The 69,419-nt window shown below is 49.4% G+C and overlaps 2 protein-coding genes across 3 annotated transcripts; one reads left to right on the top strand and one right to left on the bottom strand.

Annotated features, from left to right (window-relative positions):
• Positions 1-9,936: 9,936 nt before the first annotated feature.
• On the top strand, positions 9,937-49,717 carry NPTN (neuroplastin). 2 transcript variants are annotated; one of them, XM_041468788.1, is made up of 8 exons: positions 9,937-10,141; positions 31,002-31,170; positions 33,783-33,877; positions 38,989-39,122; positions 39,936-40,209; positions 47,923-47,932; positions 48,249-48,322; positions 48,652-49,717. In XM_041468788.1, exons 1-7 carry the CDS (start codon positions 10,054-10,056, stop codon positions 48,307-48,309), a joined length of 831 nt encoding a protein of 276 aa, XP_041324722.1. In that variant the 5' UTR covers positions 9,937-10,053; the 3' UTR covers positions 48,310-48,322; positions 48,652-49,717. The 2 variants fall into 2 exon arrangements, with proteins under 2 accessions (XP_041324722.1, XP_041324721.1); XM_041468787.1 differs by having other exon boundaries at positions 47,911-47,932.
• Positions 49,718-49,740: 23 nt separating this feature from the next.
• REC114 (REC114 meiotic recombination protein) lies at positions 49,741-65,978 on the bottom strand. Its single transcript, XM_041468789.1, has 6 exons — positions 65,808-65,978; positions 65,247-65,336; positions 54,900-54,983; positions 51,932-52,096; positions 51,177-51,245; positions 49,741-49,947 (listed from the first exon to the last, which is right to left on the bottom strand). Exons 1-6 carry the CDS (start codon positions 65,976-65,978, stop codon positions 49,786-49,788), a joined length of 741 nt encoding a protein of 246 aa, XP_041324723.1. The 3' UTR covers positions 49,741-49,785.
• Positions 65,979-69,419: the final 3,441 nt, after the last annotated feature.

Below are 69,419 nucleotides of genomic sequence, written 5' to 3'. Positions count from 1 at the left end.
GGCAGCTCTCCATGGAAACACAGAGCTTTTTTTAACCTTTGCACTCTGCTTGTTTGCTCAAACATAGCCCAGAGAAGGGCAGGTGTCAGCAAGGCCTGGAATAACCTCTGCACCCAACAACAGCGGGGTTTTCCCAAAGTTTGGAAGTCATTCCCATGATCCCTGTATTATAAATAACAAATGTAGTTATTGGCTTTTGCATTTATCTGTTAGCTTTTGCAAGTTATTATTGATCACAAAAATCCTGATACAGTGCAGTTTGTAATTACTGCTTTTGATAGAATATAATCTGTCAGTTTATTCAGTATGCACTGAATAGCTTTTATAAATAGTAGTGTTATATATAATATTTTAGATTATATAGCAAAATAAAGACTGTAAAATCTTAAAATGCTTTTTCATGTAACTAACTCAGAAAATGGTGTAAAATAATTAGGTGACTTCCCAGATTCAGGGATTATTTTATCTGAAAGGCAAGATAAGTGAAACACAAACCAGGGCAACAAAAAAATAACAATTTATTGACCCTCGTTATCAGGGACTGAAAATACAACAGGATGAAACCACAAGAAGAAATAAAATATATTGGTTTAATCTATAAGGTGGCATGAAGACAAGTCAATGGTTACAACTAATCAAAATATCTAAATTCAAAGAAATGTTTGGATATGTAAAAATTCTTATGAATATGTATGTACCCCCTGTAATTTAACAATATATAGAGAACATGGTTTAAGTTAACTGTGTGCTTTTAGAAAATAGTCAAGCACTCAGCACTGCATTTTATCCCTTTTGTCCCTTAATCAACTTTAAAATATCCTAAAAAGTGAACATTGTTTTTCACATCAGGGTGCAGAAGCGAGTGCTGGAGCCCCTGGATGGGGACAGAGGGTGAAGCTGCTCCTGCACAGCCCCAGCTCCACACCCAACCCAGCTTTGGAGAGGCAAAGCTGCTGCAGGGATGAGATTTCCAGCCCTGCTGTCACTGTCCAGCCTCTCATAACCTCGGGCTGAGCCACCATGGGATGGGACTGTGCCACCACCCTGACACACAGGGTGCCAGGGACTGCTCTGACTCTGGCAGTGGTTTGGTTTTGTTTGTACTGTTGCATTTGTATTTTTAATTTTCCTAATAAAAAGGTGTTATTCCTGCTCCCATAGCTTTGCCTGAGAGCCCCTTAATTTCAAAATTATACCAATTCAGAGGGAGGGAGTTTACATTTTCCATTTCAAAGGAGGCTCCTGCCTTCCTCAGCAGACACCTGTCTTTTCACACCAAGACAATAACTTTCCCCCAAAATGTAAAAATTTTTATCCCCCCCCCCCCCCCCCAGTTCTGCTTTATAAAAGCACATGGGAAGGTTTCAGCCTTTCCACTGAGATTTCAGCTTTTCCACTGAGGCTGTTTCATTCCTGTGCTCGTGCTTCCCTAAAAGTATAATTCAAACAACTTTAATTGTACATTATTTTCTCTCTGAATTGCCCCCATGGATAATTTATCTTCTCTTATTGTAGCTGGAGGGAGCACAATCTTATCTTTCAGCTCCAGCAAGGCCGACAATTTCCTATCTTCTGATGCCTTCTGCTCTTCACTATGTCGGGGCTTTCTAGAGAGTTGATTAAAGCAAAATTGCTTTTTTTTTTTTTTTTTTTTCTGCAATTTTGCTGCAATCTAACCCAGAAATGCCCAAAGAATCACAGTCATTTTTCACAATGCTCCTGTGTTCCCTGCTATAAAAGTCTCTCCTGCCCAGGCTGGAGAATGCAGCACCAGCTGTAATGTTTGCCATCAATTAAACCTCCCCTCCTGTCACTCCTCTGAGCTTTGGGAGGTGAAACAGTTGGGATATTCAGCCCAGTCTGGTCACTCACTCTTGTTCATTTTCTCCTGTTGATAAAAAAAATCTTCTCTTCCTAAATTGCTTTTCTTTTACCGTGTGCATCCAGCTCTTCCCAGTCCTCTGCACTGCAATTTCCTCAGCTTGTTTCTCAGGAGTCTGAAGGCCAAACATTGTCCCCAACGCACACTAAAATCCCCAGTTCTCCCAATTTCACCCATTTCCAGCCCTTAGTGGAGCACAGAACTGTGGAATACCCCGAGTTGGAAGGATCAGCAAACCCAACTGCTGGCCCTGCACAGGACACCCCAAAATGTGGCACCTATCTAACCCTGACTCCGCTTTTGGGGGGTTCTAACAATGATTTTGGGCTGGCCTAGGTGACTTTGGGGTTTTGGTAACCCCCAGCCAGTGGGAGAAGGTTTTAGGACGTGGGTTGTGCATCACACCTCAGTTTTGGGACAGTTTGCAGCCCACCTGTGTCCTTGCAGATCCCAGCATGATGAAAATGGCCCTTTCCTGGGCTGGAAGCCCAAATTGGGCTGGATGCAGCAGAGTCCGGCTCAAACTAAGAACAGCTCCCGGGGGCTGGGCCTACACGGAGCAACAGGAGAGGCTGGGTGCTGCGTGGGGGTCCCAGGTAAAGCTGCTCCAGGCCATTAAAATCCAGCAGTGCTCCCTTGCCTGGGCCCTGCTCTTTCTCATCGCTGGGGTTTGTTTTGGGTGTCACCCTCCCGAGGGAGGAGAGAGCCTCAGATTTCATTAAATCACTTTTATTGCATCACTGGCTGAAGGGAATGTGCCCCCGGGCAGCAGAGAACACTACGTTGATCAGAGTGAGCCATTAGGGTCAGCACCACCCCTGGCTAATGCAGGACTAGGAAAATGACATTTATCATTTCCAAGGCCAACTGATAGCACTCATTTGGATTGAGCTGCTGCGGGATGAGCTGCAGGGGCTGGGGAAAATAAACATCCCCCGCAAGAGATATGAGATGCAGCACGGTGCTGCTGCTGCCAACTCGGCAGTGACCTCCTGGCTGTCCCCTCTGTCACTGCCACACTGATCGCTGCTCATTGTCTTCATTTCATGTTAATCACTGCTCTTTAGGCTGATGGATTATCGGCCTTTCTGCCTGGCTGCCTGCGCCCTGCGGCGGCTGGGGCCGCTCAGCTTGCCATTACTGCACAGATCCCATCGATGGCTGCGACACGGAGCTGTCCCCTGTCCCCAAACCAGTCCTGGGCACCCCACAGTGACCCCTTGGGGACAGGCACTGTGTGGGACAGGAGCCAGGAGGGAATCCTGGTGCTCAGTGATGGCCATTACAGCAAAGCCTCAGGGAGCTCTCTTGTGCAGCATGTGCGGACTCCTGGCTGCTCTCCTTCCCTGCCAGCCACGGCATTGTCCCTTCCCTTCCCTTCCCTTCCCTTCCCTTCCCTTCCCTCCTTGCTGCCCTCCAAGGGCACCCCGTGCCCACAGTCACACCCCAGGCTACTAAAACTCCACAGGAGCATCCTGAGTGTCCCGTGGGGAATCCCCCAGGACACGGGGCTGTCCCTGCAGCCACCACAAGAGCCCAAATCCCTGCTTTTTTTTGGAGAGGAGCCCAGCTGCAGGCAGTGCCCAGCCTGGCTGGAGCCAGCCCTGTGCTAATCCAGGGGTGCCACCTGCCGTTTGCTCCTGCCGGATCAGCCACATCCTAAAAATTCCTCCAGATGTTCCAAGTTTTTCCCCCCTGTGCCTTCCCGGAGACCCTCACTGGCGCGCAGGAGCAAGCTGGGGTGTAGCAAAGCTGCCCGTGGCTGGGAGGAGCTGCTCCCAACAAAAGTTATCCCTTCCCTCAGGGTAATAATGAGGTCAGGGAACAGCTGAGTTATTGGACCCCATTCCCTAAAAATTGAGTGGAGAAAAACATTACAGTGTGGCTGAGCTGGGTGAAGAATTTGCAATGGAGACAAGTAATTTTGGGCTGGGCCAGAGAGGAGGGAAAGCAGTTCGATTTGTGTCCCTCTTGCTCCTTCCCTGCAGAAAATAAGGTCAGGCAAGCTCCAGCTTTCTGTCCCAACAGCTGATCTCAGCCCTGCTGAGATTCCTCCCCAGACTCCGGGTGTGCATTCCAAACCAGCCGGCCCCAAACCACGCTTTGTTTGTTTGTTTTGCACGGAAAGCCATTTCTGCCCGGACTGGCTCCGGTCTGACCACTGCCCACAGCAGCTGTGAGCACGGGAGCTGGCTAGGAATAGCCCACGGGATTGGGAAGTGGGAACTCAGCTTCCTGCTGAGGCAAAAAAAAAAAAAAAATTTTTTTTTTTGAGCAGCTTTGCCTTTGACTCTTTTCCCTCAGAGCGTGTCACTGTGTGATTTTACAAGCCCTCCCTTCTCCCATTTCTCAGAGCACGAGGGTTTTGTTCAGTTTAATTTTTTCCTGGCTGTTTAAGACGAAAACTGCAGGGTCACCTGTGCAGCAGGGTGTGAGTGAGGCCTCTGTGGAGCCTCACCCCGATGTTATCTGCTGGGGTTGATGTCGTTCTCCAGCTGCCATTGTGCCTCTGGGGAGATGAATACCCATTAATGAGGTCGCAGTTACCTTTTGGGATCGCTGTTTTCCTGGCAAGCGGCCCTGTGGGAGCATTATCTGATGTTATCCAGGGTTTCTCAGCCCTGCAAAAGAGGAGCAGCTGCAAAAGAGGAGTTTTGTGCTGGACTCTGTTACGTACTCTGCCCTGGCCCAGAACACATTCAAAAGAAGGGGAGTCCGTGTGAGGAAAGCAAAGAATTCCACCCCAGAGCCTCCTCCCTGTGAGGCTGAGGAGGCTCTGGGGTGGAATTCCCAGAGCAGCTGTGGCTGCCCCTGGATCCCTGAAAGTGTCCCAGGCCAGGCTTAACGGGGCTTGGAGCAGCCTGGGACAGTGCAATGGTGGCAGGGAGTGAATGGGATGATCCTTGAAACCCTCCACCCACGCTGTGAAAGCTTTCAAGTGCCAAAGCACATCACTAAACACATCCAAATAACAGGGAACTCTCAAACACTCGCAGTTGTAAGAAGACAAGCTCCAAATCCCCCCACAAAATAAGGATGATGCCTCTTTGCTGCTCTCTCAGAACTGAAACTCTCCTGAATTTCCTGCTGATTACAGGGGTTTTTTTTGCTTCCTCTTTGCTTGTCTGGCTTCCACGATTTTCTGTCTTCCTCGTTCTGAAGGAATAAGCAGAGAATAATCAAAATTGAGCCCCCCTCCAGGTGAAAATATGGGTCTTGCTTGAAGGGAAAACGCAGGGATTGGGAAACTTTGCAGAAAACTGAGTTTTCTCCGGCATTCCTGAGGCCAGGAATCACCATTCCCACACCAGGCAAACACATCACCCTGCTCAGGCTCCATCTGCTGGAATCGCAGGGTCTTCCTCACTACCAGGCCACCGTGGTGGATCTAGGGCTGGTAAATCCCCTTTTCCTGCAGAACTCCCTCATCCATGGGACAACACGAGGGTTTTTTATATGGCTGCATACTTGAGTACTTTGTTATAAATTTTAGGGATTTGTAGGACTTCTGTGCTCCAAGAGACTCGGGATCAGACCCATGAGGACATCTCCTGGCCACGGGGACTTTCTGCTCTGTTTTTTTGTGCTGTATGATCACAAATCCATGGATTTGTGAAGGCTGTGCAGAGCCTTCATTCCCTGCCTGGGGAACAACCTCCAATGGAGACCTTCCAGGGATGCTGCAGGTGACAGCAGGGCAGAGCCAGAGGAACACAAGTGACAGCTGAGTTATGCAACTGTGGAGAGAAACTCCGAGCTGGTGGCAGAGCAGGGGGGGAAAAAATTCCTCCTGCTAAGTTGGGCTCGGGCCTGTGGCAGCGTGAGTCACCCTGAGCTGCCATGGTTACGGAGCAAGGATTGCTGAGCAGATCCAGAGCCTGCTTCCAGCGCTCACTCCTTCCAAACTTGGAAAACAGGCACTGGAGGTAAGGCCTAATAGAGAGTGGGTGTCTGCAAGGAGCAGAGTTACAGCAAAATCCTGGGAAAACAGAGTGCAAAGAGCAGTGCGAGGGGCAGCGCTGGGTAAAAGTGGATTTCTGGGTCTCTGTTCCCCTTTTTGTGTGGTTTGTAAGGGCTGCTGTCAGGATTGTTCCACACAGAAGGGAAACAAAGAGGATGTTTCCACGCCACGGTGAGAAAAAGCAGGGTAGTGTCACACAGATGAATCAGCTGGCACCAACAGTGAGTCATGGAAATGCACCGTGGAAATTCTCCAGCGCAGTGGAATCTCTGAGGCACATCAAACCTGGCATCCCTGGGGAGCCAGGGGCAGCTAGGATGACGTGGAGCACCAGCACATGGCCACAGAAGTGCTGCTCCTCACGCGTGACCTCGGCCCTGCCATCCTCACCCAAGGCCTGAAGGGCTCAGGCAGGGATTTCAGCAGGGTTTTCATGGAAAAGGTGTGCCTGATCCTTGCTTTCAGTGACTCACAGCAGCAATAAAAGGACGTGGAGTCTGTTTGCTGATCGTCGGGCAGGGTGAAGGAGGAGGGATACGAAGTCAAGAAGCCAAGGCAGTTTGGGATGTCACCACCCATTATTTCCCAGCCCACCCCACTTTGGGCTCACTGGTGAGGCAGGGCTCTGCAGAAAGCTGAACATCTGATCTGGAGGATTTTCTGCTGGTTTTTCCTGCAGTCTCCTTCTCTGCTGGTCTGTCCCACGATCTCCTACAAGCCTCATATCTCCCCACCATCAGCTGGGCTCAGAACAAAGCAAAAGCAAGCAGCAAATCTGACCTGGCATCTGTGATTTATGACAGGAAAATAGAGAAAAGCCACGCAAAGCTCACCAACAGCTGATTTCCAGCATGTCTGGCTTGTCCAGTCATCCATGAGTGAGTTTTTGTGCTCTTTGCCCACAACTACACTGCTAACATGGAGCCAACACCTTTGCTTCACGCAGCCTCAGTTTCCTACTTGTGCAAAAATGACACAGCCCTTGAAAAATCTTTTGTGCGGAAGCACAGAAGTGACGGGTAGAATGGTGTTTAAAATTATATAAGTGTTTTGTGGATGTGTGGACCTTAAGCTGAACAATTGGGGGCGGAATTGTGTTCCTGTGACACACTGTGGCCCCTGCAGAAAGGCACAGAAACTCCTGAAGTGAGTATGAACAGAGCCAAATACCAGCTCTTACCTTGTATTTACCAGTGTTTTAAGCCCATAAAGACCAGAGGTGAGAAGGAGTGTCGTGCTTCTCACATCCCAGCCAGGGGAGCTCCGCCATGGTGTCTCTGAGGGCAGGCTGGTTCAGACGGGCTCCGCCATGGCGCTGTCCTTGCCCCTGAGGGGACAGATCCCTCAGAGGGGCTCTGCCATCGTGTCTCTGAGGGGATGGACTCTCGAGGGGATGGATCCCTCAGGCAGACTCTGCCATGGCGCCTCTGAGGGGATGGATCCCTCAGGCAGGCTTTGCAGGCTTTGCCATGGTGCCATCCATGTCCCTGAAGGGATGGGACCCTCAGAGGGGCTCTGAGGGGACAGATCCCTCAGGCGGGCTCTGCCATGATGCTGTCCGTGCCCCTGCGGTGAGGCTGTCTCAGGCGGGCTCTGCCACGGTGTCCCAGAGGGGATGGATGCCTCAGGCCAGAGGGGCTCTGAGGGGACAGATCCCTCAGGCGGGCTCTGCCATGGTATCCCAGAGGGGACGGATCCCTCAGGCAGGTCCTGCCATGGTGTCCCTGAGGGGATGGATGCCTCAGGCAGGCTCTGCCATGGTGTCTCGGAGGGGATGGATCCCTCAGATGGGCTCGGCCATGGTGTCCCAGAGGGGATGGATCCCTCAGGCAGGCTCGGCCATGGTGCCCGAGGAACGGCTACCTCAGGCGGCCTCCGCCATGGCGCCCCTGAGGGCACGGCAGAAAGGGGAGGGGGCAGCTCCCCGCCGCCTGGGTGCCCCTGTCCCGCCGCCAGCTCGGGAGCTCGGCAAGCCCCGGGACAGGGGACGCGGCGGGGCCGAACGGACCGGGCGGGGGGGGGGGGGGGGGCGCTGCCCCCCCCCCCCCGCCTCGCCCGTCCCCTCCCCTCCCCGGCGGCGTCGCCCCCCGCCCCCGGCGGATCTCGCGAGAGCGGGCGCTGCGCTGCGGTAGGAGGTCGGCGGAGAAGGACGGACGGAGCCGCCGCCGCTCCCGCCGCCGCCTCAGCCTCCTCGCCTTCCTCCTGCCCCTGCCTCAGGAAGATGCCGCGCTCCGGGCCGCTCCCCGCCGCCTTCTCGCTGCTGCTGGTGACGGCCGCGCTGCTGCCGGGACCCGCCGCGGCGCAGAACGGTGAGGGAGGGCGGCGGCGGCGGGGGGAGCGGGGGGGCGCGTTGCTATGGCGGCGGGTGCGCTGTGGGCAACCCCGCGGGTGGGGGGCGAGCCCGGGTTTGGGGGGAATCCCTGGTGAGTTGGGGCCCCTCAGGGAAAGGGGGAAGGAGGAGAAAAGGGGGGGGGACAGGCACGGCCCCCCCGGCTCCTCCTGAGGCGCCTGGTGCCGCCGGTAAAATGGAACATCTCATCTCCTCCCGCCTACTGAACCTGCATCTGCCGGGCCGCCCTAAATCATTTATAATGCAATAAAGCCCGTAGTTCCTTAGCAACTAGAGAGGTCCTTCTGATAGGAGAGTAAAAGAAGGAATTAAGGGGAAAAAAAAAAAAAAAAAAGGCAACAACCAACCCACCACACCCCAAGCCTTCTCCGCTCCTTGTAGGCTAGCTGAGCTAAATCCAGCGCGGCTGCCTCCTCCCCGGCGAGTTCGCAGCCAAGTGCATGACAATTAGTGGCAGAGAGGAGCGGGGCCAAGAGGCTGCTCCAGCCCAGCTCCCGCTCCAAGGAAATCCCGCAGCGCCGAGGAAAATGCCTGTGTGCTCCTGGCAGGCCTGTGTGCTCCTGGTGCAGCATCACGGTCAGCGCTGCCTGGAGAGGGAGGGAGCTCGGCCTGCGGCAGGATCCGCTGGGAAAACCTGCCCACGAGGAAGGGCTGCCTCTCTCAGGCAGCGATCCCACCTTAGCTTCATCCTCTCATCCTCCTTTCTATCGCCTTCCTTTCTGCTCTGCGGATGATATTCAGTCCTAGAGTTTCGCGGCTGTTGAGGGGAATTTCGCCTTGGCTCTTTGCTCCAGGGGAATCCTGGAATCGCACGAGTGTGGAATTTCGCAGCCTGGTTTGGCTTGGAAGGGACCTTAGAGCCCATCCCATTCCACCCCCTGGCATGGGCAGGGACACCTTCCACCGGGCCAGCACTGAGCCTCTCAGGGTGTTTGACAGTGATATCCAGATGGGAAAAGTGCTGTCCTAAAGATCCCAGGTGGGAGTTATTCCCTGAGCACGTGCAGGTTTTGCAGCGTGAAGCCAGCAGTGGCCTTTGTGTCTCTGTTAACCAGAGCTGGGCACTGTCAGTGCAAACCGGAGGCTCTCTGCAGAGTGAGGCAGTCTGGGAACACCCCGCTGGAGCTGTGTGGGATTTAGGGATCCGGGAACGGGGCTGGATGGGCTGAGTTGTGGGTTCAATGTGGTTCTGCGCTCCCCGTGGCACTGCTGAGTTCCCAGAGAAATTCCAGCCTTGGGAGGGAAGGAGTTAAATGGAAATGGGTCGTGTGTTCGTGCAGGGAAGGTGTCAGGTGCCAGCAGCTGGGGTGACAATCCCCGGTGGCTGTGGGACGCTGCAAACATTTGGCGTTTGGCAGCACTCAGGAGTCTGGTGGTCGGTGAAAAAGAGAATTTTGGGGAGAGCTGGAAAGGGGCTTTGTCCCCACCAAAGTGATCTTGGACTGAGGGAGATTGCAGGTGTGTCCTGGAAGCTGATTAATTGTTATTTTTAATGATGTGGTGAGGGAGACCCTTTGAGTTTCTTTAGTGCTGTGGGAGCTCACGCTTTCAGGTGAGTGAAAATCTGCTTGGGAAGGGGCGGAGCACCCCAAGCCAGGTGAAGGGTTTTTAGACCTTTGTGACTAAGGTTTACTGCTGCCCCATTTTTAATATAAAAAGGCCCTTTTGCCGCCCCCCCCCCCCCCCCGCCTCGCCCGTCCCCTCCCCTCCCCGGCGGCGTCGCCCCCCGCCCCCGGCGGATCTCGCGAGAGCGGGCGCTGCGCTGCGGTAGGAGGTCGGCGGAGAAGGACGGACGGAGCCGCCGCCGCTCCCGCCGCCGCCTCAGCCTCCTCGCCTTCCTCCTGCCCCTGCCTCAGGAAGATGCCGCGCTCCGGGCCGCTCCCCGCCGCCTTCTCGCTGCTGCTGGTGACGGCCGCGCTGCTGCCGGGACCCGCCGCGGCGCAGAACGGTGAGGGAGGGCGGCGGCGGCGGGGGGAGCGGGGGGGCGCGTTGCTATGGCGGCGGGTGCGCTGTGGGCAACCCCGCGGGTGGGGGGCGAGCCCGGGTTTGGGGGGAATCCCTGGTGAGTTGGGGCCCCTCAGGGAAAGGGGGAAGGAGGAGAAAAGGGGGGGGGACAGGCACGGCCCCCCCGGCTCCTCCTGAGGCGCCTGGTGCCGCCGGTAAAATGGAACATCTCATCTCCTCCCGCCTACTGAACCTGCATCTGCCGGGCCGCCCTAAATCATTTATAATGCAATAAAGCCCGTAGTTCCTTAGCAACTAGAGAGGTCCTTCTGATAGGAGAGTAAAAGAAGGAATTAAGGGGAAAAAAAAAAAAAAAAAAGGCAACAACCAACCCACCACACCCCAAGCCTTCTCCGCTCCTTGTAGGCTAGCTGAGCTAAATCCAGCGCGGCTGCCTCCTCCCCGGCGAGTTCGCAGCCAAGTGCATGACAATTAGTGGCAGAGAGGAGCGGGGCCAAGAGGCTGCTCCAGCCCAGCTCCCGCTCCAAGGAAATCCCGCAGCGCCGAGGAAAATGCCTGTGTGCTCCTGGCAGGCCTGTGTGCTCCTGGTGCAGCATCACGGTCAGCGCTGCCTGGAGAGGGAGGGAGCTCGGCCTGCGGCAGGATCCGCTGGGAAAACCTGCCCACGAGGAAGGGCTGCCTCTCTCAGGCAGCGATCCCACCTTAGCTTCATCCTCTCATCCTCCTTTCTATCGCCTTCCTTTCTGCTCTGCGGATGATATTCAGTCCTAGAGTTTCGCGGCTGTTGAGGGGAATTTCGCCTTGGCTCTTTGCTCCAGGGGAATCCTGGAATCGCACGAGTGTGGAATTTCGCAGCCTGGTTTGGCTTGGAAGGGACCTTAGAGCCCATCCCATTCCACCCCCTGGCATGGGCAGGGACACCTTCCACCGGGCCAGCACTGAGCCTCTCAGGGTGTTTGACAGTGATATCCAGATGGGAAAAGTGCTGTCCTAAAGATCCCAGGTGGGAGTTATTCCCTGAGCACGTGCAGGTTTTGCAGCGTGAAGCCAGCAGTGGCCTTTGTGTCTCTGTTAACCAGAGCTGGGCACTGTCAGTGCAAACCGGAGGCTCTCTGCAGAGTGAGGCAGTCTGGGAACACCCCGCTGGAGCTGTGTGGGATTTAGGGATCCGGGAACGGGGCTGGATGGGCTGAGTTGTGGGTTCAATGTGGTTCTGCGCTCCCCGTGGCACTGCTGAGTTCCCAGAGAAATTCCAGCCTTGGGAGGGAAGGAGTTAAATGGAAATGGGTCGTGTGTTCGTGCAGGGAAGGTGTCAGGTGCCAGCAGCTGGGGTGACAATCCCCGGTGGCTGTGGGACGCTGCAAACATTTGGCGTTTGGCAGCACTCAGGAGTCTGGTGGTCGGTGAAAAAGAGAATTTTGGGGAGAGCTGGAAAGGGGCTTTGTCCTCACCAAAGTGATCTTGGACTGAGGGAGTTTGCAGCCCGCTGGTGTGTCCTGGAAGCTGATTAATTGTTATTTTTAATGATGTGGTGAGGGAGACCCTTTGAGTTTCTTTAGTGCTGTGGGAGCTCACGCTTTCAGGTGAGTGAAAATCTGCTTGGGAAGGGGCGGAGCACCCCAAGCCAGGTGAAGGGTTTTGAGACCTTTGTGACTAAGGTTTACTGCTGCCCCATTTTTAATATAAAAAGGCCCATTTGTAGAGGAACTGGGCTTTTTTCAGCAAATAATGGCCCGTGGGGAGCTTCCTGAAACAGAACAATTCCTCTGTGGGTGGAGAACAGGTCCAGCCATTTCCCGAGTTGTGGATATTCCTTCAGATCTCCTTTGGAAACAGCTTCTCACCTATGGGTGTGTGCTTTGAAGGGGCAGGGAGGATCCCAAAGGGCAGGAATTTGTTATCTTTTATTGATGAGGAACCATCAGAGTGCTGAAAGGTGAATAGTCCAAGCCGGGGTGGTGAAGGAATGGCCAGGTACCTGTTGGAACTCACCTGGAGCAGAAAATCCCCACTGGAATGCTGAGAGTTTGTGGGGAAAAAAGCAGGAGATCACTGCTGAATTCCCAGTAATCTTTCCAGGCTTTAATGCAACCCAGAATATTTGGAGTCAGGCTGACCTATGGATTAATTCTTGCTGAAGCTGGGAGGAGGGTTTTATTTTAAAAGGTTTTATTTTGAGATGTTTTTATTTTGAGGGTTTTATTTTTCGGGTGGCTTTATTTTGAAAGCTCTTGCATAAAGACCTTAAGATCTCAGGGAAATGTGGCAGGAATTGAACTTTTCCTGAATATTTTGCTGGGAAAATGATCAGTTTCTGCTCATGGCTTACATCCAGAGCAGAGTTCTGGTGGAACTGGGGGAGAGATGGGGAAGGATGAGGAGGAAGAGCTGGAAAAAGCCAGTCAGGAAGATCTGTGTTTAACTGCACTTTCTCAGGGCAGCTGTTGGAAAATCACTTTAATGCTTCCAAGCATGGAGGAAAGGAAAACGTGATTTTTCCATCATTGTTTCACCTTTGAAATATCTTTATTTCCAAACAAGCAGCTGGAAAACCAAAGGCTTCAGTGCAGTGATAATTCCACCCCAGAGTGGCTGGGATTTAAAGGTTATTTTATTGTCTGAAATTGCTGCTTGGGCTGCCCCAGTCTGGGAAATCTGCAGTGGTTTTTTAGCACGGCAACACAGGAGTTGGAGTGGGAGCAAGCAAGCTGAAATGCAGAGAATTCTTCACCATTCTAAACCCTAAAATTGCTTGGGTTGTTCTAAGCTGGGCACGAGGGAAAATAAAACCAAATTAATGCAGGTGGTGCTTGTTTAGTTCATCCTCTGCATGGATGGAGAAGGAACCAGCTGGCTAAAACCAGAATATGGATTTTCTGTTGGTAGAAACCAGCATGAAAGTGACCATAAAATCAGGAAAATTAGCTAAGCTGATCCTGAATTCTGAAAATTAATTTCTTCTTGAAAAACTTTGCTTTTATCCTTGTTTGTGACCGCTGAACCTCGTTCATTCCTCAGCACCTGAGCTCTGCTGTGCCTTTTCCTGGTGCCCAGATAAATGGGAGCATTTTTGGAGCCTGAGTGTGGGCTGAGCAGCGAGGAGAACGTTCAAAGTTCTCTTCTTCTCCTCCCCACCAGTGCTTCTCTCCCTCCTCCTCCTCCTCCTCCAGGCAGGATCTCCCCTGTTTCTGCTGCTTTATGTCCCCAGCCCAAGGTGGCTTTGTCACCCTCGAGCCCATCATGGGTTTTATTTCATGATTTTATTTCCATTTTGGTCGTTATTGCAGCTCCTGAAATTCACACGCGTGCTGCGCTTGGCTCCACTAGTGAGATTTTATTTTTTGGGGTATTTTTCTCTAATCAGGACAGTTCCAGTTCCTCTAGAGTTGGGTTTTGATTAAAGCAGGAGGGGCAGCAAAGCACAGGGAGCCCTCACAGCTTGGGTCTGCCTTACCCCAAGCCCTTTTTGCTATTTTTTCAAAGTTTCCCTGCAGAATTCTTCCTTCTAGAGGCTGGAATTGGGCTGGCTGCTGTGGGATTCCACAGTCTGATCCTTTGGATGTTTGAGCATGGGCTTTGTGTGTTCAAACTCCTCAAAACAGGAATATTTGGGAATAAATACAGACTTTTTTCCCAGTTAATTCCAAAATACAAATCCTGACTTCTGTAAAGCTGGAGGAGGGAGCTTGGCTGTTTAAACATAACAAAGCTCTATCAAATTCAGTATCCAATCATTCAAATAATAATTATCTTTGGTTTTATTTTCATGGCAGTTTATTCTCACTTCAGGTTAAAAATTTGTTTATGCCTGGCACTGCTTGGTTTTTGGTTTTTTTTTTTTTTTGGTGTTGGAGATGTGCACTGTGAGACATTTTTCTACAGGAAAAATATATCAAAATGTCGTGTTCTGGTTTGAATAAACAAGAAAAAAACCCGTTTTTTTGCTAATTTCTATAGTTTTGCATTCCATGTTTTAAAAGGCACAGCAGTGACTGGTGTAGCTTAATTGCATTTTGGGGGTGCTCACAGGAATCTTGGGGCTCTTCCACTGGTTTGGAAACATAAAATAACTTTATTTATTAAAAAGGCAGTTTATTAGCAGTTTATTTATTAGAAAAGCAGTTACAGCATTTGTGCTGCTAGAATAGGAAAACAAGAGGAAAGGGAATATCAGAGCCTGGAAAAAATGCACTCAAACCCAAAAGTTCAGCTGGAAAAGCAGCTGGGAACACATGGAATTGCAGGAGCTTGGGAAAAGTGGCAGAGAAGATCTTGGAAATGCTGAGGAGATGGGTTGGAGTGCCCAGGGAAGGCTCTTGGCAGCGCACAGAGCTCCCAGCAGCCTGGAATAATTCGTGAGGGCGGACAGCAGGAGTTTGCAAAAAACAGATGCTCGGAGCATTTTTAAACCTGAGCGTGCACCAGCTTGGCTGAGCGCTCCGGGGGTGATTTTTTTTTTCCCCCGTGGTTTGTTGGGAAAAGCTTTGTGGGGTTTCAGCAGAGCCTGCCTCGGGTTCAGGCTGCAAATGGGTTTGGATTGCTGTGGTGTGGAGCTGCTTGGGGTGAGTGAGATGGTGCTGGAGGGGCTTGAAAGCAGCTCTGAACCACAGGTCAGTGCTCTGCCTGCTGAAATCCCTGCAGGGGATGGGGTGTTAGGGAGCTGCTGGATGGTCACAGGATTAGAAAATCCCTAAAATACAGGTTTGCAGTTCGGTTTTGGTCTGGTCTGAGCAAAAATGATGCCTTGAGAAGGCTGACCTAGAACAGAGACTAGACTGAAGAATAAAGCAGGGATTTATTAGGAGGCCTCAGTGGATCCACCTTGGGCAGCACAAGAGCCCAGCCAGGGCTACACCAAAGATGAACCAAAATGGTCACAAAAATGGGCAGGTGGTCATGGGATCTCTCACTTTTATGAGTTTTGGTCCATTTGCATATTGGAGTTAACTGTCTGATTACAGCTCCAGCTCATAAAGTCCCATCCTACTTGCTTTTTTCTCTTCAAAAGAGAAAAAGAAGAGACTTTGTCTCAAAAGAGTTGGATTTCTTTGCTTCCCAGCAGGAAAATGTAGCAGAGCAGGCAGGGCCCAGCTTCTCAATCCCATAAAAACAAGGAACAGCCACCAGGAGATCCCAGGATCCAGGAGCAGCCACAGCTTCTCTGGGAATCCCATCCTACAGCCTGCCCACCCTCACAGGGGAGAAATTTTCTCCAATATTTAACCTAAGCCTGGCCTGTTTCACTTTTTAGCCATTCCCTTGTGTCCTGTCCCTCCATCCCTTGTCCCCAGTCCCTCTCCAGCTCTCCTGGAGCCCCTTCAGGCCCTGGCAGGGGCTCTGAGCTCTCCCTGAGCCTTCTCCTCTCCAGGTGAGCACCCGCAGCTCTCCCAACCCCCCTTGTGGGGCATCCAAGGAATAAATGGCATGGAGAAAAGAAATAGCTGTAAATATTTATCACTCCAGCCTGCTGGATTGAGCAGAATGAAAATGTTTTTCAGTTTCAGCTGAAGATGAGCAGTTTGCACTGACCAGCCAGCTGGGTTTCCACTTCAGGATCTGGAACCACTTCAGGATTCCAGGGAATAAACTGGAAGTTCATTATTGGAGAGCTCATTTGGATTAGATTTGGCCAGAGGAGCTCTGCAGCTCCCTCCTCCCCTACTGCCACAGAAACTGGGAGCTGAGTACTGCAGGGGATTGGGAAACAAATCTTGGGGAGTGCTTCCCAAATCCCAGAGCACCCAGACATCTCAGGGTTGTGACTCAGAGCCTGCTCCTGCACTTTGGGATCTCCTGGTGGCTGTTCCTTGTTTCTATGGGATTGGGAAGCTGGGCCCTGCCTGCTCTGCTACATTTTCCTGCTGGGAAGCAAAGAAATCCAATTCTGTTCCTTTCTGCTGTGTGACCCATCCCCTCAGAAAGGGTTGGGGTTTATTTAAGGTCCAATAAAGGTAAAAAATCCCTTTATAAAGGGAAGATCCTAGTGTGTCCCAGGCACACTTCAGGGCTGAGTACAGAAATTCTAAATTCAGGTGGAATTGGGACTTTGGAGTTGTGCTTGGAGAGCTCTGAGTGAAAAATAGTCAGGGTGCCACTCTTAGGGCTTCATTTTGCTGTAAGAAATGGAATATTTGGTACATTTATTCCCTCTAGCCTAGAAACTTAATTATTTTATATGGCAGCCATCCTATAGTGCTGTAGGATCACGGTCACCTCTGGATTCTCCCTTCCAGTGTCACCTCTAATCTAATTCACCTCTGATTTTGTCATTTTGGGAATATTTGAGTTCTATCCCATTCCTGCCAATTCTTTGTGCAGCAGGGTTGGGAGTGATGCTGTAACCCCTGGGTGCTGGGAGAGCTGTTCTGCTCCCTGTCAGGCACGAGGGTAATTCAATATTTTATTCCTTTTAATAAGCAATTTGTGATTAGATCTTTTTTTCCCACTAGAATTGGATTTTTGCTTCCAAAACCAAAACAGAGCCAGGACAATTCCCATTTCTCCCCAATTTTGAGGTTGCTGAAGCTGATAGGAGGCTGGAATATTGTATTGATGGTTTCCTTCAGCCTTAATTTGTTGCATTTTTTATCTGACAGGGTTTTCAGCACTTTGCTGAGCAGATCAGAACCTGCAGCAAAGTGCTGAAAACCCTGTCAGATAAAAATGCAATGAATTGAAGCTGTTCTCACCCCAGGCTCTGAGCTGCCTCTCTGGGGTCTCAGGCTCCCAAAGCTCCTATTTTTAGTAGTGATTTGGTGACCCCAATCTTGAGCCATATGGAGTAAAGGAAAAAAAAAAAAAAGCTAAAAAAGGAAAAATAAAAAGTGGGGTTTGGTTTGCAGGAAGGGAATTAGTGGGAGAATGGAGCCAAAACCAGAGAAGGGCTCTGCCCTGGTGCTCTCCTGCTTTGGGGCCTGACAGAATGGGTTTAGAATTCCCAAAGGATTTCCCAAACACGACCCTGTTGTGGTCCTTTTGCCAAGTGAAACGTCTTAGAGATGGGGAGCTGCTAAATCAGAATTTTTGGGTGCTTTGTGGCAACCTGGATTTGCTGGGATAGCAGTGGAAAAGTGGAAGAAGCATCCTGGGTTCAGGAAAAACCTCAGCAGCAAATTCCTGGGGGCTGGCAGAAAATCCCTCCATGCCGTGCCACTCCTGTCACACTTGGATCAGTTTATCTGTGGGATAAATCTCCAGTGCTTTGGCTGGGCTTTATTCGGGTGTTTTAAGAAAAAAAATCTTTAAAAGCTGCTGTAAAAATGGTGCACAACTGAACGTGGCTTCTGGTTGGAGAGCACGAGGGACCCTGTGAGGGGACAGCTTTTAGAGCTGGGTATGAAGCAGAATTCTTGGGTGCAGAGCAGAATTCTTGGGAGAGCACGAGGGACCCTGTGAGGGGACAGCTTTTAGAGCTGGGAATGAAGCAGAATTCTTGGGTGCAGAGCAGAATTCTGGGATATAAACCAGAATTCTTGGGTATAGAGCAGAATTTTTGGATATAAAGCAGAATTCTTGTCTATAAAACAGAACCTTGGATATAAAACACAAGTAGAACCTTTTTACTCAGGTTAGGGGACATGGCTGAAATGAGATTTTGTTTAGGTCACCATTTCTGTTCCTCTCAGACACCACAAAATCCCTGCAGTGTGATTAAACACAATTATTGTTGGTACCATGGTGTGATATTAATTTTTTAAATTTACATTGAGCAAAGGAAGCTTCTCTCAGTGTTTTTGGTTTTTTTTTTTTTCCTGTTGTCTCTTTGAAGAGTCCAAATCTGCTTGGCTTTTAATTGGATTTTGCTTTTGTTGGGAAAGATCTGGGAGCTGCTCTGTGAAGAGCTATGGGGCTCCCCCTCAAGCTCAAAAAAATAACCACAAATTGGCATTTGGGGGGGTGGTTTTGCCCTTCAGCACAGCAATTTTGTGAGGTGTGAGTGCCCAGCCCAGGGAGGTGATTCCTGCTGGGGATTAGGGTGCACTAATCCATGCTGGAGTGGAATTCCAGCTCAGGAATGGGGTGCTGCAGGAGCTGCCCTGTGTTGTATTTGCAGAGACCCTGGTGCTCCTGGTCGAAGGGATTTTCCAGAGAATGTGAGTGCCACAGCCCTGCACAGGTTATTTCTGGCCCCATAATCTCAGCGGTGTCAGTAGGGCTGTGGAGATCAAACCTCCTCAGGGAGAGGGGGGAGCTGGGCTCTGCTGGAACCCATCCTCATCCCAGCTCCAGGGCTTTGGGGAGAAATGGAAAATTGTGTTTCCTGCCTGGCACTTCCCTCACGTGCCATAAAAAAGCCAAGAACTTCCCGAGAAAATCCCACAATTCACAAAACCCCTCTGAAACCATGGCTGGCAAAGGCATTCCAGGGAAATGTCAGCTTCCAGCATCCCCTGAAATCCATGGAAAAGGCAGCCTGGTGCTGCCAGCAGGCCGGGCTGAGTCCCTCCCAAGGAGATTTCCTCCCACAGGCAATTTGTCTCTCCTCTCCCAGAGGTTTTTCCAAGGGTTGAACCCACCTGGTGCTCAGCAAAGGCAGGAATTGTTCTCTGCTCCCCCAATCCCTGCTCCTCCCTGGCAGGGAAGAATCCCCCCAGGCAGCAGCACTGCTTTCATCCCTTTTTCAAGGAATACAGGAATTTTAGTGCTGCAGCTGAGGAATGGACAAGAATCCCTCCAAAGCAGAAAGAGCCAGGGCAGGAAGGCTCCTGGGAAGCGCCACAAAATCCATGTTAACAACTAAAAGCCATTCCCTGGAAAGCAGTGGGAAGGGATTCAGCTGCAGCACAGGAAGCAGAGTCGGAGCAGGCAGCAATTCCAATTTGTCTGCAGCAGCTGAAGATCTCAAAAAACTGCTTGGGGAAAAATACCCCTAAAAAAGCAATTTTTAGCCAGGCGCTCAATGTGCACAGCAGAAGAAATCTGCTGCACAAAGTGTGCCATCTCTGCTGCTTTTTAATCCATTTCCTCCTGCTTCCCTGTGCCTGGGATTCCAGTATCCTCCTGCTGCTTGGATGCACTGAGCAGGAGCAGCAATTCCCTCCCACTCTGGACCACCTCAGCTTGGGATAATTAAAGTGTCTCCAGCTCCATGTGCAGCAGCAGGGCCAGGATTTCACACAGCAGGCAGCTGAACCTCTGGTTTAGGCTGCAGAACGTGCTGGGAACGTGTTATCCCCTGTGCTGCTGCCATTCCCTCTGCTCACACAGGAATTATTTTTGTGGCTGAGCAGCTTCTCCTCAGCCTCTGTTACATAATCCCCAATTCAGCAAAGGGCATTTCTTGTGAAAGGTCGCTGCATGAAAATGTCCTTTCCCTCCCTCACGAGGATGTGGAGCAGCTCCTGCTCCTGCAGAGTGAATAAAAGGGGGAAAAGCAGCTTTGCTGGAGAGAAATGGGATCAGTCTCCTGTCAAACACATTTGTTGGATCAGGAAAGGTCAGGGGAGAACGGGGAGCTCTGAAAACCTTTGGTTATTTAAAACCCTTGCACCACGCCATTAGAGAACCAGGATTTTACAGAGCTAATCTGACACAAAATCATTTTTATTGCCAACATTTGAGGTGTTTCCAGTGGCTTTGAGACAGAAATTTAATGCTATTTTAAAACCTGGAATGCCTTTGCCAGCCATGGTTTCAGAGGGGTTTTGTGAATTGTGGGATTGCCTCGGGAAGTTCTTGGCTTTTTTATGGCACATGAGGGAAGTGCCAGGCAGGAAATACAATTGTTGTATCCTGTGAGAGCTCCTCCAGCACTTCTGCACTGATATTCCTTAGTATTTCCATTGAAATATGGGGAAAAAATGTGCTTTTTGAGGCACAGGACTTGCTGTGGATCTGGGTTCACAGGTTGGTGGAGCTGGCTCTGCTCCATCTTTATCCATCTATTGTTTATTCCAGAGTGCTGATCCAAGTGTTTCAGGTAAATCAGAGATTTTCCATGCTTCCTGTTAAAGTGAATGTTTGATATCAAGTCTGCAGTGAGATAAAAATAATTCTGCATCCAGGATGGCCCAAAAAGACAGAAACACTTCCATAAACTGCATCCCTTTAAATTCCCAAGGTGCAGAGCCCTGGGAGTCTGTAGTTCACACTGAAGCCTTGGGAGCAGATGGGTTTCAACAGCAGAGCTGGGGAGGGAAGGAGCTGGAAATCGGAGCTGGAGCTTGCCCTGGTGGAGCAGGAGCTGTGGAGGGACCCCTGGGGACAGGCAGTGACATCCCAGGGGTCTGCCTGGGCTCCCTCATGGGCCGGGCTGCTTTGTGGAACCAAGGAGCTGCCAGGGCTCTGCTCTTCCCTGCTAAAAATTGGGAACAATCTCCATTCCTGCTTTCCAGAAGGTGACTGCAGCCAGCAGGTGACACTAGCCTTGGAGCCACAGTTTATGAACCCTGTTCCTGGTGATTGTTCCCATGGGATCTTTATGGAACCAGGGAATTGCCAGAGATTTCCTCTTCCCAGCTAAAATATGGGGAAAATGTCCATTTCTGCTCTCAAGAAAGTGACTGCAGCCAGCAGGTGACACTGGTTATGGGTCCACAGTTTATAAACCTTATCCTGGTGATTCTTCCCATGGGATATTTATGGAACCCCTGTCCTGGTGATTCTTGCCTGTAGGATATTTATGGAACCAGTGAAGTGCCAGGGCTCTGTTCTTCCCAGCTAAAAACCAGGAAAGATCTCCATTCCTGCTCTTCAGAAGGTGTCAGTGGTTATGGAGGCACAGTTTATAAACCCTGTCGTGGTGATTCTTCCCTGTGGGATATCCCAGCCTTGTCTCAGTTCTCACCTGCACCCTTCAGGTGGGTTGTCACCTAGATTCCCTGGAATTGTGTTCTGAGCCCAGCCAGGAGGGGATTTGGGGGAAGGGAATTCCCTGGAGCTGGGGGAAGTGTGCCTGTCCTCCCAGGGCTGTTCCCATGGGCTGTGCCTGGGTGTGTTTCCTCAGGGAATTTGGGCTGCTCAGATCAGGTTTTGCACCATAAAATACCAGTTGTGTTTCCAAAGCGTGAAGGCAATCATCCCCTTTTTTATTCCAGGGAAACGTGGATAAAAGTGTCTGGTGGGGGGCAGGGTGGGAGGGTCTCAGGCTGATCTGAGAGGTTTGTGGGGCCAGAGGATCTTCCACAATCCTTTCCAGCCTAAATTCCTGATTTATCCCCAGGAACCGATCGATCTCTGTGTCCATCTGTGCCAGGAATTCCCCCTTGGGGACATTCCCGGGATGGCCACACCCAAACCATTCCCCTCAGGATGAGTTTTTTTGGAATTTTCCCACAAATCTCCTGTACAGGGAGATGGGGAATGCTGGGCTGGATGGATGCAGGCAGTGTTTAATCCTGTTCCTGTGGGATGAATCCTCAGGTTCCCTGCCTGTGGAAGGAGCCCCGTGCCCTGGCACAGCTCCTGCATTTTAGATGATGCTCTCCGGGCTGGGTTCTCCTCTCTCCCAGCTCTGGGAAGCTGCAGGATGAGAAGGCAGGAATTAAATCCAGGAATTAAATCCAGGGATAGCTCTGGGCTCACCTGGGTGCCTCAGGCCTGGCTTAAGCTGCCCTGGAGCTGGCAAAAATTAATGGGATTCGTGCCAATTTTCTCATTTTGTGCTTCCTGGTGAGAACAGAAAGGGAAAGCATCGATCCTGTGGAAAATGGGTGTGGACAGGCAGCATGCTGCAGTGCCTTCCTGGAATTTATCCTCAGGCCTGTGTCCTGTCTCCATTCAGGAATCCTTTCCAGCCTGAATTCCTGATTTATAGGACTGATCCCTGTTCAGGAATCCTTTCCATCCTAAATTTCTGATTTATGGAACTGATCCCTGTGTCCTGTCCCTGTTCAGAAATCTTTTCCAGCCTAAATTCCCTGATTTATAGGACTGATCCCTGTTCAGGAATCCTTTCCATCCTAATTTCCTGATTCATGGAACTGATCCCTATTCAGGAATCCTTTCCAGCCTAAATTCCTGATTTATCCCGAGGGACTGATCCCTGTTCAGGAATCCTTTCCATCCTAATTTCCTGATTCATGGAACTGATCCCTATTCAGGAATCCTTTCCAGCCTAAATTCCTGATTTATGGAACTGATCTCTGTGCCTGTCCCTGAATATCAGAGTGCCTCATCTCTTCCAGCTGTCACTTTTTGTGTGTTTCACTAATTTCCAAGATTTCCAGTGGATGGGAGCACTGGCAAGGAACAAATCATTCATCAGGGTGGTTTTTTCCAGCAGCACTCTGCCCAAGTGAGATTTCCCCACCCTCAGAAATCTTTGGCACTTAATTAAGAGAGGAAGAAGGTGTTAATTAGCCGGGGTACCTCATTAACACAGCCCAGCTGAGGGGGGCAGCTCCTGCCTGGATTTTCTGGGATATTCCCATCAAATTGTCCATCTGGGAATAAAGCAAAAATAAAAAAAAAATCAGCTCAGGTGAGGGCACAGCAGAGCTGAGCAGTTCTTGCCTTTTCCACTTGTACTTTTGTTCATTTATTTGAAGAATTCAAAAAATCAGGCTGCATAATTGAGGGAAATAAAACCTCCAGAACTCTCCTAAAGGCCTGAGAGCAGTGAAATACAAATTTTTGGTGTGCTGAGAGGTTTTCCAAGTGGGTTTTTGCTGTAAAGACAGCCAAGCTTGAAATCATTCAGTCCCACAGCAGTTACACTTTGTTTATTGTGGCTCCAGACTGAAAATCAGGTTTATTTTTGCACTTCAGCCTTGTAAACTCTCAGTTCTGAGCTTGGAACTGTGCTTTGTGCTGTGATTTAAGTGGGATTTAATTGATTTAATTCACCTTGAGCAGCAGCCTCAGCATGGGGAAGGAGCATTATCCTGGTTTTTTGGGGTTCCTTGGTCACAGTTGTGTTGGTTGGGATTGAAAACTTCCTTGGGAATCTTTTTATTTTTCCTTCATTTTGGTCCTAATTTGTCCGTTCTTTGTGTATATTAAACCTGTTTTTTTGCTGTCTTTGAGCCTGGCTTAACATCTTTCCTCAACTTGGCTTTTAAGGCAAAGCACTTTTATTTTTTAAATTCCTTTTTTACACCATACTTAACTTGGGGAGATGAAAATTCTCCCTGCTTTGCTCCTCCAGGACCATTCTCCTTAATTCTTTTGCACCTTATGAAATTTGAGTTCCAAAAGGATATTTTAATTATTAAACAACAATTCTGCAGTCCAGGGATGACTGCCTTGTGTATTCTTACCCTGGCAGATTTTACAAGAATTCCCAAGCTCTGAAAATCCAGTTTTTTTTTTCTCAGTTGGGGATTTAATTTTCTTTCCCCAACACAAATTTTAAGGAAGAGTTTGGAAATGTGAGGAGCCCCTGGAATTCCAGTGGAACTCTGTGTTCCATTTCCCTGGTTTTAGGGCATTCATCTCTCCTTGTCTCCATCCACACCATTGGGGGATGAGATCAAATCGTGAATAAATAAATCACTTCCAGAAGGGGTTTTAGGTTAGTCCCAAGTCTTCGGGGTTAAAGAGAGCAGAGTCCCAAATCTCTTTAGGTTTAAACAGAGCAGAGTGCCAAATCTTTAGGTTTAAACTAAGAACAGTCCCAAATCTTTGGCGTTAAATTGAGTTTAGTCTCAGATCTCTGGGGTTAAGCACAGCACAGTCCCAAATCTTTGGGGTTAAACTGAATTTAGTCCCAGATCTCTGGGGTCAAACTGAGCATAGTCCCAGATCTTTGGGTTTAAACAGAGTAGTCCCAAATCTTTGGGGTTAAACAGAGCACAGTCCCAGATCTCTGGGGTTAAGCTGAGCACAGTCCCAGATCTCTGGGGTTAAGCTGAGCACAGTCCCAGATCTGTGGGGTTAAACAGAGCACAGTCCCAGATCTCTGAGGTTAAACAGAGCACAGTCCCAGATCTCTGGGGTTAAGCTGAGCACAGTCCCTTGAGGCAACCCTGCACTCTGGCTCTGTCTGGGTTTGGGATTTTGTTGTGCTGCTGCCTCTGGAGCAGGAGCCGAGATGTGGGACAAGCCCAAGAAAGGCAAGGCCGGGCTCTGGCAGCTCCTGCGTCACCGAGACCTGCCCAGTGTCACCCACTCCGTGCTGGGACAGCCCTGGAATCCACTGGCGGGCCCAAAGGCAGTAGCATTTCCCCTCCCACTGCCATGTGCTGCAGCCTTGGGAATAACTCACCTTTTTTCCCCTTTTTTGTTTTTTGTTATAAGCATTCTTGCTCAGTGCTGGCAGACTCCAGCTCCTTGTGCAGCTCCTGGCTGGGTGTCACCGTGGGTAGTGGCCCTCTGGTGACATCCCCTCACTCACTGCTGCTGTTTGTGAGTGGCTGGAAATGCAAAATATTAACCCACAGCTGCCCCTGGTAATTGAAATATTTGTTAATTTACCTATGGAGGCTGTTTGGCAGCTGAGAGAGTGCTGGTCATTGGGGTCAGTGCTGGTCATTGGGGTCAGAGAGCGCTGGTGATTTAGGGTTGGGGAGTGCTGGTCATTGGGGTCAGCACTGGTCATTGGGGTCAAGGAGCACTGGTCATGAAATATTTGTTAATTTACCTATGGAGGCTGTTTGGCAGCTGAGAGAGTGCTGGTCATTGGGGTCAGTGCTGGTCATTGGGGTCAGTGCTGGTCGTTGGGGTCAGTGCTGGACATTTAGGGTCAGGGCGTGCTGGTCGTTGGGGTCAGGCAGTGCTGGTCGTTGGGGATTGTGGCTGTTCATTATTGGGGTCTGTGGCTGTTGGTCATTAAAGGCTGTAGCCATTAGGGGCTGTGGCTGTTGGCCATTAGGGGCTGTGGCCATTAGGGGGCTGTGGCTGTGGTCACTGGGTGCTCATTAAATGCTGTTTAATGCATGCTCCAAGTCCCCATTTCCATTTCCAAACCTCATTAATTTGCCTCTCATCCTAAAACAAGCCAGTAATGCGAGGCCAGGGATGGCACAATCCGAGGACAGGCATGACAGGCTCTGAGTTTTCCTGGTGTGACACTGTCCCTCCCCACACTGCTGATGTCCCCTGCCCCAGCAGTGCACCAGGACGGGTTTTGCTGCATAATCTGTCTGGCCAGCTGTGTCCTAATCCTGCAATTTTAGGAGGGGCCTGGGGGAAGGGCCTGGTGTTGAGGCACTGCTATTCTCCTGAATATCTTTGGCAATAGGATTGAAGGACAATTTAATGTGTGCGTGTGCTCCCACGGGGCTCTGAGGCGGGTAAGTACGGGAGGATTTAGGATATCCAGAATATCCCATATTGTAGCCTGAGCACGGATGTCAGCCCTCTCCACAGCAGGGGGACTGCTGAGGGTCCTTTGTGGGTTCCTGACAAAACAACCTTTTGGCTTCTGAGTGTTCATTCCACTGAAATTCCCTTTCCCAGAGCTGGCCTATCAGGAAAATAGGTCACTTGTATCTTGGGGAATTCCCTGCACTGGAAGTGCTGAATAGATGGGAGAGGAGGTCAGAGCAGAGCTCGCGGCTGGCACGGGTTTGGGATTTTACCCCTGGTGCCCCTTGGGTGGGTCAGGTAAAGAAACCTCCTCAGGGAGCAGATCCCTGACCAGGGACACTTAACCCTGGCACATCCCGGGCTGCCCAGGGCTGGAAAAGGCCTGGAAATCCCTTGGGGAGGGTGCCAGGGGCAGCTGCCAGGGAAGGCAGCAGCAGGGATTTTGGGAATTCCTGCCCTGCAGCCCTGGCCACTGCCAGTGCCGTGGGTGTCCCCAGGCTGTGTCACTGCCAATGCCGTGGGTCCCCAAGCTGTTACTGTCAGTGCCAGGGGTGTCCCCGAGCTGTGTCAGTGCTGGTGCCATGGGTGTGTCACTGCTGGTGCCCTGGGTGTCCCCAAGCTGTGTCACTGCCAGCGCCGTGGGTGTGTCATTGCCGATGCCGTGGGTGTCCCCAAGCTGCCCTGGGTGTCCCCCAGCCGTGTCACTGCCGATGCCGTGGGTGTCCCCAAGCTGCCCTGGGTGTCCCCCAGCCGTGTCACTGCCGATGCCATGTCTCTAACTGTGTTTTCTGCCCCGCTGCTGTGTTGTGTGTGAGCTCTGTTGTTTTCTGCCGCTCTGTCACTGCGTTTCTGCTGCCCCTCCCTGCAGCCGGGTTTGTCAAGTCGCCCATGTCAGAAACTAAGCTCACGGGGGACGCCTTTGAACTGTACTGTGATGTGGTTGGGAACCCCACTCCAGAGATCCAGTGGTGGTATGCGGAAGTCAACCGGGCAGAGGCTTTCAAACAGCTGTGGGATGGCGCTCGGAAGCGCCGTGTCACCATTAACACTGCCTACGGGGCCAATGGGGTGAGTGTGCTGAGAGTAACCCGCCTTACCTTGGAAGACTCTGGGACTTACGAGTGCAGGGCCAGCAACGATCCCAGGAGGAATGACTTGAGGCAAAATCCCTCCATTACGTGGATTCGAGCCCAGGCTACTATAAGCGTCCTGCAGAGTGAGTCCGGCCCCCAGTAGTGGCACTGTAGTGTCTAGAGGCAGTCTGGTGACCCCGCCCCCGTGTCCCCACCCTCTGCCACCCTGTCCTGTCGTCGCCAAGCGCGGGCTGCTCCTCCTCGCCTGTAGTGCTGACCCTGTGTGCCACCCGTGTCTCTTCTCCTTAGGACAAAGCACCTGGGAAAACCTCGGGATGTGGGGTAGAGCTTCTGTGTGAAACCAGCCTGCTGTCGGATTTGTGTTTGTTCCCTCGTCCTTTTAGTTTTGTAGGAGGTTTCCAGCCTCCCTGGCTTCTCCACCAGTGCCTTTCTCTTTGATTGCCATGTTCTTTTCCCAACTCTAACCGTGTTATTTTGATTTCTTCCGTTCTCTTGGAATTTCTGGGAATGCCTCCTCGCCTGGTTTTGGTTACATATCTGCTTCTGGATAAATCCTTCCCTTTCAGTTCCACGTGACCTTTCGTGTTTGGATTTTTCCATGAAGTCGTGGTGTTTCTTTTCCTTCCTGGCCAGCAGCATGTTCCTAAGGAGTTCTCTGATGCAGCAGCACTGAGGAGGTGCAGCCATTCCTAATCCAGCCTGTGGGAGCAGGGAGAACATCCTGCCCAGTGCTGAGCCCAAACTTGGGCTCAGTGACTCCATCCAGGGTGCAGCTCCTGGCAGCAGCAGAGCTCTGGGAGCAGAGGCTGAGCTTGGCCCAGAATTGCTCTTTGTTCTTGCCTGTGGCAAGGCTTTCCTGCCTTCACTCTGCTTTTCAACCCAGATGGATTTGGGAGTTGATACGGTCAGATTCTGCAGAGAAGAATTTTGGGCCAGATGTAAAAGTTGCATTTGCCTAAGGAAATGGCTGCTGAGTTACAGGTGGAGGGAATTAAATCTGCAGTGTGCAGCTACAGGAGAACTTGTTTTGGGTGGTTTCTCAGTGCCCTCAGAAGAGCAGAGCAAAAGTGTGGTCTTGCTCCTGTGCTCTGTGTTCAGATAACCCTTTAATGCCCTACTGGGTACAAAACTCTGTTTTTGTATCTTGATTTTTTATTTGGGCACCTTGAAAAATCCCCCCCAAAGCTGTCCCCAAAGCCTGGTGCTGCCGTGGGCACTGCTGGATCAGAGACCTTCCCTCTGGCAATGGAAACAGCCTTGGTGCACGTGGAAAATGGCTGGTGACCCGGTGCTGTGGGGTGACTGCAGTGACAGCGGGTCCCTGAGCTGCAGCTCTCAGCCTCAGCCCACCCCTCGCCCCTCCCGTGTCCTTTGGGCTGCCAAAGGACTGGAATGCTTGCATGGCCTCCAGCAGCAGCTCTGCCATCCTGGGAATGATCCTGGAAATCTGTCTGCTAGGGAGTGCTGTGTGCTGGAGAGAGCCCCGTGCCCTGGGACAGTCCTGGGGCTCCAGAGCAACTCTGGGGGACACAATCCTGGTGTGCACAGCCAGCCTTGTGGGGAGCACAGCTGTGTCCCTGGGGACAGGGGGTTCCCTCCCTCAGGCCCCTGGCACCGAGGAACTGCAGCTCAGCCTCTCCTCCCCTCCCAGTCCGTTCCAGCTGCTGAGTGGGAGCTGCCTCCTGAGTGCCTTGTGTGGGATCACACTGCTCTGTGGGATCACACTGCTCTGGGCCCTGCTGTGCAGGGGAAGAAGGAGCAAACCCCTGAGTGCCCTCCTGTGTGTGCTGGGACAGCTGAGCTGCTCCTGCTGGGAGGAGGAGCCCGCCGACATCAGCACCTGCCTGAGCCTGCTGGAGGAGGAGGAAAACGGGGATGAGGTTCCCAAGGTGTCCCTGGAAGTGCAGCCTCTTCTCTGAACCTGCCCAGATGGCCTCAGCTCTTCCATTCCATTTTTCTTGGAAATGGGAATTGTGTGGCTCAGTGGAGTTGGAGTTTCCAGCTGCTGCCCTGCTGTGACACCAAAGCCCCACAGAGCACAGGCTCTGTCCTGGCCTCTGCAGAGATCAACTTGCTTCTGAAAATCTGGCACCCAGGAACCACCATCTGCCTTCCACCTCATTCCGGATTTGGAACCAGAATTTCACTTGCTGGGGTTTTTTTTTAGTTGCTTTGCTTGGGTTTTAACGGTAAAAGCTGAGCTTACATAAAATGGGCACTTGAAGTGATGTGTAAAAAGTGATTTTCTGGGTGAGCATCCTCCTTTGGCTGCTGCTGTCCCAGTATTCCAGTTGCAGTTTGTCTCTTGCAATTAAATGAGGAGACTGCTCCATCAATTTGCTTTTTTAATAACCAAATCAAAGTAACATAAATGCAGGTGAAGCTGGAAATGAGACTTACAGCTGCCTTCACTTCTGCTAAGCTAAAACTGAAAAGGTTGCAGGTCAGTCACTGAGTTACTATTTCAGACACACTCCAAAAATATTCCCAGAGCTCTGTCAGTGTTTTTGCGGGAATGCAGATGAGCTCTTTGGGGGTGGAAAAGCACATGGGGCAGGCCAGGAATGGTGCACGATACGAGAATAACACAACAATTCTGGGCCCAAACAATCTTTGAAAGGATAAAATGCACAGTGTGGGAGAAATGAGGCAGAAACGGAGTGAAAAATGTGGCAATACAAACAGCAACTGCAGTGTTTCTGCAGTTGAAGAATGATTTAAAGAGCTGGATTTCCAAGAAGGATATCCAGGACTGGAATGCTGCAGGTTATCAGAGCATGGATATTTTTCCTCCCTGGGCACAATCTAAGAATGTGCCATAGGATACAGGGGTGTTCCTTCCCTGTGTGGAAGGCTGGGATGGTTCTGACACAGTTGGGATTTTCTGTTCTCTCCTTGTGTTTCATAATCTGCATTCCAGAGGCTCCATGGATCATAAATTTATATCCCAAACTGTTAGCACAAGGCAAGAGTTTCCAGAATCCAAACTCTTTGGATGACTTGCAGAAATCAGGGAGATGTTTGCTGCTTCCTCAGCCTCCTGCGTCCAGAGGGGAGGGAGGGAGGAGCAGCTGGAGCTGCACCTCTGGAATCAGTCAGGAATTGATCCCAGGTGGGGCACACAGCAGCATTTCCACACACACAGCCTCTGGGGTGGCCTGCAGCCTAAAAATATTTTTTTCGTTTTTTTTTTTTTGAGACTAACAGCAAGAATTGTGATGTTTTCTAAAAAATTTTTTTTTTTTTTTTTTTTTTTTTTTGGAGACTAACAGCAAGAATTGTGATGTTCTTAACCTCTGCCATCCTGTGTGAGGTGGTTTTTCACAGAATGCTTCAGACCTGAGGTGAGGCACAAGCCCTGCAGCAGAAAGGTCTTTTTACCAAGTTTGGGAAGCAACTTCTGTGACTGAGAATCAGGCAGCTGTGTGAGCTGGAGAGCAGCAGCGCCTGCAGGGGCTGAAGGCAGCGTGGTTCTCAGACAGCAGCACAGTGCCCTCTTTGATTTGAGCACTTCTGGAAGCTTTGCCCTAAAGAATGGGAATTGGGTGTTGCCAGGTGAGGCTGTGAAGTGGAACAGCCCCAAAGCAGCCAGCAAAGTGCAGAGCTCCTGGGCTCTGCTCATGCACTGGGGCTGTTTTTGTTCCTTAGAAGTGTTTATGCTCAAGGTTACTGTGGACACAAGCCAGTTGCAGCTCTGATTTTAGCCTGCTGTGTATCCTTACATTTCACTGTCAGGTTCTGGGTGCTGCTCTCAGCTGTTCCTCCTCAGCCTTCCCCAGTTCCACACACCAGGCAAGTTGTGCCCTGTGGAATCTCCTGGGGCCGCAGCAGCCTTTGGGCAGGGGCAGATCCAGAACATTACTGAGAGGCCTAAATTTGACTGCTGTTTATATAAAAAATGGGTTTGTTTGAAGCCTCAAGGAGAAGAATTCACAGAATCACTGGGTTGGAAGAAACCTTCAAGATCATCGAGTCCAACTCAGCCCCAACACCTCAACTGAACCCTGGCACCCAGTGCCACGTCCAGGCTTTGTTAAACACAGCCAGGGATTGGGGCTCCAGCACCATTCGAGAACGTTATCACCCTTTCTGTAAAAAACTTACTCCTGATACTCAACCTTTGGCACCCAGTGCCACGTCTGAGAGTGTGTCCTGTGGTTCTGTCAGTGCTGCCTGGAGAGAGAGCCCAGCCCCAGCTGAGCACAGGCACCTTTCAGGGAGTGATAAGAACCAAGTGCCAGCCAGCAAGAAGCTTTGGAGGAGTAACTGAGGCCTCACGTGGAGCCCCAGGAGTTGGTGTGGGAAGCACAGAGTGTGTCAGGAGTCGCTGGTGTTCCTTGATGTGTGGGAATTCCCAATTAACCCCTTCTGTCTCTCCCCAGGAGCGCAGCCCTGGGGCGCCGCTGCGCCAGCTCCGAGCTCTGTGGTTTGGTTGTGCTTCCTCCGTGTGTCCCGCAGTGCCATCCCCCGTGTGGTGCCCTCCCCTCCCGCCCCCTGTGCCACGTAGAGTAGCTGGCACTGTCCCCAGGGTTGGCTCTGAGCGCTGTCCCTGCCTTGCAGAGCCGCGGATCAACGCCAGCGAGGACGTGGTGCTGCACGTGGTCGGCGTGGCCGTCACGCTGCAGTGCAACCTGACCAGCAGCCCCAGCCCCCTGGCCGCCAGCTACTGGGTGAAGAACGGCGAGGAGATCCCGGGCACCAGGAAAGCCTCCAACACCACCGAGTACAGGTGGGTGCTGGGCTGGGCCAGGGCAGCAGGGCACTCCTGGTGGTCCCACAGCGGTGGCTCAGTCAAACTCTGTCAGTGCAGAGCTCTTCTCCAGCGTTCGCAGATGTGTCTGTTGCTGCACATCCTCCCAGAGCCCAAAATCCCAGCTGGAATGAGAAATGGGAATGGGCAGGGATGGTGTTCATGCCCTGGGGAGGGCAGGGATGGTGTTCCTGAGGTGTGGGTGCCTGGGGTAAGCCAGGAACAAAGGCATACCTGGTGTTCTCACAGAGGTGGCTCAGTCAAACTGTCAGTGCAGAGCTCTTCTCCAGCGTTCGCAGATGTGTCTGTTGCTGCACATCCTCCCAGAGCCCAAAATCCCAGCTGGAATGAGAAATGGGAATGGGCTGGGATGATGCTCCTGCCCTGGGGAGGGCAGGGATGGTGTTCCTGAGGTGTGGGTGGCCTGGGCTGAGCCAGGGGACAAGGGCACATCTGGTGTTCCCGCAATGAGCTCCAGGGTGGATGAGTAAAACTAAATTCAGAGCTCTTCTCCAGGGTTCACCTGGACAGAAGCACATACAGCATGATTTTGGTTTCCTTGGAGTGTGTGGGGTTTATCCTGCCCATCTTCTGCTGCACATCCTCCTGGAGCCCAAAATCCCAGCTGGAATGAGAAATGGGAATGGGCAGGGATGGTGTTCGTGCCCTGGGGAGGGCTGGGATGGTGTTCCTGAGGTGTCCCTGAGGTGTGCGTGCGGCTGTTTGCTCACAGCACTGCTGTGGGATGGTCCCAGGCCTTGGCTGGAGCTGGTGGGATCCCATGCAGCTCTCTCAGTGATACCCTCAGGGTCTGTTCCCTCTGGGATTTTCTTGCCCTGTTTTTTCTTTCTATCCATTTTCCCCTTTGATGCACAGCAAGTCCAGCGTCCAGTTCCACGTTAAGCCAAGCTGAAGAGCTCTTTAGGGATGCTTTAACCCCCACTGGCAGCTTGGTCCCAGCTGTGTTCTGTCTCTAGAGGGGCCCTTTTCCCCCTGCTTCACTGGCACAGGATTAGGGAATGTTCCAGGTTTTCATGGCCTTAGCAAAGCAGCCTCTCATCCACAGCATTTTGGAAGTTGTGTTTGATCCTGATTAATGATTTGTCCTTTCATTTTCCCCTTTAGCTCACTTTGAATTACCTGGTTAATTTTGCAATTAAAAACCGAGTCTCATGTCCTTCCATAATTCCTTCCTGTCCCTCCTCAGTGCAGTGTTCAGCCCTGTGCCTGAGCTCTGGGGGCTCTGCTTCCCTGAGGAGCCATCAGTGGATGGGAGTGGTGCTCAGGGTGCCTGGGAATTGCACAGTATTGCCCAGCAAGGGCCAGGCTGAGGCTGTTCCAAGCCAGGCTGGATTTTTCCTTCCACATTCCTCTGTAAAGGAGGATTTAGGCTTGGCTTCAGTTTTAACTGCTGGGGAAGGAAGGAGTGAAGTGGGAGGGCACCACAGTCCCTTTGTCCCCAGGGAATGGGGCGCTCCCAGCAATCCCAGGGACAGCTGGAGAAATCCCAGCTTTCCATTTGCAGAGTAGACCCTGAATTCTGAGCACTCTTGGGCTGCTTTGCTGGTGCTGGAGTTCAGGCTCACTCTGCTGTTTGGTTTTGCTTTGGATCTGCCCCTTAACTGTGCTTTGGTTCCATTTTAAATGCAGGAATTCCAGGTTTTCTCAGTGAAAAGCAGCAGCAGCATAGCTGTGGTTAACAGCGGGTGTTTCCTCTCCCATTTATTTATATTTTGGTTTATATGCTGGTTCATCTTTTATATTCTGTTTATTTCCCTTAAACTCCTGGGCTTTTCTTTTTTCAGTCACTTTGTTTTGCTGTCAGATGTTTTTTGTGCTTGGAGTTCAGAGCTGGGTACTTTCATCATCCAGAAATTCTGTTCCAGAATTGAGAGATGAAACTGTTTCAATAAAATCCTGCCTGTTCCAGCGCTGGCAGTGGAGTGCACCTCTCCCAACCCTTCATCCAGCTGGGGGTGGCTGCTCCAGCTGCAGGGAGCTCCTGTGTGCCTGTGAACCTTGAGCTGTGTCAGTTTGCAGCTCCTGAATGATTGATGGCAACCAGAGCCCGGGGAGAGGCAGAGAACTCCACCTTGCCCTTCCTCTCCTCACTGTGGGCATTGCCTGGAGCAGCTTCAAACCAGCAGTGCTCCAAGTGTGCTGTTGAACTGCTGGGCCATTGCAAAGTTGCTTATCTGAAATTAATTCACTTTATAACTCGAGAGTTTGGGTGTGTGAATGCTGTCAGCACTCAGTCTGAAGTGAGCAGCTTTTTCCACGTGTCTCAGCAGTTTCCACGTGTCATTAAATGATTTTATTGCAGGGGTTGTGCTCTTCTGCTGGGGCTTTTTTGCTTGATTAAAAAAATTAATAAAAAAGAGAAGGATAATAAATAAAAGAATTAACAAAAAGGAATAATGAAAAAGGTAATAGTTAATAAAAAAGAAGTGTTTTGGGGGAGGGAACTGCCTCAGTGTGTGCCGGGGAGGGTGGGCGTGCCCGGGTTGCACCAACAATGAGGGGTGCAATTAAGGGGTGTTAATTGAGGTGCTGTGGGTGTGAGGCAGCTGTGCTGTGTGCTGTCCCTGCAGGATCCTGAAGGCCCGAGCAGAGGAGTCAGGGGAGTACCTGTGTGTGTTCGTGTTCTCCGGCTCGCCCGTGGCCAACGCCACCATCGAAGTCAGAGGTACTGCTGCAGCTGCCACTGCCCCTGTCCCCTCCCACTCCCTGCCTCCCTCAGCCCCACAACACAGGAGAGGCCTCCTCCCCATGCTGGGTTCATAATCAGAAGTAATAATTTGTTATCATAGACAAAAGCTCTGATTTCCAGGGAAGGCCTGGCACACGGTCAGGGAAAGAGCTCAGAGATGGGAGCAGCCATGGATTTGGGGGCACTGAAACACCTCTGGGTCCTCCTAGAGCCTGAATAAAATCTGCAGAATGAGCAAGGTTTGCCACCAGTGTGGCTGTAGGGGAGCCACAGAGGTGTCAGGGAATTCTCAGGGATTTCCCATAGGTCTGCAGGAGGAATGAGGTTGAGAATTTGTGTGGAATTTGGCAGGCCCTGTCAGTCTGTGGGAAAGGGAATTCCACCACCCTGTGCCTCTGAGGAACTTGGCTGAGTGTTCAGGGTACACAGCTGGAGGGGTTCAATTTTCCTTCTTTTCCTTTTCTTTGGGATTCTTTTCTTCCATTCTGCCCTTTTGCTCTAATTGCTCAATCTCCTGATGTTACCCTAATTAAAATGTAAAGTTCCTGCTGCCTCCTCTGGGCTGCTTTAGGTGACAAACCACTCCTGGAGTGGGGAAATGCAGCTCTGGGAGGGGAGCAAGATCTCTGCCAGCTCTGATGGTCTCTGCAAGGTCCTTTGGGAGTGTTTGGCTGCTGCTCTGCCAGGAGAGCTTGGCAGGGAGCTGGGAGCTCACTCTGGGGGAAGAAAAGTCAATTTCTGTGATTGAAGTGCCAGGAGAACTGATCCTACTCACTTCCCACAGGTAATTTACACCTAAATACCCTTCCTGGGAAACTGGGATAGTAAATGGGGATTGCACTTAGGGCAGATGTGAGGGACAGTGGCACCACCTGGGTGCCATGCACAGCTGTAATTTCCTATTTACCTGCTTGGGTCCTGTTGCTGCTCGAGCAATTACACTCAGATTTAATTGTAATTATGCTGATTGTAATTAGGGTGCAGCTCTCACTGCTGATGCACAGGGGAAGGAGGGTGCTGAATGCCAGAGTGCTCGTGCTCCAAAAATAGGGATTTTTCTGACAGCTTGTGAACAGCTTCCCCAGAGCCTGTGGCAGGGGCAGCCCAGGGCGTGCAGGGCACCTCCCCTGGTGTGCTGCTGCCTCCTGGCCCTGGCATGGCCCTGGAGCAGCCTGGCATTGTGGGAAGTGTCCCTGCACATGGCATGGGCTTTAGGTCCCGTCACCAAAACCATTCTGGGATTTTTTTCTCAAAAAAATCCATAGGGCAGAGGTGTGAGAGCAGCTGGGAATCCAGGGTTTAATGGCAGCATCTGGTGCCTTTCCTGGGAGCTCATTCCAGGGCTCCTTCCCTCAGCCAGCTCTGCTGAACTTCTGGGGGGACTTTGTTCCTGCTCAGGTCCCCACAGCTCTGGGGGCAGCTCCCAGCTGCAATCCTGAGGCTGAACAAATGCTGGCTTTAGGGAAATGCTGGCTTTAGGGAATCCAGAAAATGATGGGTGTAGGGGATGCAGCAAATGCTGGATTAAGGGAAAGGGGGCTTTAGGGAAATGCTGGCTTTAGGGAATCCAGAAAATGATGGGTGTAGGGAAATGCTGGATTTAGGGAAACACTGGATTTAGGGAATCCAGCAAATGCTGGGTTAAGGGAAAGGGACCCTTGGAGCAGGGATCTCATGTCCCCTTTTCCATGGCATTGTTGGCTTTAGGGAATCCAGAAAATGATGGGTGTAGGGGATGCAGCAAATGCTGGGTTTAGGGAAACCCTGGATTTAGGGAAACCCTGGATTTAGGGAATCCAGCAAATGCTGGGTTAAGGGAAAGGGACCCTTGGAGCAGGGATCTCATGTCCCCTTTTCTGTGGCACTGGAGCAGGCTGGGGGTGATTTTGGTGGGGTGGGGGTGCTGGAGCTGCCAGACCTGGCCAAGGCACCCCCTCCTGCCCCCTGGAAGGGGATTTTTGATTGCTGCATTTCCTCCTGGGGTATCCCTGCAGTGCTGGTGTGGAGCTCTGGGGACCTGAGGATGAAAAGAACCCCAGATTGTGAACTGCAGCCCTGGAGAACTCTGCAGTGCCCCTGCTCTTACAGGGTCTTGGGAGAAGGGGAGAGGAAACAGTCAAGCATGCCTGAATGTCTGTTAATTTTTCTTTTTTTTGGTAGCAGTTACTTTAAATTAGCCCTGCTTGCTTCCTTTTGCTCTTTGTGAGGTGTTTCCAGCCCACCTTGAGGATTTTTCCTGCTTCACATGCAGGAATCCAAACCTCCCTTTGCCAGGGGCGTTCTGCTGGTGCCGGTGATGCAGCAGTGACAGAGCAGAGAGGGGGCTGTGCTGCCTGAGAGCTGAAATGCAAATCCTTCCCAACAAAACCTGCCTCACCCTGATGCCCTGAGGAGCTGGAGCAGAGGCTGGATGGAGTTAAGGGGAATAAAGTGGAGATTTATTGAAGTGCCCTCAAAGGGCAGAGCCCTGGCAGTGCCCAGATGGCTCAAAGATGGGAGCAAAAGAGGGCTTGGTCACGAGAGCTCACATTCTTATAAGATTTAGTCCATTTGCATACAGGAATTAACTGTCCAATTAATAGCTTCAGATGATGAAGTTTCATCCTCCTTGCTTGCTTGCCCACCCTCTCTTCTCACGTTGTTTAAGCTTTGGGCCTGAAGTTTGAAGAGATTGTCCTTGAGTCTCCAGATAGAACAGGATTGTTTTGTTTCCACTGCCCTGTGAAAAGATCCCAGGAACACTTAAAGCTAAAAGCTGCACACTGACACAGAACAGAAAAACTTACAGCCTATGGAATCAACCCTGGGCTTTGGCTGACACTGGAGCAGAACAGTGCAAGGAGCAATCCTGGCTTGAAAAGCTTCCCAGGAAAATCCTGCTAAACCTGGGGCTGCAGGGGTATGGGGCCAGCAGGACACAGTTTCCTGCATTGTTGGGGACAGAAAATGCTGGGTTGGTGTCTGGTGGTGGCCCTGAGCCCTGAAGCTCCAGCACTGCACAGAGCTCCCTGGGTGCTCCAGGAATAGCCCTGGCCCAGCAGAGCCAGGGAGGAGCAGAGGTATTCTGGGCACTGCTGCTCTGCTGGCATCTCCTGGGAGCTGGCCTCTCCTTCCTGCAATGTCATTGTGTCACCCTGGAGCAGGAGTGGAGGTGTCCCAGAAAGTGTTCCCTCTCCTTTCCTGTCCCTTTCCCTCCCTGCCAGCAGCCTGACACAAACTGGGCCAGCTGGGAGTGCTGTCCCTGTCCCCTTTTCCAGGCTCAGCCCTGCTCAGGGTGGCACTGGAGGCCAGCCAGTGGTGGGTTGCAGCTCAGAGCTGCTGAGTGCCACTGCTGCTTTTCCTCATGGGAGTGTTCCCAGTTGGCAGCCCCTGCTGGCATTCCAGCAGTGCCAGCTCTGGGATCGTGTCCTTGTCACCGCTGGGCTCGAGTGTCCCTAGGCTGGAGGAGATCCCTACTTGGCCTCTGCCAGGAGATCCCTCCTTGGCCTCTGCAGCCCCTGGTGGCGTTCCAGCAGTGCCAGCGCTGGGATCGTGTCCTTGTCACCGCTGGGCTCGTGTGTCCCTAGGCTGGAGGAGATCCCTCCTTGGCCTCTGCCAGGAAGCAAAAGCCACAGGGGGCTCACCCAGCTGCTGCTTTAGGAAGGTCCCAGGCCCAGCAGGGAAGTGGTGGCACCTTTCAGTAAGTCCCAAGATGACAGTCCCCTCTGGAGCCCTCATTATCTGGGATAAATGTCATTTTCCTCTCCGAGGCTGGGGCAGGGGGTGGGAAGGACGTGGCGGGTGCTCTGCAGTGCCTGGGTCCTGCAGCAGCACAGCACTGCCAGCCCCAGGGCTCATTCATTTCCTGCCTGAAGACCTGAATTCAGCTCAGGAACTCCATTTGCTGCAGGTGTTCTGCCCCTGGCAGGCACAGGGATCACCTGGCAGGTGGGGAATGTTCCTCCCAGCTTCCTTCAGCTTCTGGCAGCTCCTTTCTGTGCAAGACCAGGGGGTGGTTTGGATCTGCAGGTCAGCTTTTATGTCTCTCAGGGTATTTTTATGTCTGATGTGGAAAGATGCATTTTGGATGTCAGTTTTCTTAAATAAACCCCTTGGGTTTGTTCTTGGCCTGTTCTTACCAATCATGGCTGTTCTTGGCATCATCTTGGAATTAGTAAGTTGACATCTGGCTGGGCTTCATCCTCTGGTCAGGACTCCTGCAAAGCCCAGGAAATAAATGCTGTGTTGGAAATGCTGTTGGAATTCCCATGGGCACTTGGAGGGTGCCTGGGGCCTCTCCTGGTGTGCCTGTCCAGGTGAACACACACCAGCAGGAGCTGAAGCTTTCCTACAGCCATGGATTTGCTGTGCTTCACAATCTCATTTGGATAATGCTGTTACTGTCCAAAAAGGATCTGAGGCACGGGATGCTCCCTGCATCAAAACCCCTTTGACATAACACAGTAGGAAGCAGGACAGCTTGCCAGGCATTTTAAAGATTTGTGCTGTAATTTTGGGAAGAGCAAGCTCAGCTGCTGTCTGCTGGCAGGAGAGCTTTTGTTCCCTTTGAGCAGAGCTGTGAAATTCCCCTCATGATCTCAGCCTGCAGCTGGAATTGCTGGCGCTGTGTGTGCACGTGCAGGGAGTTCTCTGGTGGAGCAGGGGAGTCTCCTGTAGGAAATTCCAGTTTCCTGGAGCAGCTGGGCTGCCCCGGGCTGGATTAACAGCTCAGAGCTGCCATCACACATCCAGCCACGTGTGCTGTAATTAGGAGCTGCAGCTTTAAAGGTGGGCCCTGCAGCCCGGGGCCATCTGCTGGGCCAGGGGTCAGCCCAGGCACTGCCCTGAGCCAGCCTAAGCTGGGGGTTTAGGGCTGCTCAGGGAGGGTTTAGGGCTGCTCCCAGGGACACAGAGCACAGGGTTCAGGGCTGTGCTGAGGGACACAAACAGAGCACAGGGTTTAGGGCTGCTCCCGACACACACCCAGAGTTCATCCATAACATCCCCTCGGGGTAGGAGAGCCCATCTTCCAGGGAGCAGGAGGGATTTGTGTCCAGGTGGGTGGAAGAAGCCTGTTTGTACTTACAAGCTGCTCTGTTGTCTCGTAGCCACTCCTGACATCACTGGGCACAAGAGGAGTGAGAACAAGAACGAGGGCCAGGAGGCCCTGATGTACTGCAAGTCCGTGGGCTTCCCCCACCCCGAGTGGGTGTGGCGCAAGAAGGTCAATGGGGTGTTTGAGGTAAGGAAGGGGGGCAGGATGTATCCGCCTGCCCAGACCCCAGAGAGGGAGGAGAGCAGCACCCCAGGGTTGGGGATGGGCCGTTGAAGGGGCTTTGTGACTTCTCAAAATGCAGTCCCTCCAAAGTGTGAGTGAAGGTGGATATTTTTGGCAGCAGTGAGGATGGATGGGTGAATATAAAATTGATATTTATATATAAAAAGATATTAAAATATATATAATTGATATTTGTACTATTGGTATGTGAAAAACACTGCTCACTGCATTGCTGGGCAAAGTTAAGAACTTACTCTGAAAGCCATTTTCTGGAATTTGCTACAAACTGCTAGACTGAATTAAGAAACTTGATTTAAAACCACATTGGGTTATGAATTCCTCCCAAGTTTTACTGGTTGAGCTCACAAGACTTAATATGAGGAGGTGGCAGTGATCCCTGTTAGAGCTTGGGTGATCTGTTTGTTCCGTGTAGCCAGTGATGTAGTGAGCAGGAAAATGTGACCAGCAGTGGGAATAGCAGAGAGGAGCTGGGAATTTCCAACCCCTCCAGCCCAGCTGTTTCCTGTTGCTGCATGGATTGGATGGATGGAGCCAAAATGTGAAGCTAATAGCAGGATGGGATGAGTGTTCCCTGCTGAGTGCGAGCTGGAGGTTTTAAGGAGCGGCTGAGTGCTGGCAGTGATCAGAGCCCTGAGTGCAGAGTTCCCTTTGTGGTGTTTGGAGAGATGAACACCAGGCCTGGGCTCCTCCCTCAAATCTCCTCTTCCCGTGCCACAAAGGCCCTCAAGCTGTTTCCCACCCCTGTCCCTTTGCCAGGACATCAACAACTCCTCGGGCAGGTTCTTCATTTCCAACAAAGAGAACTACACCGAGCTGAGCATCACAAACCTGCAGATCAACGAGGACCCCGGCGAGTACCAGTGCAACGCCACCAACCAGGTGGGCTCCGTGTCGGTCACCACCATCCTGCGCGTGCGCAGCCACCTGGCCCCGCTGTGGCCCTTCCTGGGCATCCTGGCAGAGATCGTCATCCTGGTGGTCATCATCGTCATCTACGAGAAGCGGAAGCGGCCGGACGAAGTTCCCGACGGTAAGTGCGCCCCGCGCCGCCGCTGACCCGGCCCGGCCCGGCCGCCCTGCTGCCGGAGGAGCCGCGGGGCCTCTGCAGGAAGGACCGGCAGCCCGCTCTGTCCCGCTCCACGCTCCTGCCTTTCTCCTTCTTCCCTCTCCGGACATGAAGCCCAGAGGGTGCAAGGCCCAGGGCTGGATTGCAGGGCTGGGAGGGGTTGTGGATGTCTTTAAAGCTTTGTTGCGTGAGGGGTGGAGCGCTCCCATCTCTTTCCTGAGAAACGCTGTCTGTCCGCCCCAAGGAGCGTGGGGCAGCACAGGGGCAGAGCTGGCAGCACCCTCACCCCTGGTGGCATTCCCTCCTCCCCGTGGCCGGACACTGGGCAGGGGCTGTGAGGGAACATTACACTCAAACCAAGGAATCGTTGCACTTCAAGGGACTGGGGCTGCAAAGGTGCTTCAAAACTAAAATGTGTGCAGGGTTCAGAGATGGGGGAGGGCTCTTACTCTGCTGTGTAGCTGAATCTGTAGTTAAGGAATGCTCTGGAACCTGTATCTATTGTAGCCACTGATTAGATTTTATAAAAATAGGGCTTATTATCAGGTTTGATGGTAGCAATAATTAATTCATCTGTGTTTGGTATGTACAATTAGTAGTAACTTTTATCTATGAGCTTCTCCTGCACACCTTCCCTTGTGCACAGCTGGGGAAAGGGGCAGTGTGAGGCTGAGTATTTGCAAGATCCATGCTGAGAAACAGCCTTTAATGTGCTGCTAGCAGCTTACTCCAGTGTGTAGAGAGAAAACCTCTGCGAGGACTCCTTGGGAGAAGCAGCAGGAATGTCGTGGTGCTGCAGGAACACGATGGATCCAAGCATGGGGCAGGTGGAGGGCAGTGTGCTGGAGCAATCCTCAGCACCATGCTGGGCTGGCCAGGCCCTTCCCAGTGAGAGCTGTTTCCCAGGGCAGCTGGGTGTGGATGTGGGGCTGCAGGGGGCCCTGGCAAGGCATGAAAATAGAGGTGTGAGACTGATGTGTGTGTGGGGTGGGCACAGCCACCTTCACGGGCCTCACACAGGATCCACAGTGAGGGGAGGAGCTCGTGGAACGCAGCAGGCCCGAGGCTTGGATCAGAACTGGCTGAAGTAGTGCATCCCTAGAGGAAACCAGCTTTGGTTGTAAGCCTTGAGTAGCACTTACTAACTGCTTACAGAGCATGTGTGGGGACTGCTCCTGGGGTGGAGCCCCCAGTTGAACCGTAGTGCATGTTCTGTGCATCACTAACAGCTTCCAGTGGCTCCAGGGCTTGTCCTGCCCTCAGCGTGGCCTCAGGGATCTCCACCAGCCTGGAAAACTTGGAACAGACAATTTTAATTTCCCCTTGCACGTACCCACCTCCACATCAGTGGTTACAGTTCACCACATTCAGAATTTTCATTGGATGAAGTTTCACAAGGACCAAAACAAGGTCCTGGCAATTTGATACACAAATATTCCCTGCAAACAGCCCCAAATGGACTGAATCCAACAGGGATTGGCTGTGGCGTGAGCAGATCACAGCACAGCCCCTGTGGTGGTGCAGGGGAGCCCACACTGGAGGTGAAGAGTTCACTGCCTCTTTCCAAGACAGTTTTCCTGGCTGGTCTGGCCTCTCCCCAGGTACCCGAGGGATGCAGGCTCATCATCCCCCTGGAGCTGTCCAGGATGATGAGCCAAGGAGCTGAGGTTACTCCAGTGCTCACTGGGGCCACCGTTCTGAAGGCAGAGCCCTGGGGACTGACTTGGTGCACCTCCATGGGGGTCAGATGTTCTCCCTGTCCCCTTTCCTGGAGGAAAAATCCATGCTGAGTATGACAGTCCGTAGCTGGGGATGAGGTTTGCCTGGCTGATGGGCCCAATTGGCATCATGCCACCTGGAGTCCCACATTCCTTGGATTGTTGTGCATTTTCCAAACTGGCACCGAAGCTTTCTGTGCTGCCGAGGTGGGGAACGCCCCGGGAGCAGGGCACGCACAAATGCACACGTGGGAAATCATCAGGAGCCTCCTGATTGCCACGTGTGGATGTTTGACTCAGGTTATCCTGAATTTTATTATTTTCAAGACATGGTTATGAAATGCCAAAGTTAATGCTGGAATGCAGCGGCGTGCTCGGCGTTTGGGATTTCAGCTCCCCCTTCCAAAATCACACCTCCGCCTCCGCTGCTGCAGGGAGCCGGGGAAGGAGCGTCAGGGAGCTGTGGCTGAGCCAGCAGGGTGAGGCCAATACCCGCAGCACTCCTTATCCACAGCATCCACAGCAGCTGGCACCAGCCAGCATCTCTGCTGGCTTTTCCAGTCCTGGGGTCAGTGGAATGTGCTCACCTGTAGGGATGTGCTCATGGCAGAGCTCCACGTGAGGTGCTGCTGCAGCAACCACTGAGCTCTTGCTGCCCTTCCTTGGACCTCTTTGGACCTCTTCAAATTTAGACACTGAGATTGCTTCATCATCACCCCCTCTTCCCAGGGTGGAATAACTCTGGAATGCCGTTCTGCTGTCCCCCAGTGTGTGTCAGCCCAGGTCCCACCGCAGGTGTGAGGGTGGATGGCCCCTGTGGATCTGTTACCCCTGGCTCTGCTGGGGGATGGCTCTCGCTGCAGATCCCAGTAAAGATCCCAAGGGTTGGGCTGCAGGCGTTGGACCTGTGGTGTCCCCTTGTGCAGGTGCCACACATCCACCTCAGGGGGTCTGCCACCATCCCTCAGGTGTCCTGGCCACCATCTGGCTGCTGAGGAGTGCACAGAGAACTGGAAATGTGGCTTACTCAGACCACTTCTAAGGATTGTTTTTAAAATTTGGAGAAAATCACTGCTGCTAAACGTGGCCACATCCTGTGCTCAGGAAAATCAAAGGCTTTTGGAGCAGGAGGAGCTGTTAATGAGCTGCTGGAGCACCTTGGCTCCTGACTGGGGCAGTGCAGGATGAGCTGCTGGTTTTGGATAATGCTGGGAGCTGCAGGTGCCCACGATGAGCTCTCACCTCGTGCTGTGCCCAGGTGATACTTCAGGGCTGGCTCAGTTAGACCTACACAAATGACAAGGTTTGGGATGTGCTGGGTCAGCTCCTCAGGCAAGACCAGTCTGGTGCTGGGCACAAGTGCCCAGTTAGTCCCAAGGGATGTGACTGGTGGGACAGGAGTGTTCTCTGGGTGAGAGGATCCTCAGACCTCTGGAACTTTTTCTCCAGCACCTGGGAACTCTGCCTGGCCAGCCCAAAGAAACAATTGAATGTTTCCCTTTCCCTCAGATCTCCATGTTCTACAGGCTTCACATGCCCTGGCTCAGCGTGCCCATGGGAGGCTGGGGAGGGTGATGGACTCCTGGTACACTTGGAGCAGTTCAGTGTAAAGATGTTCCCTCTGCTGGAAGCGCTGCCGTGCTGGAAGAGCAGGGACACTCCTTTAACTTTGGCATTTCCTGACTGCAGGCCTCGGTTTTGCATGGACCTTGCTTTGTGTGTCCCGTGAGCTGCTTGGTGTGCCTCGGGCCAGGGCTGCTCAGGAGCTCCTTTGCTGATGTTTCCTCCTTCTCAGAACTCTGATTTGGGAGTTGATTCTTTTTCCTGCCGCTGGAGAGCAGGAAAAGGAACATTGCACCTGTGAAATCCCTGCTTCCACCAAAACAGTGGCATCAGGGGGTGCCTGGAGCAGGGTTTGCTGCAGAGCCTGTGGATGAGGGGTCCTCCCAGCACACCCAAATCCCGTGCTGGAAGGAGGAAGGGAGGGCAGATGGCGCTTGAATTCCTGCATCCTTTCAGAACGTGAATTCTGACCTGCCTTACACTGGCAAGGCAGTGTCCAGCTCGCTCCCCGTTCCCAGAGAGCAGCCAGGGGGGCTGGCAGAGCCAGGGGGGCTGGCAGTGCCAGGGGGGCTGGCCACGTGCAGCTTCCGTGGCTTTGGGGGTGAGAGCTGCATGAGCGTGGCATGCCCTGGCACGTGGCTGCATGCCCGGCGCGAGAGGTGCCAGCAGGGAATGCCAGGGTGCTGCCCTGGGCAGGGAGAGCAGGGAATGGCTTTGTTCTCTCTAGTACAGCTCGAGCTGCTTGGTTTCCATAGATCAGCCAGCACCACCTGAGTGTAGCCTAGCAAAGGTTGCTAAAGGAGTGGGCTTTCTGCTGTTGTTGCATCAAAATAGTCTAAAACCAGCACAGCCCCTGGCTTAAAGGGTGTTTTCTGGGGTAAGTAGAAAGTAAAAACCTCTTGGCTCCATTCCCCATAGGAATGGGAATGGTTTGTACTTGTAAATCCAAAGCCTGGAGGTGACTGGGTTATAATATGTCCCTTTTCATTCTTCCCCTCTCATTCCTCAGCCTAATCCAAAGACTTCCCATAAATGTGTTTCTTCTCCTGGCTCTGCAGAAGCTCCATCCAAATCCCCACATTCTTTCTAACCCTCTTTTGCTTTTTTCTTGACTTTTCCTGTTCCTGCTATTACTGTAAGTAATTGAAAGAAACAAACTGTTTTAACTGCAACCATTTACCTTTTGTAACCTGTGATTTTGGTGGGGGTTTTTTTCCCTTTTATGCACATCTTTCTCTCCCACACTTCAAATTCGTCAGGGTGAGCAGATTGTGAGGCAGGTACATAATGAGGCCATAGCCATCAGCTGTTCCCAGCAGCATTGCTGTATCCCCGTGGGAATGGACACAGGACCCTGAGCTGTCACAGGCTCTGGCTGCTCCTTCAGAGCATTGAGGTGCTCCTGGATGCCTGGAAGTGCCCAGTGCCTCATTGCACAGGGCTTGGAGCATCCTGGGATTGTGGAAGGTGTCCCTGCCCATGGCAGGGGGTGCCACTGGATGGGCTTTAGGGCCCCTTCCAACCCAAACCAGTCTGGGATTGATTCTTTGCAGGTTTTAAAGCATGAGCTCAGATGTAGAATCCCTTCAGAATCAAAAATTGGAATCTTAGTGCTGGAAGAACCCGCTTGTGTTTCATTTTTAACTTCCACCAGTCACAAGATGCTACCCAGGATTAATTTGATACTAAAAATAAACTCTGTAGCTTTCCAAAGGCGGTGAAAGAAACTGAGTGACATGTAAAATACCTTGTAAATTAAGGCTGAAAATGGGAGGGGGGGCACAAAACACATTCCCATCCAAGTGGAGGAGCTAAGGGAGATCTACTTGTCATCATCTTCCAGTTTTAATTCCCAGATACTTTTGCCTGCATGGATTGATTACCCGTGTCAAAACCAAGCAGCACTTCTCCCATTTTGGCTCAGAATGTGCAGTTTTGGGACCCCGTGAAGCAGGTCATTCCATCCCTGAGGAGAGGCCTGGCTGGGGGTTATTGCTGTGCTCTGTAAGCAGGGGGGTTTTGGAGCCTGCACATGCTGCAGGAGGAGGGGCTCAGTGCTCAGTGGCCGCTCCGGCAGCGCTGGGGACGTTTCCCTGCCCTAGGTGCTACTGACTGTTCTAGAGCAGGGCTGTGGCATTAAAGCTTTGGGTGATATTGATCTTGTCGGTTACTATGACTTCTTTTTTTTTTTCCCCCCTTCAATTGCATCATACCCTTAAAAAATGGTGGTAAGTGAGAGCTCTGCATGCTTTGGAGTTTGTTTAACCTCCGCTTCAGTCTATACAACGCACAAGTCATAACGTTAACACTCTTGAAAACTTCCTCATTCACGTTCACAACTAATTTGGATTTCAGTTTGCTGTTTTGAACCTTTTCTTTAGTCTGATTTTGTACTGGTTTTTCTGTTGTTCTGTTGCCCCTGGTTTCGCTGAGGGTTCGGTCTGTGTCTGTACTGTACTGGGGATGCTTTGCCAGCACTTAACGGCTGACCAGGAATTTCCCTTGGTCTTTTTGTCTCTGGTTTAGGTTAGAGATGGGACAGGGAGGAGTGGTGGGGATCCACCAAATAAAGTATTCCCAGTAGGCTTTTTTGTGGGATCTTCGTGAGGAATCACCGATGGCAGCCTTTATAAATTTGAAGCTGCTTTTTTTTTGGTTTGTTTGGTTTTTTTGACAACACAAACTTGCTGATCTGTAACGGGCATTTAAATCTTTGAGCAGAGGAGGGAAAATGGTTATTTTGTAGCGAGTGTCCTCGGTGCAGTTTGCTATTGCTGAAGTCCAACCAAACAAACTCCCAAAGCAGTGGATGGTGCTTGTTGGAGCCGAGTTGGGTCTCAGAGGCAGCGCTGGCACTGGGGGCCAGGGCTCGCTGTCCCTCCCAGGCTCGTCCCGCCCGGAGCGCGGAGCTCGGCTGCTCTCGGATCCTTGATTCCCAGAGATGTTTGTGGAAGGAAGCCGTAGATTCCTCTGCTGTGCTTTGTGTTTGAGTACCTGATGTGTCTCTGTATATCTCACTGTATATACAACAGCACATTGATGTCTGGCTGTCCTTCCTAGTCCCAGTTCTCTGTACCGTGTCCGATAGTTACTGTTGCTGGTACTGGAATTCTGTGGACACCGGTGTGTCGCTAGTCTGTTACTTTGGCTGTAAAGCTCTTGGTTTGTGGTTAGTTCTTTATTTTTGAAGTATTTTTTGTTCTGGTCACTGTCTGTGCTAGCGGTGGCTTTGCCTCTCCGTTGCCTTGAGGGCCCAGGTGGAGTAATGTCCCCTCTCCCCGACATTACTCCTGGCGTGTGCTCATGCGGATGCCTACACTGTAAGACTGTAATTTCCATAACTGCTTCATGTGCACTAAGCACCCTTGTGGAATCCTGCTGAGAGTTTCTCAAAGACTTCCCTGAAAAATCCCTCCGGCACGAGGTGGGAACGGCAACTGTCAAGTGCCAAAACCAGCAGGGCCTGAATTGGTCCCCCCAAAATCCATCTGTGGGAGCATTGGGCTCCTGGATTGACTCTTGTACTGTTGTGTAAATGCATTTTTGTCTTCTGTACTACAGCGTGGGAGAAAACAGTGTTTGAGAATTCAAAAAAAAAAGCCCAATTGGTCGTGAGAGTTAATATGAAACATTTCCCATTGGCAGATTTCCCCCACCCCCCGCCAGTTCCTAAATGAGTTTTGCCAAGGGCCGTGGGCAGGATGATGCTGTCAGTCCTCTGCAGCTGAAGTGTGTCCGGAGGTGTCCCAGCACCCCGACTCCTCCTGGTGACATTGGATGCTGCTGCCCAAGGACCACGGTTGGGGCTGGAATCGAGTGTTCCCCTTCAGCCTCCTCCTAACCTGGTCGCTTCTAATTAAACATTGAGAAAAATGGGGAATGTAGAGGTTGTTTGATCTGTGGGGGAAAATGAGTGTGGGGTATTTACCCTCTATGGTATATACCAGGAGTTACCCATCAGCAGTGGAAAAACGGCTTAAAAATTAAAATACATGTTAAAAAAAAAGTCAATGCAAGCAAACATCCAGCAGGATTTTACAACTGAACCGTTGGTTTGTCTCCTCATCTATTTTTTATGAGATTGAACCACTGGAACTTGGGGACAAGATGAGTCTTGACCATGTTGCACCAATCTGTCCGCTACAGTTGCAGTCCTTCATGACCAGCATTCCAAGTGTTAACTAAACCCATTGAAGCAACATACCTGCCATTAAACCCGAATCCAGAGCAGTAACTCCATGATCCTTGCACTCCCGACTGGAATGGCCTTTGATGCTGTAGATAGATCAGTTTGCTGCTCGCGTTGCAGCCCCCTGCAAACACTGACTCTCTTTTTCTTTCCTTCCCTTGTCTCTGCCTGGGTGCATCGGGATTCTTGCTGCAGATGATGAACCAGCTGGGCCAATGTAAGTGTGTTTTCGGGAAAAAAATACTCTTTGGGTTAATCTGGGGGGTTGTGGGAGGTGATAAATCATAGGATTGATATTGCATGTGACATTACAGATGGTGTTGGACCTTCTGGCGTTTCTTAGCACTGGAGGAAAGAAAAGCAGCATCTTGGTAAAAAATAAATATTGTGCTAAAATGCAAAGTCTAAAAGCGTGTTGTCTTCAGCCAGTTAAAGGAAGACTGGAACGCTGTTTACTGAAGTACAAATAACGTCCCTTTCTCCTGTACCCGTGACTGATTTTTGATGCATTTCTCTCTCATCCCTTTCTGCAGGAAAACCAATTCTACAAACAATCACAAAGACAAAAACTTACGTCAGAGAAACACAAATTAAAAATGCTCATCATGTAAGTATTGCCTGCGCCCGGCCGGGAGCGGGCAGGCGCAGCCCTCGTGCCCGGAGCGCTGGGGGCGCGGCAGCAAAGCGTTCCCTGCCTTAAACATTCCCGCTGCGCCTCAGGGAGCGCGGGGGGGACCGCTCATTGATTTCCTCAGACAGGCGGGTGGTTTAAGGACCTGCTTGCCAAAATCTAGACAAAGCTGCCGAGCCCTCCAGACTGATTGGTGGAGCTGGGGCTGTCGGGAGCCGTGCCCCGGTGGGAGCGCGGGGATTGCAGGCTGCGGCGGCTCGCGCTGTTCACCATTGACTAGCACCTCTTTCTCGTTTCTTTTTTAGAGCTTTAAGTTTCTGAGAGACTGATGGCAATATGACCTGCTAAATTTAAGGGTTGGAACTCTTGGTTCTAGAACTCCAGTTCTGATTTCTTTTTTTTTCTTTCCTTTCCAAGTGAGCAACAATATGACTGTCTAACGCATGCCTTATTTAGCCTCTCCTGCAAGGATGACCTAGCCAGATGAATTTTAATAATGCTTCCGTGTAGAAGGTGTAAACTCTTTTGGGCTTGATGTGCTGTGAATGTTGCTTTTTTTTCCTCCTTTCCTCTCTTTACACGAGCAGTAGCCAGGCGGGTTCACGCATGCGCTGTTTTTTACTTCCTGTAGCTGTTAAATTCGGCACCGCTCAAACCGCACCGCTGCCATCTAGTGAGACTTCTTTTGTAAAGTACAGCAAAACTTAAAGATATATACAGTATATATTTATATTTGGGGGAGGGGAAACCAGAAGTCGTTGTGGTTCATTTTGAAGCTGCTGATATTCATTCCTTACTGTATGGCTGGAAGGAGGGAGTGATGCCGGGCCGGTGCTCGCAGCAGGGACATTGGAGTTTCCTTAAGGGCTTTAACCGTGGAGCGCGGGGTGTCCTGTTGGGCGTCGGGGCCGGGTGGTGCCAGGGGCTGCTGGTGGTGGTGGGATGCAGTTGGAAACAAAAACAAACCTTCAGTTTATAAATATATATATATGATTGCTTTTTAAGTGATTTTTTTTTTTTTTTTGTTAACTCATGTAAATTCTCAAATCCTTTTGCACTGATGTGTTCGACATATTCTTGTACATTCAATTCAGGCAAACTTTTATAATTTTCTTTTTTTTTTTTCGTTTTTTTTTTTGGTTAAATGATGAAATGTTACAGCATGGTGATATTCTATGCAACTAGTTATTCCTCTTTAGTTTGACACTGTAATTTCTCATGATTTAAAGATTGTAGAAATAGACCTACCAGGGTTCTCATGATGTGCGTAACTGTAGCTGCATGAATTCGTGTTCCGTGTATTTGTTGAAGTGCAATGATGTATAAAAAGTGGATTCACCTGTTTTTAAAAATAAAACACCGACAAAAACCGCTGTAGGCCTTGTTTCTCAACCTTTAATCAGCAGAGCTGCGTGCACCCCCGGAGTGCCGGGCGTGCCTCATTCCTTGGCCAGCCTGTGCAGCTCCTTCTCCACGTCCTCCACGAAGGCTGGGAAGTGCTGGTCCATGAGGCAGAGGCGGATGAAGGGCCCCAGCTCGCGGGCGCTCCAGGCCGGGTGCCGCAGCGCCGGGGGCAGCTCCGGCCGCTGCCGCAGCACCGACTGCAACGGAAGGTGGGAAGGGGACCCTGAGCTGGGACACAAGGACACAGCCACACCCCAGCCCTCCTGGGTGCTGGAGGAACGTGGAGCTGCCTGGGTTTGATGCTCTCAGGGTGCTATCAGTCAGCTGGGATTGCTGTGTGTGAGCTTTTCTCTGATGCCCAGGTGTGATTCCAGTGTAGCTTTTACACACTGTCAAATGCCCCTGCAATTATTTCAGTTGGAAATGGACCCCGGAAATGCCAATTTCCTGGGTACTGTGGCTTCCTGTGGGTATCCATCCTGTAAACAGTGTACCCTCTATGAGTGTACGTGCTGCCACATGGATTGTGTAGGGAAAACCAAGTGTGCACTTCCAAGCTTTTCATTTAGCCAAATGTCTTTTAGAAGGCATGGGGCTTTTATGTTAAAACTTCCTTTTTATCCCTGTTTAATCCCCTCTGTCAGCTTTTCCCCATGGTGGTGGGTGAACTCTGGGCATCGTGGCACTGGGGTTGGAATGAGGTGACCTCTGAGGTCCCTTCCAGTCCAACCCAGTCTGGGATTCTGTGCTCAGCCAATCAAAGACTACGAAGGAAGGGTAAGGAAGAGAGAGAAGGACCTGCACTAAAGCAGAGCAGAAAAGAGCAGTTTTCTGCCCATCTGCTTCTGCACTGGCCTGAATTCCCAGTAAGTGAGCAATAGCTGACTTCCAGGTATTTACCCAGAACTGCTCAGTGAAGCTGTCCATGGAATATGGCGATGCTTTCCTGTGGGTCAGGGTTCAGAAGGGTCATGGGGAACCTCAGAGCCCCTGCCAGTGCCTAAAGGGGCTCCCAGAGAGCTGGAGAGGGACTTGGGACAAGGGAGAATGGGTTCCCACTGCCAGAGAGGAGGGTTAGATGGGATATTCTGTGATTCCATTATTATTTTCAGGCTTCAGCTCTGATCTGCACAAGTCATTTCTGCAGAGTCACACCAGTGCCAGAGCCATTCATTTGGATGTTGCCTCTGGGTATTTCTTTGCTCTCAGTGTGTCATTTGTTCCTATTCAAATGGGGTGATTACACCACCAAACACCTTGTTCTGCTGCTTATTCCCTGGCTCTGGATCATTACACAGATCCAGTGTTTTGCTGGTGTAGATGATGGCATCCCAATGTTTAGGGAAGGCATTTCCCAGATGGAATCTGAGACAGCTCATTCTCAGGCTCAGTTACAGACTCTAAACAGGAGATGTTTGTTTTTTACCTGTGCAAGCTGTGCTACAGATCTTCTCTCTCCAAGGCTTGTGCAGGAGTCTGGGAGAGTCTCATCTGGCTAGAAAATACCAAATGCAAATAAGGGCTTGTTACCAAGCAGAGTGTGGGCATGTGCAGGGGGGGAAGCAGTTCCATTTTTAGCACTGACGGGAAGGGAATGTGCTCAGCTACCTTCTGCAGTAAAAAGACATCTTTTTATGGAACCTGCATGCACATCTGCTCCAGTCTTTAAAAATGAAAGATATGACAGTTTAACTACAGGCCTGTTAGCTCATGGCTAAACTGAAGTCACAAACAACTTCCTAGGAGTGACTCCAAAGAATGCTGTGGATGGATGCTCACAAGAGCACACTGCCTCTTGCAGATGGATCCAAATACCCAAGAGAGCAGAGATTTTGGAATAATCGCCCTGGAAAATGCTGTCTGTCTGTGCCTTTTCCAGTTACCTCAGGACTTTATCTTGGAGAGGGGAAACGTTCTGTTCCTCCTGAGATTGCTTTTAGATGTGCCAGGTTAGGGTCAAATTGTAAATAGGCAGTTGTAGCAGCTACTACCACTGCAAACCAGGAGCACACAGAAAGCAGCCAGGATCCAGGGTTACTTTGGGGCTCTGACCATTTTTTGCCCTGTACAACCAATTTCCCAATTCCTGTTTCATGCAGACAGTGTCACAGCTGTGAGAAACCCTCCGTGTCCAGCTCTCGCGGGCAGAGGTGCCTGGTTTTGGGTGTGTGTGTCACTTACCGCGTGCTCGGTGTCCATGGCCTGGCTGTCCTGGCTGAGGCTCTGCTCCTCAGCCCCCTGCACCGGGACGTAGTCGCTGAGTTTCTGCACGCAGCTGCAGCAGTGCTCCTGCATCTCCTCCCTGCAGCTGCCTCCGAACTGCACGCGGAACATGCGGCACTCGTTCTGCTCAGAACCACAGGGACATCAAATTAACTTGGAACCCCCTCCAACTGCTTGGATTAAATCCATATTTGTTGGAGTTGGGAAACAGGCAATAGATTTGTGGATAACTGTGCCAATTTAGAAACAAATAAACAGGTTTTCCTGCTGTATTTTCATTTTTTCCCAGCAGCTTAACCAGAAGACTGATTACTGATTTGATAATCAGGTGAAAATATGCAAGAAAAGGGTAAGTGATGCAGGGCCACCTGTCACTAATTCAAGGTTTAGCCAAGTGGACAAGCCTTGCCAGGGCCCAGCTTTTACACGTAGCAGGAAAATTAAGTTTTATTGTTGCTGCAGGTAGTATCCTGTATCCTGTAAGGCTGTGCCAGCTCTGCACAGTTATTTGTGACAAAAAACAACACAACAGTAAGCAGAAGTTAACTCTGGATCTGAACTAGAAATTCTGGGAATGGCACGTTCCAATTAGGATTTATGTTCCTGATGCATCAAAGTCAACCCTACCTGCTCTGCCTGTGTGGAGCTAAACCAACACATTCAGTTTGGCTCTCACCTAAATGTTCCTTGAACAGAAACCAGCACGTTGAATCGAGTGCAGGAAATTCAAATGCATTACTTCAAAGAGTGAAATGATACTAAAAATTACTGAAAACTCCCAGATAGCTCTGACCCCCCCAGAGCAGGTTGTTGGGCTGTGCCATAATAGATATTTTTAATAAGTGCCCCAGGTTGAGCAAAGTGCCCTGAAATGGGAATGGAATCTATGGTGTGTGATAAGCTTGGCCTAAGCACCTTGAGCTGATGTAAGGGAGGTGCACATTCAGTGTTTAGAGAGTAAATTAATGGAACTTTCTGTTTGATCTTGAAATTTCACATTTAAAAAACTTAAAATACTAGAAAAGCAGCAGATTCTCCTTGACCCAGCCTGGCTTATTTAGGTCTTCATCTTCCCAAGGTTCCAATGTCAGCCCCATTTTCAATGCCCATTTTAATCCCACACTGCTGGAACACGAGGACACCTCTCACTTTAAAGCTCCTGTCTCAGAGATGAGGCAGCTCTTCCTGACAGCCCCTGTGTTTACATGCCTGCTGCTTGGAGATGTTTGAATCCCATGAAAAGATTTTTAGGGCAGGGTAAGCACAAAAGCCTGTCTCAGTGCTTTTTAAAGGGAAAAATGTCAAACTAATGTGAAGTGCAGCACTCATTTGCCAGTGCCCAGCTGGATTTGCCCTCATTAATTAAGGAACTGGGCAGCCTCTCAGAGCCAGGCAGGTGAGTTCTGATTTCAGTGACACAAAAGGAACTTGGCTGGAGTTTCCTTAGGACACTTTCAAAGAGCACTTGCTTGTTTAGATCCCCAAATCAATTTTGAGGCTGAGCTATTTGGACTCCCTTGGGTTTCTCACGAGGACTGTTAAATACTTTAGTTTGCAGTTCATAAACAATAGTGGACTTTGAAAATTAAACATTGTTTCTTTGTGGAAAGAGAGCTGTGATATGTCAAGGTTTATAGCATAAACTGAGGACTGGGCAGGCACACCTGAACCACACAGAGGCTGAAGTATTAAAGCACCCTGATGTCATGGAATCATTACATTTGTATCTCTTCCATGCTGGGGTGGGGGGCTGAGCCCGAGGAAAACAATATAAAGGGAAATTATTCATTGCAAAATTATCAAGAATAGTCATCTTGTTCCTGTTCATAGTTTTGAAACTCATTCTGCTGGCCAAGAGCCCACAGTGCCCTACTGAAGCCCTATTTGAAGTGATGAATAAGTTCCACTGTAAATGCAGTATTAATGACTTACAAAAAACAAGGAGTACAAGATAAACCAGAAATTTATCATAAAGATGAGCACAGAAGCTGCATCAACTGTTAGGATATAAAGTAGAGAAGCTGTGTGGTAAAACAACTGCAGCTGAAGTTGTGTGAATTTATGGTAAGAAAACACTGAGATGCACCAAATTAATTTCAGGCTGTTAAAATTCCTCCTTTCCTGAAGTGCCCCTCAGAGCTTTGAGTGAGTGTGATGTTGGTTTTGTCCTGCTGGTGAGGAGCTAGCAGAATCCCTTGATGCTGCACTGGGGGACTGGCTCTGGTAACTGGGAAGGAACAGCCTGCAGGTTCATCAGAACTAATTCCTGACCCAGCTGCCTTCAGCTTTTCCAGGTTTTCTAACAAGCTGATAGAAAGCAGAGTGCAGAGGTGTTTTGGTTTCAGGCATAAGCTATGAATTTAAAACACTGAGATACTTACAAAGTATCAGAGTTAATCTGAGAACAAAAAACCCTGAGATTTTTACATAAATTGGTAATAAGAAGGTGCTGTTAGATTATTTAAAGGCAAACCAACCACTTGTCATCAGGAGAGCTGAGTGGGAGACCAGAAACCCTTGTCCATTTTGTTTCCTTGAGTACCAAATACCTTAACCACCAGCCTGCTGCTGCTGTGCCAGGAGCCACAAAATGGCTCAGTTATTGCTCCGTTAGAGAGTTTGTTTCCTGAAGTGCAGTCTGACTCAGAGGAATCTTGGAAGAGGTTGGCTTCATCTTTTTGTTAGTTGTGGCAGATAGATTGGGAAGTAAAACCAGTCTGGCTGTTTTAGCAGCTAACTCTCAGAGAGCAGGCTAAAAACTGAATATTAGCAGTTGCAAGAGATATCAATATTCAAACCGTTCTTGTTTAGTATCTAGAGTAAAAGAAATATTCTAATTTACACCTTCTAGTTTAATTTAGCCAAAAGGCAGAGGTTTTCTCCATCTGTGTTATGTATTAGGAATGTTGCAAGCAGCTCAGCTCACCTTGGCCTGTGCCTGGAGCAGCAGGCACTCTGCTCTCCTCACTATCTTCAGCCACTTGTGGGAATCAATCAGGGAAAAGCCTTCCTGGAATAAAGCACAAACCAGTGGCCAGCAAACAGCAGCACCCAGGAGCACTTATTTAAGTTCTGTGATGTAATTAAAGCCCTAATGAATATCAGTCACTGCAGCTAGGCAGTTTTTAGAGCTGTCAAACAACTGCACTGTGGAAGTTTCACCACTCCAGGGATTAAATCCAATAACAACACTGTGTCCAATACGTTCTGATTTCCACACCTCTGTGCATTTACATTCGTGCATGCTGTGGAACCCCCTGCAAAGCAGAATAAAGCAGCTGCGAGTGGAGCTCTGCGTGCTGAAGTTGCCCGGGAGGGCAGCAGAGGGCAGGCGAAGCCGGGGAATGGCACAGCCCCGCTTGATGCGAGCCCGGGGAGGCCTCGGCTCCCGGTGCCGCTCGGGGAAGCCAGCAGCAGCTTCGTTAATTGGATAAAGATGTTTTTATACTCCAGTCGCATCACTGTCAGGCTCTTCAAACTCGACAGGCTGCTCAGCCTCCTGTAAAAACACCACAGGAAAGTGAAAAACAACTGCAAAGCAACGGACTGTGTCTCCCAAGGCACTCTGAGCCGTTACTTAGCAAAGTCCAGGGGAAAAGCCAAACAATGAATCAATGTTAGGGCGGGAGGAAATCAGGCACCCGTGTTATCCAAACTCACAGTACTTTCAATGACCAAGGGCCTGAGCCCAGGCTGCTTTCAAGGGGTCCTAAGGGTCAGACCCCACAGGTCACATCCATCCTGGTGGGCCCAGGCTCCAAAACCATCTGCCATTCTATTTTGGAACAGGAATCACCTCAGTGACTGCTGCTTTACTGTGCTGGCACTGGCTTCACAGTCTCATGCAGCAACTGCACATGGATTTTTAGCTGCATTTCACAGAGGAATCTCTCAAAAACCGTGAAGAGTTGAAGCAAAGGCAGAGTGGATCACAGACTCTGCTGTGAGAGCCTCCAGAATGCAGCCAGCAGGGAAGTACCGTTCCCAGAAGAGCTGGGGTCAGAGGGACAGAAGAATTGCCCTGTGTGCTGCAGAAGCAGCTGAGGGCCAGTCCCTTGCAGTGTCTCTGTGCACTGAACACACTCAAAGTGCCCTAAGGCAGGACGTGCTAAGCAGGAAAGGCCTAAAGGGCAGAAGAACAGGGAGAGATCACCTGGTGAGCAATGGGGAGAGGCTGAACCAAGCCCCAAATGCTGTCAGTGAAGCAATTCCAAACCACTTTAAGTTGTGGCCACTTGTGCTGTTCACTTCAAGTAGTTTCTGTTTTGGAGACACACCAACTGTTTATTTAAATATAGCTATTCCCATATTCAGTCTGGTTTTACAGTGTTTTTCCTTCCACTGGAGATGAAGGTTGAACAAATGTTGTCTCTTTAAAATAATAACTCTTTTCAAAGAAATTACAAAAGGCAGTCACTGTTTAATTTTCCTACCAACTTTTTTTTTTTATGTTTCCCAGGTTCTTTTATATGTCCTGTTTCTGAGGTAAAACAAGTGAGAAAAACCAGCATTTGGAATTTTTATTTATGTACTCCTGATTACCCAACTCCAACCCTCAAATTGGATTGAACTGAAATAGAAATTTAACCAAGGTTCTTTTATATGTCCTGTTTCTGAGGTAAAACAAGTGAGAAAAACCAGCATTTGGAATTTTTATTTATGTACTCCTGATTACCCAACCAACCCTCAAATTGGATTTAACTGAAATAGAAATTTAACCGCTTTATTTCTAAAATCATTGTCCCCGTATTCCCAGAATCACAGCCTGGTTTGGGTTGAGAGGCACCCTAAAGCCCACGCAGTGGCACCCCCTGCCAGGGGCAGGGACACCTGCCGCTAGCCCAGGCTGCTGCAAGCCTGGCCGGGTCACTGCAGGGCTGGGGCAGTGCGTGTGGTCAGGTGCATGGATCAGAGCAGCACGAGGGAAGAACACAATGGACGTGTCCCTTACCTGCTCGAAGGCAGCAGGATCTCTGCCGGCACCCAGGAGCGGGGCGTGGGCAGGGCCTGGGAACTGCAAGGCAGTATTTCGGGATCACAGTCCACTGTGCCTTCCCACAGGTGATGGACTGACCCTCGACACGCTCCGGGTGTGGGCGATGACACAGAAAAAAGCAGCGTTCCTTGTGGATTGGTGCTGCCACCAGGCTGCCGGAGCAGGGAACAGAGCGGCTGGTCCCCGTTCCCTTGAGCAGGCAGCGGCCACTTCAGCCAGCCAGGCAGGGGCAAAGCTACAGGGCAGTGTAAGATTAATCAGAATATCCCCAAAATGCAGCCTGGAACGGGGCAGGGGCACGAGAGCCCAAAAGTTCACCATGAGAGGAGAGAAACGGCAGCACTTTATGAAGTTTGGTCATCGATGTTCAGTCAGGCACATACCCCTGTTGTTCTCCATGACTGAACTTGTAACAAAAGTGGGGTAAAGGAAAACTCTTTCCTACATCTGTGACCAAAATCTTCTCAGAGAGAGGATTGAGTAGAATTAAGCTGAAGGGGAAAACAAAGCAAGATGTTTCCCAAATGTTTTGGAAGCGGGCAAGATGTGAGCACAGCTGCCACGAGGCAGGAGCCAGAAATGCTGATCCAGCCTCACAGCCATGGAGTCCAGCACTGACTGGGAAATACTTTTGTTCTGACTTCACATTTCAGCATTCAGAAACCTGCTGGGCAATGAGGGCTGTGAGCTGTGCTGGAAGGTATTGTGTGCGATTTATGAATATTTTTTATTGTAGCATTTAGAAACCCTGTGGTGCTAAACAACACAGGAATAGATTATCTGTGTTTTGTTAGACTGCAGCCTATCTGAAGGGAAAATGACTCTGTATCTAAGAAATGTTATTTGTGTAGCAGTTCAGCTGTGCTGCCTTGCATCACTTCGTTTGGACTCACTCGTGCACAAGGCAGATGTTTCCAAACAAAACTCTCTGTAAACAACAGCTTAGGAGGAAAAGCTTTTTCTTGGTCACAAACATGGTCTAGTCTGAACTTAAATCACAACCAGTATGTAAAAAGACAAACTAAACCCGAGTGCTATAGACACATTCTGCAGTCTGGGCTGCCTCTTCTGCCAGGCCCATGAAATGCAAATCCAGCAGTTTGTTCTCCAATTTACAGCTCAAAGGAATGTATGGAGTGCATCATGCTGTGGATGAGGACTGGGACGGGCATTTGCAGGAAAGGATGAGCTCAGCTTCTGACCACATGCTTCCCCTTCTGTAATTCACTGGTGTGTTTTGGTTTTAACTGTTTTACTCGTCTGTAGGGATTTTTGAGGGTTTAATTCTTTTTTCTCTGGGGATTTTTCTAGTTTTTAGTTGTTATCTCTGTTTCTTTAGGGAGGTCTCAACACTGATAGGTGTTCTTCACACAGGATTGCAACTTAATGGGTTTTTTTGGTTAAGGTTGGGATTAAATGGTAACACGGTATTTTTGTTTACTTGTAGATGTTTATGAGTTTTTATTTATGTTACAGTATTTTGTTATAGTATTTCACTCAGATTCTATGCTGAGTGATGGTAACACTATTTAAAATGACCAAAAACAGTAAACATGAATAGCTTAGGAAATGAGGAAATTTCTTATTGCTGGCATTTACCTAATGGATGCTGACAAAGTGTTTTAAGGATGCTTCTGCTTGCCCCATATGAAGATACAACAGAATGATTAATATGTGCAGCATGCCACTGTGGCTGGGAACAAATTAAAAAGCTGTGGGAGTGTCTTAACAAAGTATTATGTACTATAGTATACTACTATATATAGTATATATAGTATAAAATGGTTATGTATTTTTTCAATAAGGTTTTTAAAGGATAAATTATTTAATTAAGAAATGATATTTACATTATTTTTATTTTTAATTTAATAAATGTTTGAATAATGAATTATTATTAATTATTTGAATGCATAAATGAATAGTGCACAGCTGCCAGGGTGGTGCTGGCTGGGAGAAGAGAAAAGCTACAGGCCTCAGACAACATCCTGCTTGCACCATTGTGGCACTGGGCAGCACCATGGGACAATTCCCTGGAAAACAGAGCAATCTACCTCCAAATTTTCCAGGGAGGCACCTGAGACAGCCCCTTAACCCTTGCCTTTCCCAGGGTAAGGCACCTCTACACAAGGGGGAGCAAACCTCGCTCAGCTCCGCTCTCGGAGCCTGGGCAGAAGGAGGGATTTGGGAACGGGTTTTTGTGGGAAGGGCTGTGCTGTGCTGCTCTGAGCACCCTGCCAGCTCCTGCGGTGTCACCAAAGCTGCAGGGATGGCTGAAATGCCGTGCCACTCCTCCCAGGCACAGAGGGCACTGCCCACCTGTGTCACCCTGAGCAGAGCTGCGTGTGCTGGGACAGAGTCAGGATTCACTGCTTAAAGCGTGCTGTGTTGGGCTCAAATCCCCACATTTCTGACCTGTGATATTGTGGACATTACTACAATTGAACACTTCTACTGCCTAACACCTTGCTTATCCTTGGAAGTGCCTAACTCAGCACCAGAGCAATGGTAATGTTCTTTCCAGGGGTCCCCACAGTGACACAGAGATCCTTCTGATCAAAACAGAACCAGAGAGGGGAGCTCCAAGGACTGGGGATAACCATTCTCCCAGGACACAGAAAGATAAAGATGTGTGGGCAGGCAGGCACAAAAAGCTGGTGAATGATGTTCAAGAATTATACAGAAAGTTAAAGAACAGGCAAAACTGAGATGCTTTCAGAAAACTGGAGATATTTAACACAGGTAAGTGGTGATCAATGGTGATCACTACAGTAAGGGTTAATAGGTTATTATAATTATTATATGAATAGGTTATTATAATAAAAAAGCTGCAAATGCTTGAAACATTATCTAGATTCTAAATCAAATGCTTGCATAAATCTGAAAAATAGCAATTTCTAACTCCTTACATTTCCAAAAGAGAATGTGAGTTGCTATTTTACACTTTTTTTCCTAGAATAAGCAGTTTTCTATTTAAAAAGTACAAATTCTTCATTAATGACTGTAGAATAAAGTTGTGAAAATTAAACTTCTAACATCATTGCACTCCAGTCTTCATTACTACCTTTGTAACACACCTGGAAGTAGAAATTTTTCTACCCATTTCCAGATAAAGTTGTGAAAATTAAAGTTCTAACATCATTCCACTCCAGTCTTCATTACTACCTTGTAACACACCTGGAAGTAGAAATGTTTGTATCTATTTCCAATATTTAAGTAAGGCCAAATACATCAGGCTTGATACAGTCAGCCATTATACAGCTTTTTTTCCTAGAATAAGCAGTTTTCTATTTAAAAGTACAAATTCTTCATTAATGACTGTAGAATAAAGTTGTGAAAATTAAACTTCTAACATAATTGCACTCCAGTCTTCATTACTACCTTTGTAACACACCTGGAAGTAGAAATGTTTGTATCTATTTCCAATATCTAAGTAAGGTCAAATACATCAGGCTTGATTTCTGCAGCTTGAGCTGTCTTGAAAATTGAGTCAAGATTAGAAGAGCCAACATGAACCAAAAAAAACCAAAAAAAATCCCCAAAGAAGACAGCCTGCAGAGCGAGGAAAGCACAGAGTTGTCCCAGCAAACATTTCCAACCCTACCAATCAAGGCAGAGAGACAGGAGTAAGGAATGAAAGGATGTTAAGCTTTGCAAGATCAGTTTTGGAGCCTCCATCTCTTGTGTTGCTGTGTCTGTGGCAGAGAACACAGGGCTGGTCTCACTAAGCAGAGTGCTCGGTGTGCACACGGGCAGGGAGGGAATACAGGACACACAGAGCCACCCCTGAGGGGACAAAGCAGAGAGTGGCTTTGGCCAAAGTGCAGACACTGCCTGCAGGAGCAGGGCTTTGGCTGGGCACAGCCCACAGCCCCTGACAGCAAAGGCAGGCCCTCAGCTCAGCACAAACCTCAACACCTCAGTGACAGCCTGAGCTCTTTTGGGGCTTTTTCCCCAGTGACACAGAGAGGGGAACTGGATGCTCAGGGATGAGCTGGCTGAAGCTCTTCAGGTGTCCCACTAATGTATTCTTTCATTCTCAGAATAAAATATGTACTTCCCAGACTGATAGCACACATTAAACTCTAGGGTAAATACACTTCATTAACAGACATCACTAATCTAAAAAAAATTAATAAATTCTAAGAGCTTAGGTTTAGGAGAATTGGGGCAAGAGAAAAGGAAAGAGCAGGAGCCCTTGACATGGAACAGAAATGGGAAAGCTGATGCAGGATACTCTCAGCTTGTCCAAAACAATCATGTCAACAGCACAGGTTGAAATAAACAAACTGAAATTGAGATTTTTGAACTGCAATTGTGGTACTAAATAATCCAACAAAACTTTAATAAAAGAACAACCTTCTGTGGCTTTGCAGGGCTCCACCACAAAGCAGCATTAGCAACCTGCTCACTGCCCAGCTCTCTGTCAGGAGCCCTCATTTATTGCACAGGGACCAGCTCTGCCCAGGGCACTGCTGTGAATCTCATCTGCAAAATTTGGTGCCTGAGTTTCAGGCACTGCAAAGAGAGCATCAGGAACATGAGGATGCCTGCTGAATGCTTGCCTAATTAATGAGTTAGAATCTACTGTACCCTAAGCACTGGTAGCTTATTGGAAGTCATGAGGGGACCAGGAGGGCACTGAGGACATTTAGTCTACACTTCAAAAGAGCAGGTCACAAATCAATTACTCTGGATTAATTTTATCCTATTAAGTAAGTCCTCTTCACAATTTCAATTTGTTTCATTTGTAGGACATTATGAATTCTAGCACCAGAAATAATTGCACTGAATAAAACACCAAAATATAATTTCCATGATGTGTTGATAGAGAGGGGAAAGGAAATAAGAGTTGTGGTAAATGGAACATGATGTGTCTTGAGCATGGCCAGAAATTACCAGAGATGCTGTTGAGATATTCCTGTAAAATTCCATTGACTACAGTAGACAAGAATGAGGTTTTTCTACCATCAAATATGCAGTCTGTTAAACAACACTGCAGTAAAAACAGCTCCTAAAATACATTATGCAATTTAATTCCAGATGAAGAATTTGGTTTAAAAAAGAATAAAATAAAACAAATCAAAACACTCTTTAATTTGCATTACACATCAGAGATTTTTATGTTTCATGCTCTGAAGTTCCATTTACCTCCTCTTCATTCCATTACACAAGGAATAGATGGTATTTCAAAAGGAAAACAGTTGTTTCTGTATTTATTAAAAACAACAGTTGTTAGGATATGTGAATATTTTATTGCTATTTTATAAATATTGTTCTTAGAAACGGATCATAAAAGAGCCAGTGGGCCCTAAGGAAAAGGTTTCTTAACTTTCCTACTTCAATAAAATTAAAAGGACTAAGAGAATATGTAAGTACACCCATCACAGACAAAATATTTTGATAGCAATCAGAAACACTTGAATGTTGTTCCTACTATGGATATTGATCCAGCCATCAGCAAAACAGAAATTTTTCTTCACAACTCTTTCAGTTTTGTGCAAATGTTGTTCATGGGTGAGAAACAGAAAAAAAAAAAAACCCTTTTATTATTCATCAATGAAAATGTTACAAAAATTGAAGTTCTGCACGTTGAGAAGGAAATGTGTCCCTGTGACCCAGATCTTGTTGCTGTGCAGAGGTACAAAGCTCCAATAATTGTTATCCAGTTCCCTCAAACCAGGAGCCTGGAGCACATCAAAAGGGCTGAAAAGTAGGGATTAGGAGCTAGATCAAAAGACAAGGCATCAACAGTTTAAAGGATGCAGTTCTGTGAGTACACCAGAGGGAATTTCAACTGAAGGCAGCACACAGGTGTGGGAGGACACCGTGGCAATCCAAGGGACACAGCCCAGGCCAGGCCAGCAAGGGGAAATGAGAGCACAAGTGAAATCGTGCCACCAGCTGCAGCACTCCATCCAAGCTGATGCATTCCCTGTGGAGCAGGAGCTGTGCATGATCCCCTCTGACAGAACAGGATAATGGACCCCCAGTGAGTGGATCTGGAGTGTGACAGGCTCCAGGCATGGGCTGTCCTTAGTCGTGCAAAGCCTGCTGAAATATTGTGACAGGTTTGTGACAGCACTGACAGCTGCAGCTGGAGGGAGATGGAAGCACAGGGATTAACCACTTCTGATGATTTCTGCAGCAGAAATACAGCCTGAGCAGCACTGCAAGTTAGTTTGTTGTTATGTGGCATCTCGGGAAGGAGTTTGCAAAATGCCCCATCCCTGGAAGTGCTCAAGAACAGGCTGGATGCAGCTCTGAGCACCCTGGGACAGTGCAAGTGTCCCTGCCCGTGGCACTGGATGAGCTGTCAGGTCCCTCCCAGCCCAAACCATGCTGGGATTCTATGAAAACGAGCACGTGGGGTATTTGGTGGGGTTTTCAGCCACTCAGGTCTGTTCAAGAGGACAAGTGGGAGGACTGCAGCTGCTCCAGTCTCAGAAACACACAGTCCCAGTACACACCAGTCCCACCAGTTCAGTCCTGCAGGCACAGAACACACCTGTGCCACCAGCCCAGACACTCCTGCTCAAAGAGCTGTACCCAAAGCAATCAAGAGGCTGTACAACCAACTTTATGTAACTTTTCTTTAACAAATTCTCAATGTTAGTGTGTCAACTTTAAGGCTGGCACAGAAGCACTGCCAAAAGAAATGTTTGAAATAAACCAAAACAACTTTTTTTTTTTTTCTTTTGAACTCTCAGTACTCTATTTTGGTCACATCTACCAAGCATGTCTGTTCCACCTCTCCTGCACTATGTGATAGCTCCCACAGTATCTCAGTGTCTCTTAGAAGCTGGAACAGTCCTGTCAGATCCCAGAAATTCCTCATCTGGCATTTCAAGCAAAGCAGCTGCCTGAAAGCTTCACTGGCCACTAAACACAAGAGCTGCAAGAAAGTGCTTTTCTCAGCCAAGTTTTTAGCAGCTTTTCTGATCCCTCATCCTTCCCCACAGCACACTTTTATCTGCCCTGTTACTTGCCAGGTTCAGCCAAGTCTTTGAAGGGCTGCAGCTTTGGGTTGTGCCTTTTCTGCACTTGGGTTACTTATCAGAAGTTGCTGTTAGCTTTTATGTGTTTACTTCAAGGACTTCCAGAGGAATGTCAGTCACTGGTCACTAACAGGAACAGCCACTGGGAACAGGAGCATCCTGCACTGAGGCATTCCAAGCAGAATGTGGTAAGGGATGGCAGCAAGTCTCATTTCCATCCACATTTTCAAAACCTCTTTCCTTTTTCTTATTCAACACAACAGTTAAAGTACTTTCCATGGTCCCTTTTTACCCTGTCCTCCCTAAATGAGCTGAGGGCCATCCACAGCAGCAGCTCTCTGTTAGCTCATGCATTAACTATTGAGTGTTCCTAGCACACAGGCCAAAAAATTCAAGGGTATCCATGGTTCTCCCCTATACTTAAATTTCTCTAAGTTTATGACCCTTTAAGAGGCACAGTAAAAACTAATTTATAAGCTTATACATATTTAAAGCTGCAACACAGTCTCTTACACATTCTGTTAAAAAAGCTTTGCTATCTTTACACTGCAGCATCTTCCAGTAGTTTGTAATACCTTTCTAACACATTTATCAGCCAGTTCCTCCTGGTTATCACCACTGAGTACTGGTGATGTGCACTCAACACACTTAATTCCACCTTCCAGCAAGGTCCTCTGTGTCAGAGCATCAAATCCACTCCTTCCAGACACAATTTTCCTTTTGGTGTCATTGCAAAATCTTTAGTTTAGTAGCTGGTTATGCTTAAGCAAGTGCAGGCTACAGGAAAACCAGCTGACACAAGTTTGGATTTTGTCTCCAAGGATCTTATGTTGTATGTTAAATCTCATCATCCAGCATAGAAAATACAAACCTTTGATAAACCAGATTGTCAAACCAAAGTACTAGCAGGCAAGCAGTCAGCTGGACCACACAGCAAATGATAGTTTTACCTATTTCTAAACAGTGTATTTTCCTGTTTGCTTAGTCAGAAGAATCAGGGGAAAAAAAACCCCAAATATCTTTCAACATCAGCAACACTTAACATTACCTCTTAATCTAGATTTTTAGAACTTCAGAAGAGATGTTGATCCACAGCAGGAAATACTGCATTTAGTATTATTCTGATAAATGTGAAGGGAAGGCAGCACATGAGAATTACCACGAGCAAAACAAAATTGACAGTTCCCACTCAGTGGGAGAGAAGATGAAGCTGAGACAAGAAACCAAGTTAATACTGATGATAACATGAAGGAAAAATGTCCATTAGACATGACAAACTTACCAGCACTGTTCGCCCTTGGGAAATAAAGAAATGGCCAGACTCCACAATGGTAAGGACAAGAGGGCCTGATTCTTCATTTGATTCAAACACCTTTAAAAAGACAGAAAAAGGAAAATCTGGCCCTGCAAGCACAGAATCTACAATTCCCATTTCTAGTGCCAAATAAAAGTCTCAAACGTGCTATTAGAAGCCAGGTGTGTAATTCCTGTCTCACTAATGCAACTTATCCTTCACTCTCACAGACAGGAAGCACATTAAATAATTTTTTTCACTAATTATACCTCCATATACAGATTTAACTACTTGGGACAACCCTCTGGATTCTTCCACCTTCATCTCTAGACTTTAATACCACAGGTTACTGCTGAATGAAGGAATTTAAAAAAGTGGGCCACTAACACTCTGATGTGTTGTCATTAATAATTCATGAAGCAAAATCTCTCCCGATTCCCGCTCTAGACTCGCAAAAAGACACCTGCAAGACCTCATTTATTCGTGTTTGCCTCACAGCAGAGTCAGTTACCCCACGCCGTCCCACCACCCTTCCCGCGCCGCCGGCACCTTCCAAGAGGTGTTTTGCCCCTCATCGTCACCGTCCTTCGGAGGGAGGAAGCGACCGTAGCGCTTCAAGGGCCACACTGTGGCGCTACCGAGGAGGGAGGTGTCGCCGGCGCTGCCGGGAGCCGAAGCCAGCCCAGGCTGGGAGCCACGACTGCTGCCAGCCGCCGCCATCCCGCGCTGAGGGGCTCGGGGGGGGTTGAGGGCTCTGAGGGCTCTGAGGGGCGACGGCGGGCAGCGCGCGGGCGCTGGGCGGGAAGCAGGAGCCAATAGGAAGACGGAGAGAGCGAGCGGCGGGAATTGTTGTCCAATCAGCGCGAGGCGCGCGGGGGCTCGCGCCGCATCTTCCGTGGCGACGCGTCCTTGCGAGGTGCGTTCGCTTTTTTCGCTTCAGCGATGCCGCGCGTAGCTCCTGGCTCCCTCCTCTCTTTCTTCTCCTTCCTTTTCCTCTTCTTCCTCTCCCGCTCCGAGGGCAGCATGGCTACAGCCTCTCCCTGCTCCCAAGCAGCCCCTGGCCGTGCCGATGTGGCGGGTCCGCCCGTCGGCGCTGAGGGGAGAGAGGAGCGCGGAGGCCGTGGCCGCCATTTTGTGGCGTGAGGGAGCGCGGTCGGAGCTGCGCAGCAAGGAGGAGGGCGAGGATGTGAAGCTCTCGCTGTCTGTCACTGCCCCTGTGACATGCCCGTGGAACCTGGCCAAGATGTCAGCATGCATCCTTCCTCAGGTAGAATATGACAAGTCCCTGTAAAAATGCTGTCCTACACTCTCAGTTCCCTTTCTATTTTTTGGTGGCGTTTGCTTCCTAAAGTTGCCACAGGGGTTTTTGTGGTACCTGAATTGTACTGTCAAAAAAGCTGTTTTCAATGTGTGTGATGGTTTTAGCCAGAGTAAGCGAACAGCTGGATTAATAAATCACAATTATACTCTCCTCCCATTTCAGCTATTAGGTGCTTCTACAATGTTGTAATGCTACACTTGCCTTGGACAAGGAGTGATGGTGACATAACTGCACTTTGGTATCCCATTTATAGTACATACCTTGGCTCATTAATGATAAAAATGCGCATGAGCTGGTTGAGGACATTGAGGGGGCCCAGAGGAGCCAGGGACCATTCAGGAGTGCCCCAAGTGGGCTGGTGGATGCCCATCACCATGAGTTAAGCCATCCCCTGCCCTGAGGGTGCCATCCCAGTGCCTTTAATCCCTGTTCTTGCATTGCCCACTGCAATACAATACACCTGGCCAAGGTGAAACTTGGGTATATATAAGCAGAAAAAATAAGTTTATGGCTTTTTTTTTTGCTGCTTTTCTTTACCTGTATGCTTTGCATTGATGATCTTGTGTTGGCTAATATAAATAAAATTAAATAACTGCTGTCTCATCTGAAGTAAATCCTTCAGGGATGAGGTTAACCTATTAAACTGTGATGGTTTAATCTACATGGTTTAATCTAGATGGTTTAATTAGAAAATATTAGATTGACATTTATGTCCTGTGGCCCTTGTGTTTTTCATCTGATGCTGCACCCGAGAGCCAGTTTAGCATCCAAGGAACTATTTCCAAAATAAACAATTTTACAGAGTTTCCAAAAGGGAGGTGTTTATCTAAGCATTTTGCAGATAGGGAAAGGCAGGCAGAAAGGCATTAAATGACTTGACAAGGTCATCCAGAGACATCAGTAATGAAACAGGGAATACAGTGTGGGCTTCCCAGCTGCCAGTTGCCTTCTCTAATCACTGCTTCCCCACGAGGCTTTCTCAAATTGTGCTTGTCAAACGTTCAGAATTTGCTAGTAGACTTGGGACTTTCTTGGAATCTATAGAAGCTGAACATTTTTGTCAGAGAAAAATGTTATGAGTACAGCTAGGTAAAATATTTTCCCCTATTTTAGCTGGAAACTGTTTGCAGCATTTATTTTCTGTGGAAAACAGGTTCCAGTGTCTATTTTCCAAGACTGATTTTTGGCTTCTGCATGAACAAAACAAAAACTTAATATTTTACTAAAGCAAAAATGTCAAGGTATGGGTTTGAGAGAGGCAGATGGAAACCAAGAGCACCAGATACTTCAGTCTCCTCATGGATTTTTGCTCTGCTAGTTTACTTCTACTTTTTTGGACATGAATGTGTGATTTTACATAGAAATATATATATAAAGTCAAATGAGCATTGTGTTGAGACCAATACACAAGCCTTTGCAGATTCTGATTTCCTTGGGGAAGTGCATGATTAGCTCTGGATTGAGAGAGTAAACATAGAGGAGAATGGTTAAAATGTGTTTTGATTTTTAATTTTTTTTTTGGTAAAAGGCTAGAGAAGCTGCCAGTTTTTAAAAATTATGGAATAAAATGTAAAAGAAAGAGACAAGTAAAAGCTGTCAGGAGACTGACAGGTTAAAATGTGTTTTATCAGAGATGAGATGGCAAATCCCATCTAGATGCCAAGGGTTTGTCACTGTTGTGTGCTTCAGGTTTGCCTCAGACTTCGCAGGCTGCAGTGGTACAAGTTAATTTTCTCACTGCAGAAGTATCTTCTCCTGTAAATAAATTAGAGAAACTGCCAAAAGCAGAGCTCAGTGCAGGGACACAGATCCCTCCTTACACAATATGGGTTTGATAATGTGCTGATAATTGTTAGATGTACTGCTGTCGATTCTGCTACTGGGTGTTTTGCTGAACAATCTACATTATTGATTTTTAATAATAATTGTGATGATAACAGCAGCAATAAAATCACATCACCGTGACTTTATTGTCAAATGTGAGCACAGATTTGCCACAAGTGCTGGGGATGGACTGGAGGAACTCACACGAATTAGGCAAATAATGTATCAACACCATGGAGGGTGCCAGATGCATGAAATGGATCTAAATGAGCAACAAAAGGTGCTTTTTAGCAATTCTGGAGTTTCCCTGTGGTACTGACCACTTCCCATCTGCTTCTGCCCAGCTGCGTTCAAGGCACGAATGGGGTTCCTCACAGTGGCATAAATCATAGGCTAGTGAAAACATTCTGTTCAGAATATCTGATTTATTGCTTTGATTGCTGTAATAATTAGTGCTGTCTTGTGCTTTAGTTGCTTTGTTAGTAGTTGTGGTATTTCCCCAGGTTCATTGCATTAATTAACGTTTCACAGAGTTGTTCTTGCTTTCCTTGGTATGTGGTCTGCGGGCAGCAGCCTCCCTGCCCAGATCTCTCAGTGCTGATGAAATCACAGCATCTCTGGTTACTGCACAGCACTTCTGTACCCTGCTCTCCCCAAAACACCTCGTCCAGTCCTGTCAACATGACTCAGCCTGGGGGCAGATGAACTCTGAGGTTCCTTACTCACAAATTGGAAGGAAGGCCCTGGTGTTGTTCTGGTTCATGGCCTCTGCTGACCTGGGGACTGTCACATACTCACCTGTGGGAACTGCAGGCACTGAATTTTACTCGTCACTTTTATGCTGTTCCACTTTTTTCCTTGATAAAATCTACCCCTTTACAATAAGCTTTACGTTTTCAAGTGAAAATCTGGGACCACATTAATGTGTTTCTGATGTCTTGTACTGCAAGTATCAGTGTAAGGTAGAAGTAAAGTCTGATGGCTTGTGTTTGGCACCCACAGAATCCCAGAAAGGT

The sequence above is a fragment of the Pyrgilauda ruficollis genome, unplaced genomic scaffold (genome assembly GCF_017590135.1).
Source record: "Pyrgilauda ruficollis isolate IOZ18807 unplaced genomic scaffold, ASM1759013v1 scaffold23, whole genome shotgun sequence".
In the NCBI taxonomy this organism is placed as follows: Eukaryota; Metazoa; Chordata; class Aves; order Passeriformes; family Passeridae; genus Pyrgilauda; species Pyrgilauda ruficollis.
This window is presented reverse-complemented; position numbering and strand designations above follow the sequence as displayed.

Excerpts from the sequence above, each read along its gene's own strand:
- NPTN (XM_041468787.1), top strand. The coding sequence starts at position 10,054 with ATGCCGCGCTCCGGGCCGCTCCCCGCCGCCTTCTCGCTGCTGCTGGTG. Across the intron at positions 31,171-33,782 it reads TCCAACACCACCGAGTACAG|GATCCTGAAGGCCCGAGCAG; the intron begins GTGGGTGCTGGG and ends CTGTCCCTGCAG. Across the intron at positions 33,878-38,988 it reads CGCCACCATCGAAGTCAGAG|CCACTCCTGACATCACTGGG; the intron begins GTACTGCTGCAG and ends GTTGTCTCGTAG.
- REC114 (XM_041468789.1), bottom strand. The coding sequence starts at position 65,978 with ATGGCGGCGGCTGGCAGCAGTCGTGGCTCCCAGCCTGGGCTGGCTTCG. Across the intron at positions 65,337-65,807 it reads GGCAAAACACCTCTTGGAAG|GTGTTTGAATCAAATGAAGA; the intron begins GTGCCGGCGGCG and ends GTCTTTTTAAAG. Across the intron at positions 54,984-65,246 it reads CCCAAGGGCGAACAGTGCTG|GAAGGCTTTTCCCTGATTGA; the intron begins GTAAGTTTGTCA and ends GCTTTATTCCAG.